The 71,020-nt window shown below is 44.7% G+C and overlaps 3 protein-coding genes across 6 annotated transcripts; all 3 read left to right on the forward strand.

Moving 5' to 3' along the window:
• Positions 1 to 9,942: 9,942 nt before the first annotated feature.
• Positions 9,943 to 44,134, forward strand: LOC129024621 (transmembrane protein 185A). 2 transcript variants are annotated; one of them, XM_054471784.2, is made up of 7 exons: positions 9,943 to 10,206; positions 29,518 to 29,694; positions 32,127 to 32,334; positions 36,642 to 36,725; positions 40,222 to 40,398; positions 41,023 to 41,146; positions 42,434 to 44,134. In XM_054471784.2, the coding sequence occupies exons 1-7, from the start codon at positions 10,169 to 10,171 to the stop codon at positions 42,676 to 42,678; spliced, it is 1,053 nt and encodes a 350-aa protein (XP_054327759.1). In that variant the 5' UTR covers positions 9,943 to 10,168; the 3' UTR covers positions 42,679 to 44,134. The 2 variants fall into 2 exon arrangements, with proteins under 2 accessions (XP_054327759.1, XP_054327760.1); XM_054471785.2 differs by lacking the exon at positions 29,518 to 29,694 and having other exon boundaries at positions 9,968 to 10,206.
• LOC129024620 (heat shock transcription factor, X-linked) lies at positions 42,633 to 52,430 on the forward strand. The gene is made up of 2 exons (XM_054471783.2): positions 42,633 to 46,569; positions 47,407 to 52,430. The coding sequence occupies exons 1-2, from the start codon at positions 46,006 to 46,008 to the stop codon at positions 48,112 to 48,114; spliced, it is 1,272 nt and encodes a 423-aa protein (XP_054327758.1). The 5' UTR covers positions 42,633 to 46,005; the 3' UTR covers positions 48,115 to 52,430.
• An 846-nt stretch (positions 52,431 to 53,276) lies between these two features.
• Positions 53,277 to 58,586, forward strand: LOC129024510 (melanoma-associated antigen 9). 3 transcript variants are annotated; one of them, XM_054471616.2, is made up of 4 exons: positions 53,326 to 53,371; positions 56,615 to 56,701; positions 56,853 to 56,923; positions 56,999 to 58,586. In XM_054471616.2, the coding sequence occupies exon 4, from the start codon at positions 57,064 to 57,066 to the stop codon at positions 58,009 to 58,011; it is 948 nt and encodes a 315-aa protein (XP_054327591.1). In that variant the 5' UTR covers positions 53,326 to 53,371; positions 56,615 to 56,701; positions 56,853 to 56,923; positions 56,999 to 57,063; the 3' UTR covers positions 58,012 to 58,586. The 3 variants fall into 3 exon arrangements, with proteins under 3 accessions (XP_054327593.1, XP_054327591.1, XP_054327592.1); XM_054471617.2 differs by lacking the exon at positions 53,326 to 53,371 and adding an exon at positions 55,747 to 56,466; XM_054471618.2 differs by lacking the exon at positions 56,615 to 56,701 and having other exon boundaries at positions 53,277 to 53,371.
• Positions 58,587 to 71,020: the final 12,434 nt, after the last annotated feature.

The following is a 71,020-nucleotide window of genomic DNA, read 5'->3' on the forward strand; positions in this document are numbered from 1 at the left end:
TTCTATGATGTGGGCACTGAAACTAAAACAAACAGTGGAAGAAGGATTGGTTCCATATAGAAACTTTTAGATATAAGAAAAAGAAAATTACAACGTATTTTCATTCAATTACACTGAGTGTGCCTGCCTCTCCTGCTTCCCCTCCTACCTCTTCCTCCTCTGCCAGCCCTGAGACAGCAAGACTAACCCCTCCTCTTCCTTTTCCTCAGCCTACTCAATGTGAAGATGATAATGACGCATATCTTCATGATGATTTACTTCCACTTAATGAATAGTAAATACATTTTCTCCTCCTTATGATTTTCTTAATAACATTTTCTTTTTTATAGTTTATTTTTAGAATACAGTATATTATACACATAATACACAAAAATATCTGTTAACTGTTTACATCATCAATAAGGCTTCCAGTAGACAATAGCCTATTAGTTAAGTTTTGGGGGAGGCAAAATTTATAGGTGGATTTTTGACTGCATGGAGGGTCAGTGCCCCTAACTCCCATGTTGTTCAAGGATTAATTGTAGTTGCTTTATGTTGGACACCTGCAAAATAGTCTATGGGAGATACTACAGGTGCTCATCTACGTCTTGTCCTCCTTTCCTTCCTGAGCACAGGGGAACATCACAGTCCTTTTGAAGTTAGGAAGGGTCGTGTGATGACTCTTTTGCCACTGAAATAGGAGCAGACACATTATTTTGTCACAGTCATTTCTATTGAAGGTGCTGCAGAAGCAATATATTAATTCTCAAACCATAACAACACAGAACACAGATCACTCTACACCTAGGAGTTGTCATACACATTTGCTCCTTTAGAGATGAGAAACCAGATTCTGTGCTTTTAAGGCCCTGGGTAGGAATCACCCCACAGGATGCTGACTACAGGAAGTTTTTCATGTTACCTGCAACCTTCAGGCTTCTGGAAGTTGTGTTGTCCTCCTCAGTATGGGTGGAAGGCAGTGGCCAAAATAGCCAAAATCTCAGTTGAGACCAGGGGTTTCCTTCTCCTGTTGCTGTGCCCAAACTTGCCCATAGTCCCCAACACCTGGCCTCAGTTGGCCCTGTTTACAGCTTTACCGTTCTTATCTCTACTAACAACCACTGGGCCCAAGACAGGATCTGATGATTATGTTAACACGCAAATATCATTATTTGAAATTCCCCAGTAAGGAATCCCCTTCCAAGATACTGTGGTAGAACTGGCAGGAGATGATGAAGTTTTTGGCGAGTTTCCTAGTGGCTGGTAAATAATAATCATTGCAGTGTGATGAGTGACAAATTACTATGATTAGGAGGTACTATTCAAATAATCCCCCATGTAATGCCTGGCTTTTGATTAACTGGTTACCTTAAATGGGTGACAATGAGGTTTTGCTTTCTGAGGTTGATCCAGAGAGGTGGGGCTGGGGTGTCCTAGCAGAGGCAGCTAGGGCCTCGGTATCCCCAGACAGGCAGTTAAAGAAGACTAAAGGCTGTAGCGGATGGTGGGGGCGGTGAACATCGGAACACTCCTCAGTTGCCAGAATACCCCTAGACTCACATTAGGATTTAGAAAGGAGCTTGGTGTGAGAGGGCTTTGGGGTCCATGCTGAGGAACAGCCACCACAGGAGATGAGGAGCACCTGCCAAATCCAGCTGTACTGCCCTGGGCCGGCCGTGGGGAGAGGGACACGGGAGCAGAATAAGGCTGGACCATGTTATGAGCCAGGTACTCCTGGGAATGGCCAGAGGCAGATGCCTGTGTGGCACTCCAGGATGGAAGGAAGGACACTGCTGGAAACAGGGATACCGCATGTCCCTTCTTAGAGCCAATGTGTGTGGAGAGTGCTCACCCTGTGTTTCCTAAGGACTGCAGGGCTAGAGCAGCTAGGATGTTCCACACACCCCCACAGCCTCTCCTGGAGGCATTTACAGGGTCCAGCATCCTCCACAGCAGCCTCCAGGGTGGGCACACATCACACAGGACAGACCCAATCTTGACCATGTCAGGGCGGAGCAGATAGGAGCCTCCCTGTGCCCATCTGTGGATAGGTCTTGAGGGTTTCCAGATGTCCTGAGCCTGCCCCCTGAGGGGCGGGTGGGAGGCCTCACAGACATGGTCTCACTTCCCTGGGAAACCTCCCTGTTCCACCAGCCATGGCTAACCCCCTACTCTGAACTCCAGCCTCCTTGGCAAGGAGCTGACCTCCTGCCTGGCTCTTGCCAGCCCTTCCCTTTGTTGACATCAACACAATAAATTGCTGGATTTTAACTGGGAGTTTGTTAAATATATAGATCAAGTTAGGAAGAACTGACATCTTGACAATCCTGAATCTTCCTATCCACGTATATTTGTTTTAAATGCCTCCATTTATTGTTTTTAATGTTTCTGTACCAATATTTGTCTTAGAGTCTACATGGACATTGATTAGTACATTTCCTCTTCTCCTGAAAATCTGTTGTCGTGGGTAGTTCATCTCACATCTCGGAACTGTGCAGATATGGTATAACTTGTTCTAGCCCTGGCTGGGGCAAAAGTCAGGGTCACTGAACTGGGGCCAGGATCAATACATGGATCTGTGGGTGTTGACCCTGAGGGAGGCTTCCAAGACATCTTCCAGGCCCACCCTCCTTACATTCAAGCCAACACCCCAAAGCTTTGTGAGGGAGAGTCCTCTGGCTGGACACCCTGAATGCCAAAGAAAAGGTTCCACACTGTGCATTCTCCTGGCCTCCCAAGTTCATGGTTTTGAGGAATGCTGGAGCCATATTCCAAATTACCTCTGTCACAGCTTGTACTTGCAGGTTGGCCCTCCACATGATTATTTAAAAACCATTCTTACTAATTGTTTGGGAAATGCGAATTTAAACCACAATGAGACACCACCTTGCTCCTGCAAGAATGGCCATAATTTAAAAATAAAAAAATAGATGTTGGCATGAATGTGGTAAAAAGGGAACACTTTTACACTGCTGGTGGGAATGTAAACTAGTACAACTATAGAAAACAGTATGGAGATTCCTTAAAGAACTAAAAGTATAACCACCATTTGATCCAACAACCCCTCTACTGGGTATCTACCCAGAGGAAAAGAAGTCATTATATGAAAAAGATACATGCACACGTATGTTTATAACAGCACAATACACAGTTGCAAAAATATGGATCCAACCTAAATGTCCGCCAACCAACAAGTGAATAAAGAAAATGTGGTAGATATACACCATGAAATACTACTCAGCCATAAAGCAGAATGAAATAATGGAATTTGCAACAACTTGGATGGAGCTCGAGGCCATTATTCTAAATGAAGTAACATAGGAACGGAAAACCAAACATCGTATGTTCTCACTTATAAGTGAGATCTAAGCTAAGAGGATGCACAGGCATAAGAATGATATAATGGACTTTGGGGACTCAGGGGGAAGGATGGGCAGGGGTGAGGGATGAAAGACTACATATTGGGTACAGCGTACCCTGCTCAGGTGATGGACGGGTGCACCAAAGTCTCAGATATCACCTCTAAAGAATTTATCCATGTAACCAAAAACCAACTATACCCCCAAAACTACTGATATTTTTTTAAAAACTATTGTTGCTCACACAATCATTTTCAAGGTTTGAATCAGCCTGGGGTTACCTACTTGTCAACTGCAAACCTCTCTTGTGCCAATAATATTTCCAATTTCCTTTTCTGCATTTCCTCCCAGAAAGCAGCCAGAAGAGGAATTATGTCTCTGAGGACACAATTATGCCCGCATAATGAACTGGAAGCCACCTCTGAGTGGTTTGGGTAAGACTCTGTGATGGTTACTACTGAGTGTCAACTTGATTGAATTGAAGGATGCAAAGTATTGATCCTGGGTGTGTCTGTGAGGGTGTTGCCAAAGGAGATTAACATTTGAGTCAGTGGGCTAGGAAAGGCAGACCCACCCTTAATCTGGGTGAGAGCCATCTAATCAGCTACCAGCATGGCTAGAATATAAACCAGGCAGAAAAACACGAAAAGACTAGACTGGCATAGCCTCCCAGCCTACATCTTTCTCCTGTGCTGGATGCTTCCTGCCCTTGAACATCAGTCTCCAAGTGCCTCAGTTTTGGAGCTTCAACTGGGTCTCCTTGCTCCTCAGCTTGCAGACAGCCTATTGCGGGACCCTGTGATTGTGTGAGTTAATACTTAATAAACTCACCTTTAAATATATATACACATATCTATCCTATTAGTTCTGTCCCTCTAGAGAACCCTGACTCATACAGACTATAAAAGATTAGTTATTCTGGCTGCACCTTTTCTGTGCTTGACCCCTAGTGATCTGCCAGTTTCCTCATCTGAAAAATGGGGTGTATTAGTCCATTCTCATGCTGATATGAAGAAATACCAGAGACTGGGTAATTTATAAAGAAAAGAGGTTTAATTGACTCACAGTTCTGCAGGGCTGGGGAGGCCTCAGGAAACTTATAATCATGGCAGAAGGGGAAGCAAACATGTCCTTCTTCACATGGCAGCAGCAAGAAGAAAAGCTGAGCAAAAGGAGTAAAGGCCTCTTATAAAACCATCAGATCTTGTGAGAATTTACTCAATATCCCAAGAACAGCATGAGGGTAACTGCCCCCATGATTCAATTAACTCTCACTAGGTCCCTCCCATGACAGGTGGGGATATGGGGAACTACAATTCAAGATGAGATTTGGGTGGGGACATAGCCAAACCAAAACATAGCACAACTTCAGAGCACTGGTGTAAGATTGCACTAGTTTCCTGGGACTGCCATACCGAAGTATCGTACCACAAAGTGTGTGGTATAAAACAACACCAATTAATTCTCTCTCAGTTCTGGAGGTTCAGTGCCTAATATCAAGGTGTTGGCAGGGTTGTGCTCCCTCTGAAGGCTCTAGGCGAAGATCTTTCCTTGCCTATTCCAGCTTCTGGTAGCCCCAGGTATTCCTTGACTTGTGGCAGCATCACTCCAGTCTCTGCCTTCAGTTTCACATGGCTGTCTTCTCTCCGGGTCTGTGTTTCATTTTCTCTTTTCTTACAAGGACATTAGTCATATTGGATTAAGGGCTTACTTCAATGACCTCATTTTAACTTTATTACAGCTGCAAAGTCCCTATTACCAGTGAGGTCACCTTCACAGGTATTGGGGATTAGGACTTCAGCATATTGAAGGGTATATTTTGGAGGGTACAATTCAACTCATAACAACGATTATAAGATGGGCCAAAGTAGGCCTTCTTATGATGAATAAAAAGGAGCAATTACTGCTGAACATCTAAGATGCACCTTCTCTTGTACATGGTAATATTTCTGAAAGAGTACAGATCTTAAGATGCATAAGTACATTGATTCATGCAGGGTTTTTCCCTTGAAAATCTGTTATTAAATAGATGGTTCATCTCACATCTTAGAACTGTACAAGCATGGTATAAGCTGTTTTATAATAAGACACAAAAAACCTCAACGTGTCAATGATTTGTAGGAAAGTGGGAGTGTGGGTACCCACATAATGTCTGCAGCTATTAGAAACTTGGAAAGAAAGGGTCATTTTTCCTGCAGACACAAGTTGCCTGGTTTGAGGCAAGGGATGAGGAAGAACTGCTTTTTTGTTTGTGCCCTGTGACTGTCCAACATCAGCATTCATTTCATGACCATTGCCTGAGCACCTACTGTATGCCAGGATCCAAGAATGCAGGGCCATAGTGGGAAGCATCATGGGATTCCAGAACTGACTCCTCCAAGCACAGAGAGCTGAGAGAGCACACGCACAGCTGCCTGTAGGCAGAGTGGGCTGGTGGGAAGGGAAGGGAGGATGGTTGCAGACAACATTGTTCTCCAAAATGGTGCACCTGCCTCCACTCACTGACTTCTGTGTTTTTACAACTGTTGTTTACTCTACCTCATTTCCTCTCTTCCTACCCTGCAATGTTATTTTTTCTTTCAGATTCAGCTCAGCGGTTCCCTCATCCCCAATGCTTATCGTGCACAATGCTGTGTTTTCATTATTCATATCTGTGTGTTCCCAGTGCCTTCCACAGTGCCCGGCACAAAGCAGACACTCTGGAAGACATATTTCAGATGAATGCGACTAAAGGAGTGAAGGTTACAGGCTACCCAAGATGAAAGGATCCATTAGGGGAAGGCAAGATGAGGAAGAGCACATTTGATTAGTTAGGGCAGAGGGCCCCAGAGGAATGTGTCAGAAATCCAGTGTGGAAACAGAAAGGGAGAAAGACAAGCAGTGAGTGGAGATTCAGGAATGAGAGCAGGTTGGGAACAAGGAGAAAAAGGAATCATGTGGGCAGCTGGTTGGTGACCTTTGGCAAGCATGGGCCTTTTTGTCTGCCCCGTATGCTTAGCCACATGCACTTGACCTGGGCTTTGCATACACAGCACATTGGAGGAGTGTGGCACAGCTGGGAAGGCTTCCTGGAAACCCTGGCATCAGGAGAGGTCCAGAGGAGAAGCACAGGGATACCGTGGTGGTTTGCAGGCCCAGGCAAAGGCTCCCCATTCTGCCTTCCAACAGGAAATGGCCTCTGCTTCCTTTAGTAGAAAGCTTGCTCCATGAGGGATGATAAACCACCCACTCCCAGGGCTACCCTGGGTGACAGGAGGTCCACTGGGGCCTTGGGACTGTCCTCCCTCCCTCTTCTCTCTCAGTAACTGTAATTTGCCTACCTGAGGGAAGACTCCCTGAGGAGGTGGCTCCTTCTGGGCTCTGGAAGGCCATGGGGGTTGCTGCAAGTCCAAGCAGAACTACAGCTACTACCTCTGTGGTCCTTTCGGTTGCCTCCCTGCAATCTCCTCCTCCAGTTCTCCAAGCCCCTAAATCTAGCCCTGTATTTAATCAAATCCCTGTCTAGACTCTATACCCACCCACCTCCCAGGGAGATCTCAGATGTGTATCCAAGTTAGGCTAAAGTTGCCTGAAACAAAGGGTTCTGTCAGGAAGGGGGAGATTGCATTCTGCAGATGGACTAATTCCCAGCATCTTCAGCAATTCTCTAATTGGTGGCATTCAAAGTGTGAACTTTAGGGAACCTAGAGTGGGGAATTCCAGGCTGAGAAAGCCTTGCAGGCTGGCACCTCCATGTTTCCTGGCTAAAGAACTTGTCAATCTGACCTCCCAGAAGCTCTTTATAGTCCCATAGGCCTTGCACGGGACTGGATCCCAGCTGGCCCTCCCTCCACTGGAGCAAGGGTGAAACTGGTGTTGAGTTCAAATCTACTAATTCCACACTCTCTCCATTCTACTGCTCCAGCCAGGGAAGGAGCCTTGGTGGTGTGTGGAAGGCTGTTCCACAGCCATTTTCTTCCCCTATGCCAGGCCTCCCCAGTCCAAGTGTCTAAATGCACCAGGATTCTCTTCACCAGGGCCTTGCTCTTCAGAGGAGAGCCATCCTATATCACCACATTGGAGCCCACGTGAATATTGAATTGGACAAGCCACCAGCTTATCAGAAGGGTGGTACAAATCCAAGTTAGTCTTTAAAACCATGGTCAGATATACACTGATGCTTCTGTATCCTAAGCCCACCCCAAAGTCACAAGAATATGCTGTCTGGCTTATTTGGGGGTCATGCTTTTTCAATCCAGAGCCATTTCTTGCCTTTGAGTGAAGAATGTTGGGAGCCCCTAGTAAGATAGCCCTGGAATTTTGTGGCAAGTCAAGGAAAAGATAAAGTCAAACTCTGCTAGTGGAGAAGATGTGGGTGTCATCTTCTCCACTAGTCATACTTAGCCTTGATGTATCACCTTTCTTCTGAGAATGTAGAAACATTTCATAAGTGGTAAGTAAGCTCCCCAACACTCCTGGTGCCTGCGTATGACCCAGGGTCTTTCTTTAATGTCAGGATCACTTGTGGGTCTGTCTACACAGGTCATTGAGGCTTTGGACCTCCATCTAGGGTGGGACACTGAGTGAGGGCTCTGAAGTGAGCAGCAGGTTGTCACTTCAGAGATGACAGAGGACCAGATGGACATCTGGTTTCTGGCTTTTTTTTTTTCCCCATGAGAGCACCAGTAGCGTACAGGGTTGGGCTTCTAGAATCAGTCCAGGTAATCCATCTCTTGAAGACTGGGGATGTGAAGCCTTGGGAAAGTCCAGTTCTTCCTGTATTTCCTCACAGACAGGTTCATATGTTCCTCTTGGCAGTTTACCTTGTCAGAGCAAAAGAACACACTGACAAGTAATTTGTGCATCAGTGCCCTGTTGCCTTTGCTAGATAGCTTCCAGGGCCTGGTCAACTCTGGAAGAACTGCTAAAATTGAACTTGTGGGGCTGCAGAGCAGTGGTTCAGCTCCCAGACTCCCTAGGATCTCATTAAAGTAGCGTCTGCCCTCAAGGTTCTGGACTCTGAGGAGCCTGCCTGGTCTCTATCTATGAAGCTCTTGAAAGGGCAATGATGCCTGTTATTCAAGTGTCTGAACTGGCAGACCATCTTCTCATGCCTGCTTGGGGCACGGTCACTGGTAATGAAGATGGTGCTGTCCAATCTGACCACTGGCAAGCACCTCTTTCTAACAGTATGGGCTGCAGGTTCAGCTAGACCCTGAGTTGCATCTGTGCTCCTTCACCCTTACTTGCTGGGTGGCTCAGGGCCTGTTATACAAGCTTCTCTGTGCCTTAGTTCCTCGTCTGTATTTGAGTGTTCATTGAGAACCTCCTTTGGGCTACACATTGGACTTTACCCAGAGGATGGGAAAGGAAGATGGGTGAAAAAGTCTGGGACAGGGTCCTGGTGCTTCAGCAGATGAAAACTTGATTTGGGTTACTCATCCTTAAAATCAGCTCATATAATAATATCCATTCCCCAGCGGGTGTTGGGAAGCTTAATTACCACTTATGATATGTTTTTACATTCTCAGAAGAAAGGTGATACATCAAGGCTAAGTATGACTATCGCAATTGTGATTCTCTCAAGCTGCCCTTGGGGCTAAACAGTATAAAATTGTCATTTGTGAAACTCTGCTATTGCAACAAAGGATGACTATTATCCATAATGATACTAGACTAATGTTTAAGGCATTGTTGTGCTCATGAAAACTTAAATCTGCCCGAAGTGAAGATGGTAAACTAGGTCACCTGCTATGAGCTTGTCCTGCTCTTGGATTCCAAAAGCAAACAAAATCCTTGAAGAGGTAGACACCTGAAAGAGTACCAGATAGCAACAGCATTCTTTGTACACCTAGCATGTACCAGGCAGTGTGTTATGCACACGATCTCACTGAATCTTCCTAACACGCTTAGAAAAGAGGTTTTTATCATTTCCATTCTGCGGAGGAGAAAAACTGAGACTCAAAGATGTTGACTTGCCCAAGGAAGATGAAACTGGCACTTGTAAGTAGGGCAGCCTGGAGTGGAGGCAGAGGTCAGGTGTGAAGTGACCACAAAGTTTAGACAGGATCCAAGGAGGCTCTGAACTGGGTTAGAAAAATGAGGATGATTTCCACGTCTCCTGCTTGAATATCCCCCTATGTACGAATAGGCCTGCTGCTAAGGGAAAAAGGGAACCCAGGAGGGGAAGGCGGTTGGGACGGGAAGTGACTTTGGTGCTAGGTAACTTGAGTTGGGAATAGCCAGCATATCTGGACACGCTGGCTTGGGAATTGCAAGGGAAGTTGGGACCCAAACTTTGGAGTCGTTGACAGATGTGACAGGTGAAGCCTGGGATGACATCGCCAAAATGCAACGTCTCACTCGTTGTCACTACTCCCAGGGCTCAGTCGTCACTGGGGAAAATCTCCAGAAGGTAGCGCGGGCCAAGGTGACAGGTGTCTGCCAAGATCTGCCCGCCAGACTCCCGGGCGGCGCGCTCCCTCCCTGCAGGCCTTCAACCCGTCAGCATCCCCTTCCTCGGGGCCCTGCTCACTCCCAGCCTCCATCCCCCTGCCATCTCCTCCGCCGGTCGCGTGCGGACACGAGGATGGTGGCCTTTCAGCGAGGAGCGCTCTGGGCGGGGCTCCGGACGCATGCGCGGCCGCCGTACGGAAGCCCGGAAGGAGGGGCAGGGGGCGGTGGCTCAGGTTTCTCCGGGCGGCGGCGACGGCAGCGGGGAAGGCAGCAGTAGCGGGAGCAGCAGCGTGGACGCGGCTGGCGCCGGCGCCATGAACCCGCTGTAAGGCGCAGGCTGTGCAGCACGGGGTGCGGGGGAGGAGGAGGAGGACGCCGCGGTGAAGTTCTCCGCCATGAACCTGAGGGGCCTCTTCCAGGACTTCAACCCGAGGTGAGGCGGCGTCGTTGGCGCCCCCGGGAGTCCGCGCTGCGGGCTCGGGCGCGGGCTGGTGTTCGGCTCCGGGGAGGCACGGCGGGCGAGATGCTGCAGCCCGAGGACCCGGGCGCCTGCCCGAGCCTCCCTGCGGGTGCAAGCGGTCCCCAGGCAAAACAGTCGGCCTCGGCGCCCGGCCGCTTCCTCCTCCCGTGCCCGGTGCTTTCAGCCCCTGCCCGGCCGCGAGCCCCGTCCTGCCCCAAGGGAACCCCTTTCTTCTCTGCTTGCTGTCCCTCATTGGTGTCCCAACTTCTTCGTCTCGGTTCCATCCTCTTCTGCGCCGCTGCGGGCCCTCCATTCTCCGCGTCAGGGCCTTCTCACTTGACCCAACACCCCTACCCCCACCCCAGCTGTTTCCTCCAGTTCCTCGCAGTCCTTGGGGTTTTCCTTGGGTTTATGCCCATCCCTCTCTTGTTTGCTTCTTTGTTGAACGGATACCTGAAACACTGTTGAATCCTTGGAGTCAGTGTCGGGGTATGGCAATACCTTATATAATGCATTTCTGGGTGAGCCTGATCATTTTCCATACTCATTTTCTCATCAGTCTTCACTACAAGTTTATTTGCAGGAAGTAGATATTGCTGTCCTTCTTTTCCAGATGGGGAACACCCAGTGGACAGTGTGGAGAAAACACTGGCTAAGCACTCAAGCGCCTGTCCTTGCACTTGCCCGACTGTTTTATAACTGTTCTTTACCCCAGGCTGTGAGCTCCCTGAAGCTGAGACCATCTCCTGCTCATCTCAGTGTCCCCAGCGCCTCCTACCCACCGTATCTGGCACATAGTAGGCACATATAAAATGTTTGTGGAGCTAAACTGAGCCCAAAGACTTGGATTGGAGACGAGGCCGTATGTAACTGGGCGATTCTCTGCTCTTTTTTGGCCCTTCTGTAAAATGAGGAGTTGGCCTAACTGATCTCTTAAATGCACTACTCTCCGAAAGGAGTACCCGTTTCCCTTATTTGCTAGTTGGGAAGACATGTGCTCAGTAAACATTTGTGTGGTGTAACCTATGCTAAGTGCTTTAGATGCTGGCGGTCGCAGCATAGGGGTGAAGAAAGGCTTGTACACTTAAGATGCCTTACAGTACTGTGCAGTGCTGTACTATGAGGGCCAACTCTGGGGACCTGTGCCTTGGCTGCTTGTTGAGGATGAAAGGAAGTTTTAGGGGAGTATTTGTATGTTGAGGGTGCAGTCTCCCTAGAGATGGTGACATTTTAACTTGTGAGTCATTGTGACTTTCTGTGTGCTCTTATTCCACTTTGAGTTCACGTTCTGGTCTGGAGTGCCAGTGTCTCTAACACAGTGCAGACATTATCATTGTTGGCCTCGAAGGCATAGAGGAGGTAACAGAACTAACTGCAGTCCCTTCCTCTGCTGCATCGGGGGTTAAGATTCGTCTGCAGGATAGTAGGGTTGGTGCTGTAGCTGGACAAGCCATGTGTGTCTTCTGTTTGGAGATGGTGATAAGAAAGTTAAGTAAAAACTGAATTGTTTTGTGCCCTTGGGCAACTCACTTATCTATTGTTTTATCTGTAGAATGAGTATAATCTCTCAGCGGGGTAGGGAGGCCAATTAAAGATTGATTACAAAGTGGCTTACAAATAGAAAGCTACAGTGACTTGTTTGCGAGGTGACAGATAATTCAGAAGCCTCAGAAGCCGCAAGAAACTGCCTCAAGTGATCAAACAGGCTAACGGAGTTGCCAAAGCAAAATAGTGCTGCACTGATATTACCTTTAACCATTTTTTCCTTTAGCCCTTTCCCCCCCAAAAAAATTAGTATATGAAATTACAATGAAATACCTTGTATCTAAGCAGATTTATAGTAATTATCAACATATTTATCAATCTCTTAATTCTACCTGGATTAAAATGTATTTCTACCTGAAACGTTTAAAGGTCTTTTATACTGTGCCATTTTCCTGATTCGTTGTTGCCAGAGGTAGTGAGTTCCTTAACTTTACAGATATTTCAAGAGTACATTGGCCACGTATTATTGGTAAATCAGATTTGTTTTTTTAGCTGGTAGTGTTTCATGTCTCCTGAGCACTCCTAGTTTTTGACAGTGTGCTTTAGTCTCCTTCCATGCTGAGGAAGGCCTTCTCTATAGCTAGAAAGAAAACTGAGGGGTGTACACAGGAAGTTACCTTATGCTGGGGACTCAAACCTTGATGCTACTGCTTTGCCCCCTGCCTCTAATTTTGAACCAATTCAACATCTCCCTCCTACCCCAGGACCTTGTCACACACTGTTCTCTTTACCAGGAATGTTTCCCTCTCTTTTCCTCTCCTCCAGACCTAGTGAACTCCTATTTATCCTCACTTGGCACTTGCTAAGGGAAGCATTCCTGACTTCCCTGACCAGATTTACTGCTCCCTGTCTCTACAGTTCCTGTAGTATTTACTACTCCTCCATCATAGTGCATATTTGTACCCTTGTGTCTGTCTGGATGCTTATTTGATTAATACCTGCCTCCCCCACTAAACTTTAAGCTCCATGGGCTCAAGGTCGTGACTGTGTCAGTATCATAGCCTGCATACTTGGAATAGTACCTGTCTCAATAAATATTTGTGGAGTAAATAAGTGAATAACTCTCCAGAGCCTATAAGATAAATCTAGGGCTGCTGCTTTCAATCACTGCTTTCCTGGTGGTCTGTGGCCTGGTTCTCTTTCTTCTCACACTCTTCCCACCTTCAGAGTGCAGCCATTGCATTGGAGAGATGGGAGAGAACATGGCACTAAGGCAGAATATGGCTATATTTACTTTGAAGAGTATGTTTTTGTCATAGAAATAGTCACTGTCATGGTTTGGTGGGTCCCAAGGCATGGGTCATGGCTCCAGATCCCCTTTCCAGCCTTTTGGATCTTGGTAAGTCTGAACTCACTGCTGCGTTGGCAAGGCTCTGGAAACTGTAGTGACAGAGAATGATTCACAAGTGTCAACACTCAGATGTACAGGGCTGCCAGCTGACCCACTCTACCTATTTCCATCTGGCACAGAACTGGTTGATCATGAACTTCTTCTCATAATTGCTTTTTAGTTATGCAGGTTAAGACAGGACCCACAAACAAGTCCTTCCTTGAATGCCTGAGGCTTCCTAACAGTGAAAGAGCCCTGTTCTTAGAATAGGCAAACTGATTCTGAGGCATTGTAGGTGGTAGGGATCTGGTAGTAGGTAGCATTAGGTGGGCTCCTGGCACTCACCATGGAGCCTTGAAATTTTCTGCTGCTTTGGGGGAGTTGCTGGTTCAGAGAAGGCCCTTCCACCCTGGCAGCCATGTGGCACTGGAAGGCTGTGAGAACTCTGCTGGGCCTTCTTAGTCATCGGTGGTGAGCTCCTGATGGGAGTGTGGTGTATCCCTTAGGTGTGCTAGACTGGAACAAAGGCTGAGAAATGTTGCTCTGGGGGTTCCAACTTGTGGGCATGTGGTACCGATGAGATCAGTAGTGTTTGGAAACTTCTGTATGCTCCATCTTCAAAAGACATTCTGGAGTCCATATAAGTTATCTTGTCTCTTGTTTGAAGTCAGGAAAAAGGAATGCGATTGCTGGTAATATAGTTCACTAAAGTCAGCTACCTGGCCTCTAACAGTTATTTGCAAAATATATTATAACATTGATTCATCAAACATCTCCTAGGTTCCTTATCTCGTGCCAAGTGATGTACTAGGTGCTCTAAGTACAAAAATAAAGGAATATAGTCCTCCTCTCAATGCGTAAGCCTAGTGGAAGAAGCAGAAATGAAAGGGAAATAAGAATTCAATAGAGTATGAGGCATTACAGAGAAAGAAACCAAATGTCTTGGAAGTGCAAATGGCAGAGCCACTAATTCTGTCTCGAGCAGGCAGGGAAGAGTCTATAGTGGAAATGACTTTTGAGCTAGATTTTGAATTGAGCTAGTCTTTTGAGCCAGACTTTTGAGCTAGAATTGTAGGGTTGTCATCAGACCAGAGAGTAGGAAGGGTATCTTGTGGGGAAAAGAGAGATCAGATTGTTACTGTGTCTATGTAGAAAAGGAAGACATAAGAAACTCCATTTTGATCTGTACTAAGAAAAATTGTTTCTGCTTTGAGATGCTGTTAACCTGTAACTTTAGCCCCAACCCTGTGCTCACAGAAACCTGTGCTGTAATGAATCAAGGTTTAATGGATTTAGGGCTGTGCAGGATGTACCTTGTTAACAATATGTTTGCAGGCAGTATGCTTGGTAAAAGTCATCGCCATTCTCCATTCTCGATTAACCAGGGACACAGTGCACTGCGGAAAGCCGCAGGGACATCTGCCCAAGAAAGCCTGGGTATTGTCCAAGGTTTCCCCCCACTGAGACAGCCTGAGATATGGCCTCGTGGGAAAGGAAAGACCTTACCACCTCCCAGCCCGACACCCGTAAAGCGTCTGTGCTGAGGAGGAGTATTGAAAGAGGGGGGCCTCTTTGCAGTTGAGATAAGAGGAAGGCTTCTGTCTCCTGCTCGTCCCTGGGAATGGAATGTCTCTGTGTAAAGCTGACCATTCCCATTCGTTCTATTCTGAGATAGGAGAAAACCACCCTGTGGCTGGAGGCGAAATATGCTGGCAGCAATACTGCTCTGTTACTCTTTGCTACACTGAGATGTTTGGGTAAAGAGAAACATAAATCTAGCCTACGTGCACATCCGGGCACAGTACCTTTCCTTGAACTTATTCATGATACAGATTCCTTTGCTCACATTTCCCTGCTGACCTTCTCCCCACCTATTGCCCTGCTACGCTCCCCTCGCTAAGATAGTAAAAATAATGATCAGTAAATACTGAGGGAACTCAGAGGCTAGCGCTGGTGCAGGTCCTCCGTATGCTGAGTGCTGGTCCCCTGGGCCCACTGTTCTTTCTCTATACTTTGTCTCTGTGTCTTATTTCTTTTCTCAGTCTCGTCCCACCTGAGGAGAAATACCCACAGGTGTGGAGGGGCTGGCCCCTTTCAGTATCTCAGAAGGGACAAAGTACACAAAGGCATGGGGTCATGATAGTGCCTGGTATGTTCAGGTAGTGAAGAGGTCCGTGTGGTATGAGCACTGCAGATGACATGTGTTGTGTGAATTAAAAATACATAGTGTTAGTTACTGCAAATATTTTTTACAGGTTATTGTTTTTAAGAAAGCGGTATCCAATGCACGAGTGTACTGTCAGTACTGTCAGTGAACTACTTACCACTCAAGTGACTGCTTATCTATTGTTCTGTCCTCTCAAGCCACCTACAGTCAGAAAATGGTCTTGATTTTACTGATGTTGTTGTTAATAATAGCTGTGACTTCTTGAGTACCCACCACATGCCAGGCCCAATGTAGGGGCTTTGCATCCATTATCCATGATCTTTACAACAACCCTGCAAAATTAGGTATCAGCCTTATTTTAAAGTCTTGACAGCTTGTGACTTCCCTGAAGTTGCATAGGCAGGAAGAATCTAAGTCAAGATTCGAATCCACGTCAGTCTCATGAAGCCTGTGCTCTTTCCTGCCTGCCATGCCATAGTTCTAGTTAAGTGACAACTCCTTTTCCCCATGACACTGTAGATCCAGTATACTAAGGAACCCTCTATTTACAAATTGTAAGTGATTAAACAAAACAAACCTGTTAGTGGCACTTATACATCCAAATGAGTGTTGTCATTCAAAGAAGTTACTTGGGGAAAGAGAATGTATAAACCTATTCCATTGTTCATACTCCTTGTTACTCATCTGGAATTCCCTTTAAAGTCAGTTTACATATCACATAAGAAGATCCATCTCATTGCTTTATCATCATCTATCATTTTCAACCAAAATAATTCCACCTAGTTTGATCACACATCTTATTCACTAACCTTGGCTCTGACTGACTGTTTGCCATTTCCAAAATTTGAATCCACCCTCAGTGAAAATTTAGCACCATTTGGGATAGTCAAAAGATCAGACTGCAGGTTCTCAAGGTGCTTCCAAGAAGAAAGCTTCAAAGATGATTTGAGTAATGAAGTACCATTGGAATTACTGCATTGCCTCCCGAGGGGACTGGTTAAAGGAGAGAAATCTCATTTGAATGTATAATTTCCAGTTTTAAAAATATCATTCCTATTACTTGATAATTACACACACATTGTTCTTAGCTGTGTTCTTTGAGGGCCAGGATTTGGAGGTACTGAATTACGTGCTGAATGAGTGGATGTTGGGTACAAATAGACATCTACCACTGGGAAATCTTTGTTGTACAGGAGAGACAGTGGATTGAAGGAGTTTTAGATAGTTTCCTAGGACTCCAGAAGTTAAGCTTTTTAATATGGAGCTTGAGTTTTCTAATCATTTTGCCTGATATGTCATGCCTGTACAAGATGACTGGAATTTAAGACAAAAGCCTCGAACTCTGGAGATAGTTGCTTTATAAGTGGAGATTCATACTTTGTCAGCTCCGGCTTAACAGTGACAACAATGATTGCTAAATGAGATTGTTACCTACAATGTGGCAGAACTTTTGTCTTTCGTAATACTGCTAAAGCTAGAATGGGTAAAATGTATCATTTACACAGTGCTTTCACATACCCTTGTCTTAGTGAATCAGTATATGAGGAATCAGATGAGGAGACAGACCTGGGGGAAAATAACTCACCCAAGACCACACCGCTGATGAATGGCAGTTGAGGAACTTAAATGCAGATCTTCCTACTGGCCTGGGCTCTGCTTTTATTTGGCTTTTGTGCTTTTTTGTATCTACTGGTTAAATGCTCTTAAACATATTTCATCTTAATAAAACCAGCTAAAGTCTCCACTAAAAGACTTTAAATTTGGTTAATAAGGTGTAAGAGGGGCAATTCCCTTAATAGTTTGTGAGTATGTCAGGTTGTCATTTGGAGCCATTCTGTCAAGCTTTAGACTGGGATGTGCCATCCAAAGTTTGTGTGTGCGTATGTGCCTGTGTGTGTGTACGTGCATGCAGGCATGTGTTAATGCGCGTGTATGTGCTCCAGTGAAGCCAGCAGCTTCCACTGGAAAAAAACTGATAGGTCTAAAATGAGTCCAGCTGCATTCTTATGATATGCAGAAAACAGATACTAGAACTTTTACATTCAGAGTCATCATTCCTTTGCTATGTATATTCTCTCTCTCCCCTCCCTTCTTCCTTTTCTCCCTCCCTATTCTCCCAGCCCTGCAAAGTGGAGAAAGGGAATTTGAGCCTGAGCAGAAAGCTCCATATACGTTTCAGAGAGGATACTAGCTTTGGCCCAGGTAGCACTACTTAGTGATTCATCATATACTAACACTACAGATTCAAATGAGAGTGGAATAAATCCATTCTAAAGATGTAACTGGAAAAGTGAATTTTAAGAAGTAGTGATTAATCTTAAACCAGAACCTCCCATTTCTCCCAGGTTTGTGGAGAATTAAGCAGTCTATTTTTATACTTGGAATCTGGTCTGAATGTTTCTTGAAAAGTAACTCAAAGTAGTTTAGGCTATGACCATAACTTATTTTTGTAAATACGTTTTCTTATCACTGTATTATTGCATATTATTGTGTATTATTTTGCAAATCAGGCTTGATATTTCCTTTTGGCTGTGCAGTCACCTTTTAGACTTTGCTTGCAAATATACTGATATAGTTAAGATACTATTCTTTCTTTCCCCAACTAGAAGTGTGTATGAATTACATCTTTTGAACTTTCTGATTATATTACTTTGTTTTACTTGATCAACTTTGTAGTTTAATTTTTTTAAAAAGCTAGCTGTTGGGATTACTGATCAGTTTCATTTTTATATGTATATTTCTACTTTTAGTTTTATTATTTTCATGTTTTGGCTTTTTCCCCAAATTTCTTAGAAACTCAGATTACTAGTTTTCTTTTGCCTCTTTTTTTTTCTTTGTTTTCTACTTTTATTTAAACATTTGAAATGAACACATTTTCTCTGAGTTTTGTTTTGGCAGCTGCCCAGGCATTTTTATGTTTCAATTGTATTTTAGTAACTCTACTAAACTGCTTAACAAATCAGTATTGAAAATGATCCATTTTTTGTCAGTTTTTTTATGAATCATATAAAATGTCTACCTCTGGTCTCTGCAGATTACAATCTACCTTACACACTCATATGTATCTTCTGTCACTCTTTTGTTGAGAAAATCTGCAGTGGCCCCATATTACCTATTAATAAATTCCAAGGACTTTATCTTGATATTCACATTCCCCTACCATGTTACCACAGTCAACTTCTGGCTTATTCCCCCCAGTGCCCTTTCTCCTGTCTCTGCAGCACCCTACCCATCACGATTTATAGAAAGTATTCTGTGTGTTCCAGTCTGCTGGAATTGGAGACGGGAGGATAAAGAGGGGATGGGCAATGAGTACAATAATACAGTTAGATAGAAATAATAAATCTAGTGTTTGGTAGCATAAGAGGGCAAATATAGTTAATAATGTATATTTGCAAATAACTAAAAGAGTGGAATTGAAATGTGCCTAACACAAGTAAGTAAGTGATCAGTGCTTGAGATGATGGATATCCCAGTTACTCTGATTTGATCATTACACATTGTATGCTTGCATCACAGTATCACATGTACCCCATAAATAGGCACAACTGTTTTGTATCCATAATAAATAAAAATAATTTTAAAAAATTGGAAAACATCTTATTCCCTTTGTCTGGAATTCCTTGTTCCCAACTTGTTGCCCAGATTCCACTTCTCTTCCCAGCTCTCCCGGGGAAATTAATCTGCCAAGTCCCCTAGTTTACCATATGTAGTTACTTGTTGATACATCATCTCCCTCTGTTCCTATTAGTCTGAGCACCTTGAGCGAACGCATTGTTGCTCCTTTTTATGTATCTCACACATTTCAGGCACTCAAATATTTTTAAAAATTGTAAATTAGATGTGTGTTTATTGTGTATTGCTGCCCCATGATCCTTTTTTTCTCCCTGGAAAAACTGTATATATGTAAAGAAAGTATGTTTTCTTCTGCTACTTAATTATCTTCATATAACCTTGCTATTTTTTAAATTTTCTCGTTCTGCTACTTAATTCTCTTCATCTAACCTTGCTGTTTTTTAAATCTACTCTTGTGTTCATTTCTGTATTCTCCTTAGGAACTTCGTCTGTTTTATCTATCATGATTTAAGAGTAGCATGAGGAAGCCCACAATTAAAATATTTCTGTGTATCCTTAAAAAAGAAAAATTGTAAAATTATTTCCATATTCCATGGTCATGTTGTTAGGTTTTTGTTATTTAGGTTTTCCTTATTAGTCCTTTTAGCATTTTAATACTTTTGGCTTTGAAATCTAATTTATCTAGTTTTAAAGGTAGTAAATTGTTGCTCTTGTCTTCATCCAGGCATGCTAAACCTCTGTCATCTGATTTCTGATAGTTGGTTTGACTTTTGACTTTGGTTCCAAGCATAACTCTTGAATGTAACAGATTTACTTTCTTAATCTAGGAAGCAGCCTTTCTTTTTACAGAGCTGTGGTAGGCAGAATAATGACCCCCCAAGTATGTCCACATCCTAATCCATGGAACCAGGGAATATGTTCTGTTACATGGCAAAGGGGAATTAAGGTAGCAGATGGAATTAAGTTTGCTCATCAGCTGACCTTAAAATAGATTATTCTGGATTCTCTGGCTGAGCCCAATGTAATTACAGGGCCCTTAAATATAGAAGAGGGAGACAGAAAAGGAGGTCAGAGTGATTCAGTATGAGAAGAACTGCATTCTCCATTGTTGACTTTGAAGATGGAGGAAGGGGCCATGAGCTAAGGAATGTGGCAGCCTCTAGAGCTAGAAAAGATGAAGAAACATTCTCTCCTAGAGCCTTCAGTAGCATAGTCCTGCTGACACCTCAGGTTTAGCCCAGCGAGACCCATATTGGACTCTGACCTCCAGAATTGTAAGGGTTATGCTTTTTAAACCACTAGGTTTATGCTTTTTAAACCACTAGGTTTGTGGCAGTCTTGAATGGCAGCAATAGGAAATTAATAAGAGAACATTCAGCTCGTGTATGTTTTTCTAACCCTAGTATTTGAATCATGAATTATATTTTGTGTGTCCTTTTGTAAGTTTATCTTGTTTTCTATTTCTCATGTAATAGACATAAAATTTTAAGTTTCCTTTAAAGTATGTCAAAAACCACATAAAATAATCACTTTTCCAACATTTAAAACATTTTGGTACTTCTCTTTTCTTTAGTTGCACTACTCTCTTTTTTTATTAAATAAGGAAACTATTTTACAGAGGATAATGAAGTTAGCTTACAGCATTTACCACCCCCCCCACCACCAATTTACTTTTTATTTATAGTCTGAAAATCCTTTAGGATAAAAATTACCTGTACACGTTATCTAATTTACATATGAATCCTGTGTCTGTCATTATCTTAGCATTTGTTAATGTTCGAATCTACTAATTTCTTTTTTAAATAGTCTGTTTTCAGGTCCATTGTTTCTGGTAATTATTTGTAGCCACAAGCTTTAGTTGACAAATTGGTTCTGATTTTTTTAGATTTTGGAATATTTCCCTCTGCTTTAAGAGAGAAAACTTCTGCCTCTACTAATTGTGTACTGTAATTGTGGTGATAACTCCATTTCTACTAACTTGTGAATCCCGCTCCACCCCACCTTGACACAGGCTCTCTTCTTGTCCAAAGTCTAAGGGATGAAGTCATTTTTATCTTGGTTTCTTTAAATGTTCTGTCTTTCTTTGTAGCAGCTTATAAAAGCCTGTTTTTGTTTTCGAGTATCAATAATATTAGCTAATGTGTATTGAGTACGCTGGTTATCAGACTGTTTCCCACAGACCTTGGGAGTGGGCCTTGAGACCCTTTCCAGGTATCTGCAAAGTCAAAATTATAATACTAAGACATTCTTTGCCTTGGTCGACATTGGCACTGGTGGTACAAAAGTAGTGCATCAAACAGCTGGTGCTGGAGCACAAATCAGGACAGTGGCACCAGCTGCACTAGTCTTCTGTCACTGGATTCTTCACCACCACGTGCTGGACTTGCAGTTAAAAAAAAATGCCAGCTTCACTTACGAATGTCCTTGATAAAGCAGAAAAATATTAATCTCATTTAATCTTGACCCCTGAATGCACATCTAGTTTAATATTCCATGTGATGAAATGGGAAGAATGCATAAAGGCCTGTTATATGCTGAAGTGCAATGGTTGACTCAAGGAAAAACATGTGTGCCTGAGTTACAAGCTGCTGTTTTCATGGAGTATCATTTTTATTTGGAAGGACAACTGACAGACAAGACTGTGGTTATTTGTGTTATGGTGTTTGGCAGACATTTTCTTGAAAATGCGGGAAGCAAAACTTCAAGGAAAACAACTCATGGTATTTTTTGTAAATGGTAAAATTTGATCTTTCATGGGAAAACCAGAATTTTTGAAAAGTTGTATCTGCTACCATGAGCTTGACAACCTCCCAGTAATTAAAATATTTCTGATGAAGTTGGTGGAGATAGTAAGTAATGTGATTTTTTTTGCTATTGTATATGAAATGTGTCAACATTTGAAAGATCTTTATAACTCAGTAAACCAATATTTTCCAGTCGACCTACATTGTATTATACAATAATGCTGGGATAAAAGATTCATTGAAAGTATAAGAGAGACCAGTGGATTTCAGTGTAGCAGAGTACAAAAAGGTCATTGATACGATTTCAGATTCCACATCATAGTTAACCTTTAAGAAACTACCACTTGTTGAGTTTTAGTGTCCTGTTGAAGAACATCTACCATTATCTGAAAGAGCTATTAAAATAGTTCTTTTCTAACTACACATCTCTGTGAGGCCAGATTTTCTTTGTATATTTGAACCAAAACAATGTATTGCAACAGAATGAATGTAAATGTAGATATTAGAATCTAGGTGTCTTCTATGAAATCATACATTAAAAATTTTGCTAAACTGTAGAAACAGTGCTGCTACTCTCTAAATTTGTATTGGTTTTGGAAATGTTTTTAAATAATGTTATTTATGTTAGTATGTAATGTGTTTTTATTACCTTTGAAGAGTAGATATTTTTTGAATAACAACTGTATCATAAATATTAAATACCAATAGGGATAACCCATATCAACAAGAGCTCTTTGGGATCCTCAGTAATTGTTAAAACTGAAAAGGAGTTCTTTTTAAGAGTTAAACGTCAAAATTTTTGATACTAAAAACTTTAAGAGCCACTGATATAGTGCTTTATACAAAGCACTTGTTATACTCATTATCTTATATTCGTAGCCACCTTATGAGGTACATATTATTGCCCTAACTTTATGGGTAAGAATACCATGACACAATGATGCTATGTATATTTTTGTTAGCAACCCCTCTGAATCTCATGATCTTCCCAGCGTAGTTTTCTCTCTTGGAGGCTTGCTTCCAAGTTTAATTTTGTAGGTCCAGTCTTCTTATAACCCTCCTCCCTTTTTTCCAGTCGAAGTTTCTTATGTTATTTTTCATAGTACAAAAACAGTACATGTACCTTACAGAAAACTCAGATATCATAAGCAAAAGAGTATAAAGACTATCCTTAATCTTCCCGAGTAGAGACCTGTTAGCTGCTCAGCGGATATTTATTCAGATGCTTTTCTAAACATGTTCATTTATCAGTGTAAAGCCAGGATAGTATAATACTCAATTAGAAGGATTTTGGAGTCAAATGGTTTGACTCCCAACTCTGAGCTCTTAGACAAGTTATTTAACATCTAAGCTTTCTGTTCCTTATCTGTAACCGCACTGATCTGTTTTCTGTGTCTAGAGTTTTGCCCTTTCCAGAATGTCAAATAAGTAGCATTGTACAGTATCTTGTGTTTGCCATCTGAATTATTTTACTTATAGTGCATTTTAGATTCATCAATGTTGTTGTTTTCATCCATAGTTTGTTACTTTTTACTGCTGATCAGTATTCCATTGAACGGATATATCAAAATTGGGTTAACCATTCACCAGTTTATGGATATGTGAGTTGTTACCAGTGGCAATTATGAATAAAGCTTCTTTGAATATTTGAATACAAGCCTTTGTGTGGACATACGTTTTCCTTTTTCTTGAGTAAAATACCTAGGTGTGGGATTGCTGGGCCATAGAATAAGTATACACTTAACTGTATAAGAAACTTCCAAAATGTTTTCTAAAGTGGCTGTACTATTTTGCATTCCCACCAGCATATATAAGAGATCTAGTGTGTGTATAATCTTATCTCATTGTGGTTTTAGTTTGCATTGTCCTAACATCTGAAAATACTGAGTAATTTTTGTGTGCTTATTTGCTTTTTGTATGCCTTCTTTATGGGATGTCTCTGAATTTTTTGGCCATTTTTAATCGGGTTGTTCACTTATTTTTTTAGTTGTAAAAGTCCTTTTTATATACTGGATACAGGTTACTTTGTCAGATATGTGTTTTCAGAGTATGGTCTCCCAGTTTGTGGCTTGGCTGTCATTTTCTTAATGTCATTTCTTACTTTTGGAGAGTAAGAGTTTTTCATTTTGGAGAAGTCCAATTTCATATCCCATCTAAGAAATGTTTGCCTAACCCTAGGTTGCAAGTATTTTTTTTCATATGTGTTTTGGACATTTTATAGTTTTGTGTATGACATTTAGGTCTATGATCCATGTCACATAAATTTTTGTATATGTTGTGAGGTTAAGAGTCAAGGTGTACTTTCCTCATTTATCCAGTTGTACCACCATTTATTGAAACATAATTATTTCTCCATTGAATTGCTTTGGCACCTTTGTGGAAAATTAACTGACTCTATATGTATGGGTCTGTTTTCCGACTCTCTAGTACGTTCTATATATCTATTCTTATGCCAGTACTACATTGTGTTTATTACTGTAGCTTTATAGTAAGCTTTGAAAGCACGTAGTATAAATTGTCCAACTTTGTTCTTTCTCAGAATTGTTTTGCCCACTCTAGGTCCTTTGCACTGTCATATGACTTTTAAAGTCTGTATGTCAATTTCTACAGAAGAACCTGCTGGCTCCCAATTTTCGCTGGGATTGCATTGATTCTTTAAAATAATTTGGTTAATTTGGTGTGTGTGGTAGGCTAAATCATGGCCCTCAAAGATACGCACTTCCATGGAACCTGTTTAAGATCTTGAGATGATGGGGTTATCCAAGTGGGGCAATAAATGCAATCAATCACAGGTTCCCTTAAAAGAGGGAGATAATATTAAGAGGAGAAGGCAATGTGGTGGAAACAGAGACAGAGATTTGAAGATTTTATGCTGCTGGTTTTGATGATAGAGAAAGCGGCCACGAGCCAAGGGAATACAGCTCTGGAAACTGGAAAAAACAAATAATAGATTCTCCCATAGAGTCTCCAGAAGAAGTAGGTCCTGCTGACATCTTGATTTTAGCCCAGTGAAACTCTTTTTGGACCTCTGGCCTCAGGATAATAAATGTGTGCCATTTCAAATCACCAATTTTGTGGTAGTTTGTTACAGCACCCATAGGAAACTAATACACGGAGGATGTAAATCTTAACAGTATTGAGTGTTCTATGAACACAGTATATGTCTCCATTTATTTAGATCTTTAATTTTTCTTGGCAGTTATGAACTGAATGTGTCCCTTCAAAAATCACAGGTTGACTCTAATCCCCAATGTGATGGTATTTGGAGGCGGGGCATTTGGGAGGTGATTAGGTTATGAGGGTGGAACCCTCATGGTTGGAACTAGTGCCCTTATAAAAAGAGACCAGAGAGCTAACTCACTCTCTTTTCACCATATGAAGGGTATTGAGAAGTCTGCCATCTGCCACCCAGAAGGCAGCCCTCACCAGAACCCAGCCATGCTGGCATCCTGATCTCCAACTTCCAGCCTCTGGAACTGTGAGGAATAAATTTCTGTTGTTTATTAGCTTCCCCACAGTCCTACCAGTGTTTTGTAGGTTTCAGTATATAGGTTTTGCATATATGTTGTTACATTTATCCCTAAGTGTTTTATATTTGTGATGCTATTGTAAATGGTGGATTTTTCATAAACTTTTAATTTTTGAATAGTTATAAATTTATAGGAAAGTTGCAGTAAATGATACATATTTTTAAATTTCTGTTTCCAATTTGTGGTAACTACTATATAGAAATGCAATAATTTTTGTACATTTACCTCGTATCCTTCAATTTTGTTAAATTCACTTACTAGATCTACTAGCTTTTTTGTAGATTACTTAGGATTTCCTACACAGAAAATCATGTTGTCTGTAGATAATGACAGGTTTACTTCTTTCTTTTAAAACTATATTCTTTTAATTTCTTTTTATCATTTATTGTTGTGGCTAGGACCTTTAGTACAATGTTGAATAGATGTGTTGAAATGGACATACTTGCTGTGTTTCCTGTCTTAAGGGGAAAGTATTGAGTCTCTCACCATTAAGCATTATAACTGCAGGTTTTTCGTAGATGCTCTTCTATTCCTAATTTGTTTAGCGCTTTTAACTTGAATGGGTAGCAAGTTACGTCAAATGCTTTTTACACAACTATTGAGATGATCATGTGATTTTTCTTTTTCAGCCTGCTAATACCACGAAGGTTGCTAACTGATTTTCAAATGTTAATCCAAGATTGCGATCTTGCAATCCTAGCTAAACCACACCTAGTCATAATGTAGTATCCTTATATATTGCTGAATTCAGTTGGCTAAAATCTTTTGAGGATTTTTGCATATCTGTTCATGAGAGATATTGGTCTGTAGTTTTCTTTCTTTGTCAGTTTTGTTATCAGGGTAATGCTGGCTTCATAAAATAAATTGGGAAATGTTCCCCCCTCATCTTTTTTGCAAGAGTTTGTGAAGAATTGGTGCTATTTCCTCATTAAATGTTTGGTAGATGTTGCCATGGCCTGACATTTTCTTTGTGAAAAAGGTTTTAACTAGAATTGCAGTTTCCATGTCTTTGTTTCAAGAAATTTCCTGGCATAAAGTTGCTTATAATATCCCCTACTTATCCCTTTAGTATTTTTAGGATTTGCAGTGATATCCCTGTTTTCATTCTTGATATTAGTAATTTGAGCCTACTCTTTTTTACTGATTATTCTGGCTGTAGATTTACCAGTTTTCTTACTTTGTCAAAGAAACTGCTTTTAGTTTCGTTGATTTTTTTCTCTAATGCCTTTTTACTGTATTTTATTGATTAATGTGCTTACATTTATCATTTTCTTCTTTCTGTTTACTTTTTAAAAATTTCCTTCTGTTTCTTACATGGAGGTTCCTTACCTCCATGTTCTTTCTAGTTTCATAAGATAGAATCTTAGATTATTGACTTGATATCTTTTCTAATGTAAGTATTTGATGCTAAAATTTCCCTTAAGTACTGCTTTAGTGTATCTCACAAATTTTGGTATATTGTGTTTTTGCCTTTATTTAGTCCAAAATATTTTTCAATTTTCTTCATAGTCTTTGACCTGTGGATTATTTCTCAGTGTGGCATTTAATTTTCAAGTATTTTGAGAATTTTCCAGATATTTTTCTATTGTTGATTTCTAGTTTGACTTCATTGTGCTTATTTACTTTGTATGAATTCAGTCCTTTTAAATTTGTTGAGCCTTGTTTTATGGCCCAGAATTCAATCTGTCTTGGTGAATGTTCCGTGTGTGTTTGAAAGGAATCTGTATTTTGCTTTTGTTGGGAGGAACTCATTAATATTAATTAGGTCAAGCTGGTTGATAGTGTTGCTACAATCATATATATCCTTAGTAATTTTCTGTTTATGTGTTCTGTTACTAAGAAAGGAATGTTAATTTCCATTTATAAGTTTGATTTTTTTATTTCTCCTTTTAGATTAAGCAGTACTTTCTACATGTATTGTGAAACTTTGTTATTAGGCATATGACAAATTGACCCCTTTATCATTATGAACTACCTCTATTTGTCCCTGGAAATAGTCCTTGTTCAAAAATGTACTGTGTCTTACGTTGTGGTAGGCAGAATGCCCCACCCCCACAAATACACAGATACCCAGGCCCTAAGCCCTGAAACCTGTGAATATGTTATTATTTTACATGGCAAAGGGGACTTTGAAGCTATATTTATTAGCATTAGTTTCTGCTGTTACCATGACAAATTACTCTCAGTTCTTTAGGTCAGAAGTCCGGGTACAGCACGACTCAGATGGGTCTTCTGCCTAGTTTCACAGGGTCAAAATCAAAGCGTCAGGAGGGCTCTATTCCTTTCTGGAGCCTCCAGGGATTAATCTGCTTTCAAGCACATTTGGGCTATTGTCAGAATTTAGTTCCTTGGGGTTGTAGGGCTGAGGTCCCCTTTACCTTGCTGGCTGTCAGCTGAGTTATTCTCAGCTTCTGAAGTTATTCTGAGTTATTCTCAGCTTCTGAAGCCTGCCTGCATTCCTTGGCTCATGGTTCCTTACCTCCATGTTCAAAGCCAGAAGTAACAGGCTGAATCCTTCTCGTCTGGAATCTCTCTGACTTCTGCCTCATCTCTCTTCCACCACATTTCTCCGACTTACTCTTCTGCTTTCTTAAGGGCTCATGTGATTACACTGGGCACACCTGGATAATCCAGTATACTCTTCCTGTTGTAAAGTTAGCTGATTAGTAACCTTAATTCCATCTGCAAAGTCCCTTCACAGTATTACTTAGATTAATGTTGGATTGAATAATCAGGGGACAGGAATCCTGGGAAACTTCTTTAGAATTCTGCCTACCAACCACAGTTATGGACCTTAAAATAGGGAGAGTAGCCTGGCTTAACCAGGTGGACCCAGTTTCATCACATGAACTCTTAAAAGCAGAGAACTTTCTCTCACTGGAAGCAGAAGCGATATGGCAGAAGAAGTGAGAAAACATCCCAAGCATGAGAAAGATTGAATATGCTGTAGCTTGTTACTGGCTTTGAGATGTAGGGGCCTATTTACAAGGACCCAAGAGAGGCCCCTACTATCTAAGATCAGCTGCTGCGTGACAGCAAGCAAAGAGACACGTACCTCAGTCCTACAACCACAAGAAACTGGATTCTGCCAACAACCTGAATGAGCTTAGAAGTAGATTCTGACAGAGTCCCCTGATAAGCATTCCACCAACAGACATCTTTATTTCAGCCTTGTGAGATTCTGAGTAGAGAAACCAACCAAGCCCGTCTGGCCTTCTGTCATATAGAACTGTGAGATAATAAATTTACGTTGTTTTAAGCTGCTAAGTTTGTGGTAATTTGTTACAGCAGCAATGGAAGACTAAACAGATATTAATATAGTCATTCCAGCTTTCTTTTGGTTAGTGTTTATTTGGTATAACTTTTTCTTTCCTTTTGCTTTTAATCTATCTGTGTCTTTATAGATAAAGTGGGATTCTTACAGACAGCATATAGTTGTCTTGCTTACTTATCCAATCTGATCTTCTTTGTCTTTCAGTTGGCCATTTATATTTAATATAGTTATTGACAGAGTTGAGTTTTAACTGCTTTCTTGCTGCAGCCTGGAAACTGCCTCTGATCTGCAAACTGGGGTAATAGTAGGGTTTACCTCCTTTATTTCCTCCCTCTCACCTGTTCTCCACTGCCTGTTGTCAATGTCTGAAAACTTCTTTTGTAGACTGTATCAAGTTTCTTTTTTAGGCGGGAAGGTAAATTATATTCCTATTATTAAGTCAAGGCTGGAAGTAGAGATCCTCAAGAGTATAATTTCTAATTATTTCAAGGACATCCTCTGTAGCAATTCCCTTTTATATGAGACGTGAGCATGTGTGTATGTGTAATTTATTCATTCATGGAAAGTATAATACATACACTAAAATGTTCATGCCATATGAATATGACAGATGGCTGCCTTTTTAGAAATAGAATCAGTAAGTGATAGAACTTGACCATTTTCAGAGCATGTCAGCCTTTTCCAGTCTCTGTGTCTTGGTATAGCTAGTTCCTTCTGCCTGGAATACTTTCTCATCTCACTTGCTTTCCTGCCTGGCAGCTTCCTGCTTACCCTCTGGAACCAGCCCTAGGGTCACCACATCTCTGCTTCTGAGTGCCTCAGACACAATCTGTATTTCCTCTTCCAAGCTCTCATCACAAACATTGTGCTGTATTATATGTTTCTGTGTGGTCTTCCTTCTATGAGGAAGCTTTGGAAAGCAGGAGACTTATTTTAGTCTTCTTTATGTTTCTTTTATTCCCAACACATTATGTCTGCCCCATAGACCTTTTCAATAAATGATTGTTGAGTTAGTGACTCCTTTTACATGCTGACAAATGTGGCTCTTATTACTCCCCATTTCAGTATCACATATTTGTAAAAGTGAATCCTCCTTAATCGTTTTACTTTTCTCCTAGTAAATTCCTCATCTATGCCTGTCTGCTGCTGTTCTCTGTGCTGCTGGCCCTTCGTTTGGATGGCATCATACAGTGGAGTTACTGGGCTGTCTTTGCTCCAATATGGCTGTGGAAGTTAATGGTCATTGTTGGAGCCTCAGTTGGAACTGGAGTCTGGGCACGAAATCCTCAATATCGGTAATAATGCTTTATACAACCCATTGGTCTCTAGCATGAGGGAGCAATATCTTGACTTTTCTCACTTTTGATGAAGTAAGGACCATTTTATTTTCTGCCTATCTGGGGTCTTAGAACTATAGTATAAGCTAACAGATCTCTTCTGTGTTTTTGAAAATTTAGTCTTTGGTATGTATTTTCTTACAAAAGCAGTGCCATTTGGGGGGTAAGTTGCCAGCCAGCTCACAGATGCCTATATAATCCAAAATGCACCCAAAATACAGAACTGGTATGCCATACTAGACTAAGCAGCATGAAACCACCCTGTTTTTAGGAAAAGACACTCATATTATGTTTGGTCATGAAAGATCTTTCTCCACTTCAGTTTTGGAACTGGGGCTCCCCTTGTCCTACCCTCCTAGTCCCAGAGCTTTAGGACTATTAGCAGTGTAGGGGAAGTGGCTTGACCAGGAGACCATGAGTCCCTGAGACAGCAGCTGGGGAATGAGGAAAGTCAAAGGTTGGATGCCGAGAAGGAAAGCAGAGCCTTTGGGGGCAGGGGAGAGGGGTACCCTTTACCGTTTCCAACTCTTGCCCTCCCTGCTCTTGGACACCTCCACTGGCCCAAATTCCTGGGAGTTGGCTCATGCCAGCATGCAGCCTGGTGTTGCTGGGACCTGCGAGAGGCTTTCCCTTCTCTGCCACAGAGACTGTAACTACATAAAGGGAAAAAGGGGGACTTAAGACTGGGAGGCTATTATGAACCTCCACTGGGAAGATGAGGAGTACAGGAATTCCCAGAAGGCAGCTGCTCATGTGGGAAAAGTGTAAAGTTGAAACTACTGCACCTTTTTTTTTTTTTTTTTTTTTTTTGAGACAGAGTTTCACTCTTGTTGCCCAGGCTGGAGTGCAATGGTGTGATCTCGGCCCACTGCAGCCTCCACATCCCGGGTTCAAGTGATTCTCCTGCCTCGGCCTCCTGAGTAGCTGGGATTACAGGCACCTGCCACCATGCCCAGCTAATTTTTTGTATTTTTAGTAGAGATAGGGTTTCACCATGCCAGGCTAGTTTTGAACTCCTGACATCAGGTGATCCACCCACCTTGGCCTCCCGAAGTGCTGGGATTACAGGTGTGAGCCACCACGTCCGGCCACTACATCAACTTTTTAAATTTTTGTTTACTAAATATGAAAATGATTCAGATTGTGTAAATTACATATCACATACATGTCTAAGAACTGTAAAACAGTTACACAGAGAGCCTTGGCAGCTGAGGGACATTCATGTATAGCTGTTTCAAAGTTCTTAGATTTTTTTTGAAAGATTGATGACCTGTGTGGCTGTATGTGTTTTATTTTTTTATGAGATATTTTCAGATATCTAATATTAATTGCTTCTCAAAGAATGCAAAGTTAAATAAACATTTAGGTTCTACTAATTGATATTTAGAATATATTCAAACTTCTCTTTGTTGGTCTTATTTAAGATGTTTTGAGCAAGGAAAGGAATTGTGTATGTGGGGTTGAATGTAAGGAATGTACAGGCGTGGTCATTCTCGTGTTAACATTAACCAGTGGAACATGGTTGGGTCCTACAGGAATAACTTCTGATAGCATTTTCTCTATGATCTAACTTCCGGTGTATTTGTCACCCACAATACATGTATATCATAAATGTTCATCTGTATTTTGAATAAACATTGTAGGCCTTTCAAATGCATTATAGTGCCTTTTCCTGATTGGCGGCCTTACCATTGCTCAGTTGTAGATCTGTTAAGGTTATTGTGCATGATACTTAGCTAATTAAACTGATTTTGTCTGAGAACAGTTTTAACTCTTGTTCTTCTTTCTCTTTCATCTGCAGGTGTTAATTTATCTTAATGGAATAGAAAGGAAAATGAAAATCATTTATACGTTTTATTTGCATTTAAAATAGCACCTAACAATAGTTACTACTATCTTGAAATATAACCGGCACTTGTTCATAGAACTAGAGTTATTTTTATAATATTGTGTGAAGGGTGGTTTACATGGTTTCTTGAAAAATGAGAATCATGAGACTTAAGGGGTATTTGCCTGGTTTTAGCAGCAGAAGCAAATCAGCTTGAATAATCTTGGAATTAATTCTTGTTGTTGAATTTAAAGATGTGAACAGAAGCGTTTATGTACATTGTCAGGAAAATAAGAACTGGCTATTACTTTTGAGAATATCCTTATATGGTTAAAACATTAAATTCTGGTTTGGTTGTAATGTTCATTTTGTATTATGTAGTAGTTCTTCGATGTTTCAGAGATTGCCTACCAAATCAGCTTTCTATCTGATTTCCCTTTGCTTTTGTCAAATTTTCAAGTAAAATTCAAAGTATCAGTATAAGTTGGTATTTGCCCTGAACTGCTTGCTTATAGTGGAGATTCTGAACTGAGGGTGTTTTCTTCTTCTCTCCCTTTTTTAGAGCAGAAGGAGAAACGTGTGTGGAGTTTAAAGCCATGCTGATTGCAGTGGGCATCCACTTGCTCTTGTTGATGTTTGAAGTTCTGGTCTGTGACAGAATCGAGAGAGGAAGCCATTTCTGGCTCCTGGTCTTCATGCCGCTGTTCTTTGTTTCCCCGGTGTCTGTTGCAGCTTGCGTTTGGGGCTTTCGACATGACAGGTCACTAGAGGTGAGATTTCATATATTTAAGAATGTTTTCCACTTTGGGAGGTCAAGGCAGGTGGATCACTTGAGGTCAGGAGTTTGAGACCAGCCTGGCCAACATGGTGAAACCCCGTCTCTACTAATAATACAAAAATTAGCTGGGCGTGGTGGCACGTGCCAGTAATCCCAGCTTCTCTGGAGGCTGAGGCGGGAGAATCTCTTGAACCCAGGAGGCGGAGGTTGCAGTGAGCCAAGATTGAACCATTGCACTCCAGTCTGGGTGACAGAATGAAACTCCGTCTTAAAAAAAAAAAAAAAAAAGAATGTTTTCAAAAGTAAAATATTTTGCTCAGTTATTCAGATGTCAATTTCTTACCCTTTGTTAGGAAGAGCTTGATCATTACCAGCTCTACATCATGAGACAACAAGGCAACAAAAGACGATGGAAATAACAATTTTTCTTTCTTCACTTAGAACACTAGCTTTTCACCCAGGACATCAGCCTTCTCCCAGCTTCACATCTTGTATCAATCAGACAGAAACAGAACTGATAGGTTAGATACAGATATATGTATAAAGAGAGTTAAGGAACTGGCTCACATTACTGTGGGGCTGGCAAGTCTGAAATCTCCAGGGCAGGTGAACAGGCTGGAGACCTAGGAGGAGGTGACACTGCAGTCCTGGCACAGAATTTCTTCCTCTCCAGGAAACCACAGTTTTTGCTTTTAAGGCCTTCACCTGATTGCATGAGGCCCACCCATGCTATGGAGGGTAGTCTCCTTTATTCAAAGTCAGTACCTTCACCACAACAGCAAGCTTAGTGTTTGATTAAATAACTGGGTACTATAGCCCAGCCAAGTTGATACTCAAAACTGACCATCTCCCCACCTCAGACCCCATGATTTAGCACCTCCCCTGCTGTCTGGTTAGCTTATCCTGATGTGCCCCTGTGTTTGTTTATTCATTCAATAAACATTTATCAAGTATTTACTAGATGCCAAGCCCTTTTTCCCTAAGCATAGGGGATATGCAGATGAATAAAATACCAGGACTAGTAATAATAGTAATGAAAATAGTTGCAGATAACGTTTATTGAGCACTTACTGTGTGCCAGGCATTGTGTGAAGCACATTACATGCGGTAGTTTTCTTACTAACTAACCTTGTGAGGTAGATCCAGAGAAGATAAGTCATTTGTTCATGGCCACATGTGAAGGGGCAGGACCAGGATTCCATTTGAGTCAGCCCGACTCTAAAGCCCGGGCACATAACTATATAACTGCATAGAAGCTGAGGGCACAAAGCTGAATACTGATGGGTTGAGGGGAGAACTAGAGGCTGTAGATGCCTGGTTTTGAGCCGTGTGGATAAAGAGTGAAGGAAGAAGACTGCAGTTGGCTTAGGAAGTAAACAGAGCAGCTGCAGGGTGGGTCAGGCATATAAGCCTGGACTCCAGGTGTGGGTGTGAGGGGAAGGGATGTAGACAGAGGGACGGCGATGGAGCAAGGCCCTGTGGGACTCAGGGAGAATGGGACCCGGAGCACCAGGAAGGGTTTGGCCTTGAACAAGGGGAGCTATTCCCTGATTTTCATGCTGGTGGAAAGGCCACAGCATGGGTATGGCTGGTAGGTAGGAGTGAGCCGTGGAGGGAGAGTATCTGATGGTCCACTTTCACCCTCCCTACAATTCCCAGTTTATATCAGGGACTTGAGCATCCATGGATTTTGGTATCCACAGGGGGTCCTGGAACCAATCCCCCATGGATACCGAGGGACAAGTATACAAGGGCTAGGACTGCATTGCGCCTGAATTACAGAAAGTAAGTCTGTCATATATTCACACTCTTGGCATTCCTGCCCTTGGAAGAAACAACATACCAGGAGCTGAGCTCCCTCCTCCTGTGATGCAAGAACAGTACCTATGTTGGTGAGGAGGTGGTCTGCAGTAGGCTCATACAGAGATGGGAAGGAGGAGTTGAGGGTCTGCCAGGAAGCCCTGTGTTGGGAGGGAAGGGATGGCATTTTTGGGACACATTGAAGCCTAGAGGCAGGAAACACTCCATCAGCTGAGTGGACTGTGGCGATTCAGATCCGACGGGAGCACAAGGTGGAAAGGAAGGAACTGTGGGAGTTGAGAAGAGAGAGAGTCTCTACAGAGGGATTGGGGCAAATAGGGGCCACATCCTCAGCCCGCAGAGCATGTGCTGAAGTGCCCCAGGCACCCCAGTGTACTCACAGGGCACCAGGGGATAGTGATAGTGGACATTTTGAGGAAAACAGTAATACCTGACATTTGTTGGGACACCATACAAACTACTAGCTTGAAATAGTTTACACGTTTATTTTTAGGCCACTCTACATTCCTTTCAGTGACGTCGTATCTTTAAGAAGCTGGGTTTTCAGCAGTTGCTGTGAAAACAAAAAAAGGCTAGTGCTGTGTGAAAATCCAGGTGAAGAACAGGTAATGAGTGGGAGCACCTTGTCTGATTCCAAGGCGTGGGAAATGGTGAGCTACCTGGCAGGCACACGCATCCCACTGGGAATTAGTTTTGGTTATTTAAGAATAATATTAACATTTTTCTTTAGATTTATATGAATTATTTTTTCTAGTGGCTACTTAGAACAGAAATACTTACTGAGTTAGACGTAATTACTTAAATCAGTGCAACTGTTGGCATTCCCAGCCACATTAGGGATTTCTTTTGGCCTAGAGGTCTATGGGAGGAATTACTAAATTCCCCATGTACCTATGTACTGAGAACTTTTGGGAAGCTCTGGGCCTGGTCCCAGATTTCGATTTTGTGGGCAAGAATGTACTTTACCAGAGTGAGGAGCAGCCTGCAGGGCATTTGGGCTGGAGGCGGGAGGTTAGTAAGGGGTTGCTGAAGTGGTAGGGGGATAGTGCGGAAGAAGGCCTCACTAGGCAGTCATCATCAGGATAGGAAGTGGGCACGGGATTCAGGAGAAGTCTGGACGCTACAGTGGACAGGATGTGGTGACGAACGCGACAGTGTGGGAAAAAGAATGCAAGGTGATTCCCGGGCTCATGGCTTGAGAAATGAGACCACTGTTGTGCCTCAAAGTGACATGGGAGACTATTAGAAAGAGGAGATACAAGGTTCTAAGTACAGGCGATAATGATCTCTATTTGGGACTGGCTTCATTTGAGGTGCCTCTAGGAGAGCCAAGTGGCCTATGCACAGCTGGGTCCGCTATGCAGCAGGAAGGCTAAGTTGGAGACAGATGTGAGAACTAACCACTAAGGAGGTAATAATGCAGGCCAAGGGTCTGGTTGAAATTTCTTCTCCTCCAGTCCAGGGTGCAGTGGGTGAGTGAAAATATGTGTGTTTGTGTGTCTGTCTTCCTAGTCGGGAGAGAAGACTGAGTTTGTGGCTCTGCGGAGCATCACCATTTAAGGAGGGGGAAAAGGAGACAGAAGGAATTACCAGAGCACTCCAGAGGGCTCCAAGACTGCATGGTGGGATCCTAGAAGGCCAGGAGGAGGGGAGCAAACAGGAAAGAGTCATCCACAGTATCAGTAGGATGCCAGTTGAAGTGTTTTCGCTGCCTCCCGGTTATCGGTGACTTTGATGAAAGCTATCTTCTGGTGATCATGGGGGTGGAGGCCACATCACAATGAAGGAAGCTGGGAATGGTAGATGAGATAGTAGGGGCTTGCATATTCCTTACTGTCTCACAGAGAGAAACCTGAGGCTAAGGGGGGTCTTGGATCAAAGGATGGGGTGGGTTTATCTGGTTTTGGGGTTTTTGTTTTTAATGAGAAGTTGTTGTTTCTGTGCTGCTAGGAGGGATCAATGGAATAGGTGGGGTTAAAGATACAGTAAGGAATCTGTAACTGATGGCTTGATGTGACAAGGTCCTCAAGGAGCCTGAAAGGAAGGGGTGGGATCCAAGGGCAAATCTGAGGTATGAGAAGAAGGATGCACAAGGATGATTTCCAGTAGACAGTATTGTTGGTAGGGACATGAAGGAAGCTTAGTGGTCTATTGCAGCTAGCCTGTGTTCCCAGTGAACCTGGAAACAAGGTTCTCATCTGTGCTCAGGCCTCAGGCCAGAAAGGGCAAGGCGGCAGAGGGGCAAGGCGGCAGAGGGGCAAGGCGGCAGAGGGGCAAGGCAGCAGGCTGAGCCCTATTTCCCCTTGCCGTAATACTGCTGTGCCCCTCTGGTACCGAAAATCAGGAGTTTCCAGTGCAATATATTATACAAGTTACACTGTATTATAATGTGTATTGTCTTTTAGTGTGTTAACCAAATTACTGCAGTATTAAATGCGAATTATACTTTGTTTAACTGATTCTTCTCTTCATTTTTAGTTAGAAATCCTGTGTTCTGTCAACATTCTCCAGTTTATATTCATTGCCTTAAGACTGGACAAGATCATCCACTGGCCCTGGCTTGTATGTAACTTTTAAAATCCTTAAATAAACTTTTTTATTATAAAAGTAATTCATATTCACTGTACAAAGCTTGGAAAAGATAGACAAGCAGAAGTAATAGCCTTAGTCACCCATAATCCCACCATGGGGAGATAACATGGTTAGTGTTTTTATGTCTGTGTTTTATACAAACAGTTGGGATATAACTGTGTGCACCATTTTGTATCCTGATTTTTTTGTTTTAATGTTGTATCATAAACATTTTATCATGTTAATAAAAGGTCTTTATAAACATGACTTCTAAAGTTTAATTGATACAAAATATTCTTCAAGTGCATGTATCAAATCATCCTCTTATTTCTAAAATATGATATTTTCATTGTTGCCAGTTTTGAATGATTTTAAATCATACTGCAGTATATATGTTTATGCATTAAAATTTTTGCCTTTTGTTTTTTGGTTGTTTTCTTAGGAAATAGTCCAGAAATAGTGTTACTGAGCTAGAGGTTGGGAACTATTTGAGATTCCTATATACGTATACTGCACTGCCAACTTGCTTTTCCAAAAGCCATACCTGGCCAGGCGCAGTGGCTTACACTTACAGTCCCAGCACTTTGGGAGGCCGAGGTGAGCTGATCACTTGAGCTCAGGAGTTCGAGACCAACCTGTGCAATGTAGCGAGAACCTGTCTCAAAAGAAAAAAAAAAAAAGCCATACCCATTTACACTCTTGCTGGTGGTGGCATCTATGTCATGCTTCTAAACTGTGACTTCAGTTACTGGGCATTTGGTTGAAATTAACTGTGAATAAATGGGTAGATGGATGCAGAGATAGAAAGATAAGTGGCAAGGTAGAAGTTAGAGAACACAGTATAGTTTCCACTATTAAATGCATGGAAAAAAGATGGAGACTAACGGCAGAAGAGTTCCATTGCCACTGGGAGGTAAGGTCATGCTAGTGTTTTTGTTCAGTTTTATTTTCTCTGTTGTTTGATGTATAATTTTGCATACAATATATTTTATGTATTAAATATAGTTACCCTTAAAAAGTAAAAAGTATGGTAAAGAATTGAGAGCAGAGAAGAAATGAAGGGAACCTAAGTATACTCCATATTTAAAGATGGGAATAATCACTTCTGCCCAAAGTCTTTGATAAAACATTCATAATAAAAAATATTCAGTCACTCATCCTACAACTTCGCAGTGCTGTATCTGGAGAATGGTCATTGGGTTCAAAACTGTTTCTGTTGTGACGTGAAGGAAACATATCTAAACAAGACCAAATTTTTTTGTATAAGATACTGTCAGGGAAAAAAAAAGATTTGTAATTTTGAGAGCTTTCCACACATGAGAAGAAAGATTTTTTCTGCCCTTCATCCTGTGTAGATCCCAGTTGATGAAGCAGTCTAAGTACATGCTTCCCATAGTGAGCAAGAGACAACAAGGAAGGCTATTGAGATCTAACATTCCACCCATGAAGGGAACTTCAGTAAAAAGGAGAATCTCATCACAGAATGGGGAAGGGGGAAGAAAGGCGGTGCATAGACTCTGCAGAAAAACCTACAATCAAGAACTGGTCAGGAGAAGTAAAATTCGTATGCCAACTCAAATCATAGATCTAAAAGAAAATGTAAAACTATAGATTTGTTAGGAAATAACATAGGACACAATCTTTGGAGTTTGCAATTAGGCAAAGAGTACTTAGAAATGGCACTGTTGATATCGTCCATATGAGAGAGAAATCATAAATTTGGACTTCCTCAAAATTAAAATGAAATGAAGACAGGCCACAGACTGGGAGAAAATATTTGCAAAGCACACATCAAAACATTGACTTGCACCCACAACATACAGAGAACTCTTAAAAACTCAAAACTGCAAAAAGAAACACCTAAAAACTGGCAAAAGAGTTGACAATTTGCGAAGGGGATATATGCATGGGGAAAAAAGCACAGGAAAAGATGCTCAACGTCATTACAGGTTAGGGAAGGCAAACTACAACCAGGATGAGGGCCCGAAACACATGGCTTCAGAATGGTGAAACTCAACAACACTGACAAGGCCACGGGCCTGGGAGGATGCAGAGGAACTGGGACACTCCAGTGTTACTGGCGGGAAGGCAGGTGGTACCGGCACTGTAGAAAATGGTTTGGCCATCTCCGATGCAGTTAAAAGCGCACTTACTGTGGGACTTGGCTGCCCCACTCCTGGGTATAAGATTTACCCCAGAGAAGTGAAAGCACGCAGCCTGGTAGAAACCCACACACCAGTGTTTGTAGCAGTCTTGTTTGCATTTTGGATAGCGGCCTTGTTTGGTTTTCACAAACCACCCTCAGCAGACAGTCAGATAAACTGTAGGCATCCATACAATGGAATACCACTCAGAACTGAGAGGGAACGACCTGTGGATACTGGGAGGGAACAACTTGGACGAATCTCATTACAGACATTACGTGGATGGCGGGAAGCCAGTCTCAACAGGTTACTTGTCTCGCGATGCCATCTACATAAAGTTCCAGCAGAGACAAAAGTACAGTGACGGAGAACAGATCAGTGTTTGCCGGGGCTAATGGTGGGACGGTGTGATAGTGAAGGGACAGCACGGAGAGTTTTGCAGGGTGACAGACCTCTTCTGCATCCTGTCTACGGCTGTGCGAATCTACACTTGTGTGAAGACTCAGGGAAATCACACCAAAGGAAGACAGTCACTTTTCCTACTGTATGATAGATAATTAATAAAAAGGGAGAATGGAGGAGTGTCATCCCAGGGGACAGGGCAGGAGGGCGAAGACGTGTCACAGGGGAGCCTGACCAAGTGGCGCCCCCAGAACTCATCCTCTGGGCATGTGTGTGGATGAGACAAGGTCTACCTGGTACGACAGCGATATACTTGGAATGCCCCCTTGTCACGGAGGCGGGGACCCGGCAGCGCTACGTATCCAGCATCAACCTGTATCCAGCATCAACCCGCCAAGTTCACTAACTTGGTAGGGGTGAGGTTAGGGATCCTTAGGAGCCCAGGCAGCCACACTTTCTGGGGAGCCCGTTCCCATTTGTGTTGCCAAAGTACCCCCAGCAGGTTGTGGGAATGTTGCCTGTGAAGAGAGTCTGTTGGGGTGAGATCTTGTGTGTGTGCACAGGGTGACAGTTGTGTCCCGTTTCCCGGGAAGCTGTGATGGCAGCAGAACCTAAGGGAGCCTCAGAGAGTGTGGGAGGGCGGGCCTCTGGAAGAGTAGAGGCTGTGGAGCCAGATGCAGGGCTGGCTGTCACCCAAAGGAAGGGGGACTGATGACTCACTGAGTGTATGTGTCCCTTGGTGGCAGCAGGCCCCATAGTGAGCATACCATACCTTTTCAGTCCTGAGCGATGCTCCCAGCAGTCCTGGGAGATGGAATGGTCCTTATTCGGCTCACGGGAAGGACCGCCTTAACAGCAAGGTGCTAAAGATGCCTTCCATCAGAGGCCAGGTTGGAAGCTCCAAAGAGACTTTCTCTCGCTGTTCTCTCACCCACCCCCAGGTTGTGTGTGTCCCGCTGTGGATTCTCATGTCCTTTCTGTGCCTGGTGGTCCTCTACTACATCGTGTGGTCCGTCTTGTTCTTGCGCTCTATGGATGTGATTGCGGAGCAGCGCAGGACACACATAACCATGGCCCTGAGCTGGATGACCATCGTCGTGCCCCTTCTTACATTTGAGGTAAGCGTTCCACGGGAAGCCTCTTCAGCCCCTGAAGCTTGCGCTTCCCCTGACAGGATTCTGCACCCCTAGAAAGGCAGCCTCTGTCCCTCGAGCTCCCAGTGAGCCCACTCCAGGAGAAGGGAGAGAACACGGCCATCTCCGAGAGGGAGCTTCGGTGAAAGGAGAGCATCCTTCCTTTTTCTTGGAGGCAGCGCGTGGGGCTGGCAGGGAGAAGACTGCACCTTTTTAGCCATGGTGCCTCTGTATGGCTCCAGTTTCCACTTTTGGAAAAGCAGAGTTGGATGTCAGATTTGTGTATTGGAGTCACGTGGAGAATTCTCGAATGGGAGCCGTTGACTCCTTAGAACAAACACCGGGAGGAGTTTGCCATAAAACTGCTGGCATTGGGAACTTTTCAAGTGGATAGGCTATTGCCGAGCTCTGAAGAGGGACATAAAAGCTCATTTCGAGCTTTCCCCAGTGATAGGTGGTTTCCCGCCTTTTTCTGGCGGTGCTGATGTTCCCTTTCGTGGGAGCACACGCGGGGGTGGGGTGGTGGGGAGGAACTGCCTAATGAGGTCTGGCTTCCGCCTCTGTCCATTTTTGGTGCTGGCTCTACCGGGACTATGTCTCTTTCTTTAGATTCTGCTGGTGCACAAACTGGATGGCCACAACGCCTTCTCCTGCATCCCGATCTTTGTCCCCCTTTGGCTCTCGTTGATCACGCTGATGGCAACCACATTTGGACAGAAGGGAGGAAACCACTGTATGTACTCAGCATTTCAGAAGTCCTTGGTGTGTGTCTGGGGTGGGACCAGGGGGTGGGGGCGGATAGAAGTCTAGGAAGGGATGAGTCCCCGAGGGCCCCAATTTAGAAGTTTGTGTGGGAAAGTGAGGGCTGAGGAAATTCTCGGACCTTCTAAGGGAAGGGCATGCCATAACTCTGGTGTTCTGCTGGCCTGCACCAGGACTTTTCTCGCAATGCACATTGCCATTTGAGGTAGAACCAGACAAGGCAGGCAACCTTTCAGAGATCCCGTTCCCTCCTCTGCAAAATGGGGATCAAGACAGATTCTTCCCAGGCCCGGGAGGGTTTGATGGAAAATCCACATCTCCCACCCAAACCTGGGATTCATCCTAGGTCCCTGTTGGCCCCTCTGCCTCCCCCATATCCTTGCTGCCATCACCCGAGTCTTGCCTATCTTGCCTTGCTAACACTCTATTCCCCTCCACCTGCTTGCTGAGGCAGACACTTCCAAAATGATCTCTGCAGAGGGTGCCTTCCTAGCAAAGCTGTGAGCTCCATGGCATGGAAGCCCAGAGCATTGCCCTTCCGAAAGCCAGTGGGTCTGGGGGCAGGGCCTCACTGCAGCCCAGCAGCCCAGGCTATGCTTGCTGTTTGTGCCTCTGCGCCCCCCGGGAGCAGGGAGGGCTTGCACAGAGCTGACACTCCAGTAGCCTACAGAGAGGAATAGCAGGACTGGGAAAGTGGTTTTAAGGTGGCTCCATGAGTTCAGGCCCCCTCCTGCCCAGGACCCACGCATGACTACCGCCCTCGCGGATTCTAGAGGGTGACAGAAATCTTGTTCTTGGGTTGCACTGTCATCCATGAGCTTATCCTGGCTGGAGAAGATTAGCGGAAGACACCATAGTCTACTCACCACAGATATTTTGAGACTCACTAGAGCAATAGTTCTCAAACTTGGGCACCCAGCGGAATCCCAAAAGGGCCAGGAAAAGGGGACCGCTGGAGCCCACCCTAGCCCGACTCAGTTTCTGGAGGTCTGGGCTGGGGCCGGAGAATGGCATCCCTAACTAGGCCCCGGGGACGCTGTCCCTGCCGGTCCGGGAACCCCACTCCGAGCACCACAGAGCTAGCATTTGCACTTCTTCCCCATTTTGGGTACTCAAGCCCTGTTCAGGCTTTGTGACTCAGGAGTCTGGATAAAGTATGTTATGACATTGTAGGAGTGAAACTTCTTGTTATGGAAAGAAAGTTAACAGGAAGGTCAGTTGAGCCTCGTGTGTGAAATAAAACATTCTTATTTTTCAGGGTGGTTTGGCATCCGCAAAGATTTCTGTCAGTTTCTGCTTGAAATCTTCCCATTTCTACGAGAATATGGAAACATTTCCTATGACCTCCATCACGAAGATAATGAAGAAACCGAGGAGACCCCAGTTCCGGAGCCTCCTAAAATCGCACCCATGTTTCGAAAGAAGGCCAGAGTGGTCATTACCCAGAGTCCTGGGAAGTATGTGCTGCCACCTCCCAAATTAAATATCGAAATGCCAGATTAGATGCCACTTCCGGGGACAGAGCTTAAGTGGACTGGGACACACTCTCTCCGCCTTCCTCTGCCTCCTCGTTCACCCCGCAGACCAGAACCAGAACTGGAGCTGGGTCTCCAGGTACGTCCATCTCATGCCTTGTTTGCATCCAGCGCCTATCAGCCACTCACCACGACGGGACGCGGAAGTGGCAGGTGACGGGGTGTGTGCCAGCAGATGCGGATGCCAGGAAGAGTGTGAGAACAGGGGTGGGATTTCCATCTGTCTGGGAGGGGCTCCAGGTACCCCTCTTCCCCGTCAGACCCACTGGGGGATGGCTGCTTGCCAGGCCCCCGGAAGGAACATCTGTCTACACGGTGCTGAAATCCCAATCAAAAGTATTGTTTAGAAATGTATTTCTCCACAGGGCTGACCTCCTGCAGCTCGCTCAGCACTCCCAGGTCCTCAGCACTCCCAGGTCGTGGCTGGGGCAGTCAGTAGGAACTGTAACTATGTCTCTGATGCACCACGTGTTTAGACACAGCACAGTCCTTTTTTCTGTTCCTACTGTGGAAGTAGTTTCTCTTTGGGCATGCTGACAGCAGTTTTTCATAGCCTCACCGATGAGCCCTTTCTACGGGAGTGACTCCATGCTTGTATACAGAGTATTTATACAAATGTTTTAGCATCTTCATATGCGGTGTTAACCCCTAGTCCTGTACAGCATATTCTGTTCAAGTATTTTTTTTACAAGCTTGTGCTGTAGGCACATGCCTTCTGCTGCAGAAGTGGACGCCCGTGGCACACCCACCCTGCCCCAGTGGAGTGCCACGCCTTCATGGGACATTGCCACTTCTGCTCTGGAACTCGTGCAGGTACGTAGTAGCTGCTACTGCCAGAACAGCAATGCCAAGCAAGAGATGGTCCATGCTTTTCTGACGTTCTCAGAATAGTGGCTAGCTTCAAACCTGACAAGCGCTGCTTGAAGCCGGAACACTAGAGAATGTTGCTGAGGGCAGAAACGGCCACGCGGGTGACGACTATGCATGGGAAAGTCTCAAGCTTCCCTCCTGCCAGCAACAAGAAGGCTTTGGGGTAGGCACGATGTTTTCACGTGTGCGTGCCGTTTCTCCAAGCACTGCAGGTTCCGCCGTGTGTCAGAGGCTGCAAGTTTAACATCCTCCTGCCTGAAAACAAATAGGTACTTTGCTGAAAAGAGGGTAAAAAAAAAGAGCTTTGATCGTCTCAGCCAGGAGAAGAGTGTGGCGTTTTCACGCGGGCAACTGCTCGCCGGCCTACATGGGGTTAATTCAAGTCTGCTGCGAACACGACTCCGCCCCTGGCACTGGCCTCCAGCAAGCCCTGTTCTCTTTGCGGTACGGGGGAACGGGATTGCTTAGCCTTTCCTGCTCAGTGTGTAAAAAATGTAGCGAAAGCCACTATTTTTGCTCTCTTAAGCTGTTCAATAAACCGGTTCCTCGTTTTACACGTGCATGATGTGTATCTTATTTGCTGGATGGCCCAGGAAACTGGAATGGTCCTCTCAGCCAGCCTCAGAGGAAAGAAATCTCTAGCTGGCACAGGCAGCCGAGTGAGGCTGGCGGCTGCAGGGGCACAGCCTTTAGAATGAGTCCTTCAGTGCACAGGTCCCAGGGTATACGGGGTAGTTGCAGGAAGGAGGGGACGCCTCGCAGATGCCACTGTTGGCTGGGCTACACCATGCCACACTTGTTACTGCTTAGGAGGCTTTCTGGACTGTTCCTTGGGTGCTACGACAATCTGCAGCAGACACTGTCCTTTTACCGCTCCTGGTCCTGGTTTGCTCCCCAGTGATGTCAACAGCTGAGGACTGCTCACGCTGCAACAAAAGGCTCTGCAATTGCTGTCTAGCTCGCCCTGGCCGTCTCTAGAGTTCTGCCTGAACTGAAACTCAAGTGGGGTTCAGCTCATGACTTGCGGCAATTGACCAGGAAATCCACCAGTTGCTGTGGCTGGAAGGATTTTCAGTCCTGTGGGTTGTAACCAGAGGCCACAGGTGGATTCTGCCCTAGGCTCATGAGATTTCCGACTTGCTGTTCAAGAAAATGCCTTGTGAAGTGACAACAGTAGCTGTGACCCAACTGCCGGTGCCTTGCTGGTTCCTGTACGTCCCACTGGATCCTCACAGCCCCGGGAAGCAGGTGCTACTACTCTTATCCCCGGGAGGAGACAGAGGCCGAGAGAGGTTAAGTGACGTGCCCAAGTCACACAGCTCGGCAGCGGCCAGGTTGAGACACCAGCATCAGCAGTCTGTTTGCAGACCCCTCACTGTCACCCCCTGAGCCAGTGCGTCTTGGGCCCTGCGGTCAGGATGTCTCAAGCGTGGAGGCATCACCGGTTCCTGGCAGTCTCTGGAGGGTCACTGAACTCTGTGCCCAGAATCGAGTCGGGGGAGTCTGTGCAGAGGTGGCCCTGTGTGTGGGGACAGTGTGTGACACAGACACTGCTTTGGATGGACACCTCTCCCGTGACCTCCTAGCATCCAATCCCAAAGGAACAACTGTTGCAGAGATGGACCGCTGGACACCAACCCACGTGCGTTTCTCTGGAGACACTGGCCAAGGAAAACAAAACATGTTGGAAGGCCAACAGCTGCATGCCCCACCACGACGTGACCGCAGAGACCCGGGGTGTAGAAGGGTGTCTCTGCTTGGTGGGAGGACACGTGCAGGCCGAGGAGAGGCAGGAAGAAGGCTGCCTCCGACTCCCCACTGGACTGCATGGCGACGGTGTGTGGTGGGGCAGTCAGCTAAGCCATTTGCCTGAGTGGCTGTCGGGCATCTGCGTGCTGGGGACCGACAGTGTGGATGTGTTAGGAGGATCTGTATGGAGCACATTGCTGCCTCTGGCTAGGACAGGGTGGAAAGGGTGGCGTGGCTACAGCCTGACCCATGGGCACCGTCCTACCCTTTGTTCTGTGCTTCAAAGTGTCAGTCATGTGCTGGGGTCTGTGGGCCCATGACTCAGACGGTGAGCTCTGACCTTCCTGAGCCAGGGCTTTGCTGTAGTTCTGTCTGGCTCAGGAGCTCTAGGACAAGGGGACTGCTCCAGGTCTGCATCTAAGGTGTGGCAGGGCCCCTCGGCACTCTTGTGCACTAGTGTCATCTTTCCCATTGAAATGACTGTGAGGACCAGAATGTGCACATGCAGATGGGCAGCTACTTGTCTGCCTTGGCCCTTTATTACATAACTTGCTGGGTGTGTGGAGATGCCACCCCCCCCACCCCCCGCAGTCAGAGCCCCTTTATGATGTCGTGGGGCTGGTTACATGACTGCCAAGGGGTGCTGCTGGCCACACTGCACTAGCAAGTTTGCCAGATGGAGGACAAGCCATCATTGAGTATGGCTCGCTGTGAGGAAAGACATTCGAGAGGACAGGGTCATGGCTTGGAAAGGGTGCCTTTTCCTCCCCAATTGCACTCAGAGACCTACCTTCACCCAGCAGATCCTTCCCCTGCCTGGGATGACCCAGTGTCCACTGGGAGCCCTAACTTCAGGCTGCTGACAGAAGAAATCGCTTTCCAACCTCTGGCCGAGGAAGCTTCGTTCAGAAGGCCACACCCTGACGGTGACGACCCGCCCCAGGGAGAAGATAATCTCCTCTCCCTCCCCTTTCCGCAGAAACTGTGGAGACTGGTCAGCAGCAACCAGTTTTTGTCCATCTGGTGGGATGACAGTGGGGCTTGTATAGTGATCAGTCAAAAACTCTTTGAAAAGGAGATTCTCAAAAGGGACGTCGCACACAAAGTGTTTGCCACAAATTCGATAACCAGCTTCTTCCGCCAGCTAAACTTGTACGGCTTCCGAAAACGGCGTCAATGCACTTTCAGGACCTTCACCCGCATTGTCTCCGCAAAAAGGCTGGGCTCCATCTTGAATAAGGTAATGAACAACAAGCCTCTGGAGGGGTTAAGTCGGTGGGCTCTGGGGCCTGGTCGGGTGGAAGTCCCAAGACTGCCTCCTGGGAAGTGGGCGACCTCAGGCAGGGTGTGGAGCCATCGCTGTGGGCCTGTGTCCCCCTCTGGGTGGAGGTGGCATGAACTAAAAGTGAATGTGGGGAGAGGGCTGAGAATGGTGCCGGCCCCTCTCGAGTGTGTAAAATATCACAGGTGCTAAGTAGCCGTATCTGCATGTCCTCCTGCCCGGGGCCAGTCATGTCGTCTGGTGGTGGCTGTGTCCCCCTGACTCCATAGCGCTTCACCCTGTGAGGTGAGCAGGCCAGGGGAGTCTGGTATTTGTACCACTGTCACCCTAGCTGGTGTCTGGAGAAGTGCTCAAGTTGAAGCGCTGAAGGGCGCCTGGCGCAGGAGGTGCAGATGCTCCTGCTGCCCTTAGTAGGTGGGCCCCTGGTGTGGAAGAGCCAGTGCCCAGGGCCTCCAGCCCAGCCGGGGTGCATTCTGTTGCCAGCTGCCACTGCATGGGGGAGGCCCAGAATCTTCTTCCCTCCTGGTCTGCAACTTCAAAGACCCTTTCCACCGGCCATGGACACCCTAATCTGCCATTTTGAGGCTTTTTCCAAGACGGAAAGGCCCGCCACAACTTGGTAAACCTTGACGATGTGAACGCGAGTCGCCAGCTTCCTTTGGGGACTGGGACCTTTTCCAGAAAGGCCTCCTGGGCCAGTAGAGTTCTCTTGCACAGGGGCGTAGATGGTTGGTAGTTGTAGTCCATCCTTGTGACTTGCAGTTTCCTTTTGTTTATTTAAACTTTGACTTACAGTTAGAGTTCTACTGCCATCCTTACTTTCAAAGAGACGCCCCTCACCTCCTCGTGAGGATGAAGAGAAGAGTGGGCGTCAAGTCTGCACCAAGACATCAGGAAGAGGACGAGCCAGAAGCTGCTGGATCCTGTCTGGCACCAGCAGACCCTGAGCAACAAGATCACACGTCTCCGAATGAGAATGACCAGGTCACACCACAACACCAGGAACCGGCCGGTCCCAACACCCAAATCAGGAGTGGCTCTGCTCCACCAGCAACTCCTGTGATGGTGCCCGATCCCACCGTGGCGAGTGACAACGCTCCAGCGACCCAGCCGGCCGGCGAGTGGTCAGAGGGCAGCCAGGCTCACGTCACTCTGGTGGCCGCTGTCCCTGAGCCTGCAGCGCTGCCCTTCCTCTATGTCCCCGGATCTCCCACTCAGATGAATTCTTATGGGCCTGTGGTGGCCCTTCCCACAGCTTCCCCTAGTACCCTTGTCATGGACACCACAGGACTTCCTGCACCCGGCGTGCTGCCCTTCTGCCATCTCTGGGTACCGGTGACCCTAGTGGCTGCTGGGACTGCACAGCCTGCTGCCTCCATGGCCATGTTCCCCCATCCCCCAGCTCTGCACCACCATTGCCCCCACAGCCACCACACGTCACAGTACATGCCAGCTAGCGATGGGCCCCAGGCGTACCCAGACTACGCAGACCAGAGCACATAGAGGCGAGCATTTGGGCAGAATATGTGCTGGTCAATAAATGTGTCAGAAAATGAGTAATTTTCTGACTGCACAAAAAAGTCTTCGTGGTCTCCGTCCTTTTTCTTTCTTTGCAGTTGAGTACCCCCCTCCGACATCTTTGGCTTGCATGATAGAGACTTCAGCCTAACACGCCTCCCTGGAAAAGTGCCCAGGAGATACTCGAGCAGGTGCTGGGTTTTAGGAAGCCCCTCAGACATCCTGCCTCTGCTCATTAAAAATTACCTGGAGCCGGCCGGGCGCAGTGGCTCACGCCTGTAATCCCAGCACTTTGGGAGGCTGAGGCGGGCGGATCACGAGCTCAGGAGATCGAGACGGTCCTGGCTAACACGGTGAAACCATGTCTATGCTAAAAATACAAAAAATTAGCCGGGCGTGGTGGTGGGCGCCTGTAGTCCCAGCTGCTCGGGAGGCTGAGGCAGGAGAATGGCATGAACCTGGGACACGGAGCGTGCAGCGAGCCGAGATCGCGCCACTGCACTCCAGCCTGGGCGACAGAGCAAGACTCCGTCTCAAAAAAAAAAAAAAAAATTACCTGGAGTTGCTCGCTGAGTGCCAGTTGTGCTGCTAGCATTGCTGGCCGAGGGTTCACAATGACACTGTGTTGCTGGCCATTCCTTGTCATGGCAGTGCCTTTATATAACAGGATCTTCACTTTACATACAGATGAGATCACGTCTGGCTTTTTCATTGGGTTAAAAAGTGCCCTTGATAGTTGTGGAGGTTACACATACTACCAAGGAGTCCTACGGGTTTGCAGTTTAGAGGGTGCTCATTAGTGTCTGGTGGACAGGATTTACGTTTGGCTTTTATGTCTACTGGATCCGGTGGGGTTTTTTACTTCCTTCCTTGATTCCTCCACTATGCCCCCACTTTTTCTTTCTTGTTTTCCTTCCTTCCTACTTTCCTTTCCTTTCCTTTCCTTTTTTCTTTCTCTTTCTCTCTTTCTCTCTCTCTTTGCATCCTTCCTTCCTTCTTCCTTCCTTCCTTCCTTTCCTTCCTTCCTTCCTTCCTGCCTTCCTTCCTTCCATCTCTCTCTCTCTCTCTTTCCCTCCCTTGCTTCCTTCTCCTTCTTTCTTTTGGAGTCAAAAATTAATTTAAAAGATGTCATGTCATGTTTTAACTTAGGAAGCAGCCTTTTCTGGTCACTTGGGGTGTTCATCTTAGAACACATGCTATCATCGACAAACCTCTTTGACTGAATGATCAGAGGAAATAGATTCAAGTTCTTACCGTAGAGACAACTGGGCACAGACATCAAAAGAGCTCTGAAATCAGGGCGTGCAGAGAGCCCCAACACCCACACACCAGAACCCAGAGGTATCCCTGCCTGTGATTTTTAATTTGACAGTAGGTGGCAGAGTCCTGGGAGACGTGGGAAGAGGCCATAAGAGAATGCAGACATGGGAATGGATTAATCCAGAGTCCAGCCATGGTCTGCAGGTGGATCTCCCTGTCTCAGCCTGCTCACTTACAAATGGGTGCTCATTTACAAATCGGTGTGAATCACATTTCATCATTTGTGAGCTCCGTAGTTTCCAAGAAGTACAATTTTCTCATGTGTTTCCTGGACTTTATACATATGCCTCCAGAGTTTGAATCATGCAAAGATGCTGCCACTTAAAAACCTCTTTCCTACAAACTTACACCCCTCCGATCATGGTTTTCCTGTGAATCTCAGCCGGGCACGGTGGCTCACACCTGTCATCCCAGCACTTTGGGAGACTGAGGCAGGTGGACCACGAGGTCAGAAGTTCAAGAGCAGCCTGGCCAAGATGGTGAAATCCTGTCTCTACTAAAAATACAAAAATTAGCCGGGCACGTTGGCAGGCACCTGTAATCGCAGCTACTCGGGAGGCTGAGGCAGGAGACTCGCTTGAACTCAGAGGGCAGAGATTGCAGTGAGTGGAGATCACGCCACTGCACTCCAGGCTGGGCGACAGAGTGAGACTCCATCTCCAAAAAATAAAAATAAAAAAATAAAACTGTTAGAAGAATGGAAAAAACTATATAGATGGAGAGAAAATATTAGTAATCTGATGTCTGATAAAGAACTCATATGCTGAATAAATACCAAACTTTTAACATTCAACCTTTGAAAACAAAGAATCCACCTAAAGATGTAAATGATTTGAAGACATTCACCAATGAAGACACGCAGAAATACACATACATTCACCAATGAAGATACACACATGAAAAGATGATCAGCACAATTATTCACTAATAATGCAAATGTCAACAGCACTAAGATTCCTCTACCCACCTATTACAATGGATACAATTCAAATACCTGAGAATATCAAATTCTGGAGAGGATGTGGAATTCTCATTCATAGCTGGTATACAAGAAAAATGTTTCATTCACTCTAGAAGGCCTTTTGGCCCTTTCCTATGTAGTAAAACATAGACTTACCTTTAGATCCATCAGTCGTACTCCTAGGTTTTACCTAAGTGAATTGGAAACTTTGGTTCTCACATGGAAAATCATGTACACGAATGTATATAGTAGTTTATTCATAATCACTAACCAAGATGTCCTTGAAGAGGTGAATGGATAAAACCAATGGTACTTCCACAAACTGAAAGTGTATTCAAAGTTCAATCTACCCTCAAATATTCCAGGACAGGAAATTTTGGAGGCCAGTTCAGCCAAGTGGCAAGGGAAAATGAATCACCATCTTATCTCATCTCTTCCAATGCACCCAAAATGGGCAATTGTTTAACTCATTCTCCCAGGCTCGCTCTCCTAGATTCATAAACAGATGAAGGCACCCGAGCACTCATGAACAGAATTTGTGAGGCAAGTGTTCACACATATCGCAGCAAATGTCATAAACAGATAATCACATATCCAACACAACAGTGGATTAAACGAACAAGCCGCCTGTATGCATGGAATAAAAATATGATTAAATGTTAGAAAAAAATTCAATTCTAATTCCCTGCATACAAGATAGACTAGAAAAAAACATTCAGTCATGACAATGGGTACAGGAAAAGGCTCTGAAATGAATTCTGTGTAAGTACAAATTAACAATGTTTAGCAACCTAACATTAAAAGGAACTTCCGTTTCCTAAAATCGGCAGCAAGCATACATAAATGTGAAATGTCAGAAGCTCTGCCATTCACGGCAGTGACAAGTCGTTGACATATGCTGTCACCACTACCACCTACATCTGCAGTGATATCAAAATGAAAAAGAGCCAGAGCTATGGATGTCAAAATGAAAATGAGATATGAAGACTGCAAAGAAATAGATAGTATTTGTTAACTATATGATTATCTACATAGAAAATTCAAAGGAATAGACACATTGAATATTCAAATGAATAAAAGACTTCAGAAAACATCATATAGAAGGTCATTACAGCAAAATCAAGAGCCTTGCCACACAAAAGCAACTTAGTGCATAAAATAGAAAATAGAAAATATACCATTCACAGCAGCATTAAAATCCAAAATGTAAATAAGAAGAGCCCAACAAGACCTTCATGGAAGCAACTGTGCAAAGTTGCTGATAGACTCAGGAAATAATCTCAAGTAAATGGATCTGTATACCATATTCCTTGATGGGGAACAGAATATGGCAAAGATGTAAATGCTACTTAAATTAAATACAGAGTGAGTGCCTTAACTGTCATTGCCAAAGTGACAACCAAGCTCAGGTTGCTGTGCTCTGCTCCCCAAATCAACCCTGGAAAAATATAGGAGGGAAAAGATTAAAAAAAAAAAACCATCAAAACAGAGAAAGCCCTGGGGATGACTGAAGACTGTGCTAAACTAGTACTTGTGTTTTGGGTCCAGAGAGCAGCAGGGAAATCGAGGAGGTCTGTACCCTGCACAGATGGCAGATTACAGGATGGATAGGAGAAAGTGTTTAACATTCCACCCCACATCATCGCACAATCTCAGGCAGCACCACAAAATCTGATGCCAGTAGCCCTGGGGTAATATCAGGACACCAGGAAATTTGAGTTGATTGAGACACTATGGCTCCAGAGTTCTGCTAACAACCACCTGAAACAAACTTAGTAGGAGAAGACCAGCCTTCCAAAAAATTATTATTTTAATGGAATATAAAGAATGAACTAGGAATAGAATAGTAAGTATGTGTGAAGGCCACATACTGTGAGTAGATACTAATAAAATATGTGTGCATATATATAGTAAAAAGTCTACAAATACAAACAAATATGTATCTAAAGATATATACATGTAAGTACATATAATTATACATATATGATATAAAGATATATATGCATGTGTATATACATATAAGCATGAATGTATATAATGTCTAAAACACGTATGTATATAAACGTAGATATAAACAAAATGTACATATACCATATATAATGTACACATACAATGTAAAATTTATTACCATATGAATGAGGATTAAAATATGAAAATCGCTAATCTGGACTCTGCTGTGTTCGATACCTTCAAAACACATGGCTTCTCCAAATCTGTTGCTGCTGCTCAGCCTCTTCCGTGTAAAAATAAATCCTTTGCGACAAAAGGTTTGCAAAGTCTAGCTCTGGCTGGGGAGGCGCCCCCATGGGAAGGTGTGTATCTTCTCTCACAGGTCCTACAATCACAGATGCTGCAGCCCCCCAGGGAGCATCTAGCCTTGGACCCGCAGCCATTCTCTGCAACGCGTGCAGCTGGGCAAATGCTCAAAGGTGACATAAACGGATCATCTCCCACCCATCACTTCATCAAAGAGCCAGGAGCCAGGAGCCAGGAGCAGAACCCTCCTGAGAGGGGACTGAAGGTCCACCTTCCCCACATAGAGGGGCCACAGAATCCAGCTCAGCCCTTCTTGTCAGCCCTGGAAGACCCTGGCAATGTTGTCACCCCGACCACACCCCTCCCCTCACTGCCACTTCATGTGATTGGGAGTCAGAGACTTGGTCCGAGAGGAGCAGACCCAATCGGCAGAGAATGGGGATCCAGACCCAGGCATCAAGGTCAGGACCCCCTGAGGGATGACTGAGGGCCCCTATCCCCATCCCCACCCCTACTCCGCCAGAACCCGGTTCAGCCCCTACTGTCAACCCAGGGAAGCCCCAGGCTTGGAGGCTGGATGTGACGTCACTGACGTGCGCTCACTGACGTGCGCACTGGGGGTCAGAGAGAAGGGAGAGGCCTCCTTCTGAGGGGCGGCTTGATACCGGTGGAGGGAAGCGGGCCGAGGTTCTGTGAGGAGTCAAGGTGAGGTGCTGAGGGAAGACTGAGGATGCCCCCACCCCACATAGAGGACCCGAAAGAACCAAGTGCCGCCTCTGCTCCCAGCCCTGGACCACCCGGGGGCCGATCTGGGGCTGACTTGTGAGGCTGGGCCGACCCCCTCCCTCCGCCGCTCAAGCTGCTGGGCACTCTGGAGTGAGAGCTTGGTGTGACCAGGGCAGGGCTGGTTAGGAGAGGGCAGGGCCCAGGCTCTGCCGGGCATCAAGGTCAGGACCCTGAGGGAGGGCTGGGCCCCCCCAACCCAACCATGACCTACAGCCCCAGGTTCCCCAGCCCCAACCTCAGCCCCACGCTACACCCCACCCCACCCCACCCCCAACTCTCCCGCGGCAGAATCTGGTTCCGCCCCTGTTGTCAACCCAGGAAAGCCCCAGGTGCCCGGATGTAAGGCCAGTGACTTGGGCACTGGGGGTCAGAGAGTAGCAAGGGCTTGATTCTGAGTGGTGGCTGAAGATCGGCAGAGGGAAGCGGGCCCAGGCTCTGTGAGGAGGCAAGGTGAGACGCTGAGGGAGGACTTAGGACGCCCCCACCCCAGATAGAGGGCCCCAAAGAATCCAGCACCACCCCTGCTGCCAGCCCTGAACCACCCCGGGGGCGGACTTCTCAGGCTGGGCCACCCTTCGCCACCCCACCGCTTAAGCCCCAGAGCTTGGTGTGACCAGGGCAGGACTGGTTAAGAGAGGGCGGGGGCCAGGCTCTGCCAGGCATCAGGGCCAGGACCCTGAGGGAGGCCTGAGGCCCCATAGAGGGAGTCACTGCCCCTGCAGTCAACCCTGGGAAGTTCTGGGCATGGCGGTCAGGCAAGCGGATCCTGATATCTGCATCCTGGGCTGACCGAGGGAAGGGACTTGGTATCGTTAGCATGGCCGCGGGAGAACAGAGGGAGGGCCCAGGTCCTGCTGGGAGACAAGGGAGGCCTGAGGGGACCCAGTACCCCAGGACAAGGGGCCCACCCCGCCCCTATCTGAGACCGAGGCCCCTCCTCATTCAGCCTCGGGAATCTGACAGATAGAGACTCAGGTCCACTGAGGGGTGGGGCCCAGCCCTCTAGGAGACCAGGGAAGGAACAAGACGGAGGACAGAGGGGACCCCGGAGTCCAGCTCAGTGGGGATCTTTGCCTGGGCGATCCCGGGCACGGTGGCCGCACGTGGTGCATTGTGGCTGCTGGGATCGGGTGTCAATGGGAACAGTGCTGTGGTATGAGGAGTGGGGCCTCAGGTGAGCAGGAGGAGGAGTCCCAGAGGCCTGAGGAAGGATTCACCAGACCTCTCATCCCAGACCTAGGAAACCTGCCCCTGCCGTCAGTCTTGGGAGGCCCCAGGCAGGACTGTGAGGAAGGGAAGTGCCCCCTCCACCCCCAACACACACTTTCTCAAAGAGGGTCTAAGGGAGAAATTGGCCTTGGTCTGCAAGACTCATCTCTGGTTCAGCAAAATGGAAGGGGCCAGATTCTGTCAGAAGCAAATATGAATACCTAGAGGACACCCAGACCGACGAGGCCCCCTGGAACCTGCTCCTTTGGTCAGCCTTGGGTATCTCATGCATGAGTGACTATGAGGTGGCCCCTCACTTCTGCCTCCCGGGTCTCAGGGAGGTGGGGGCCTTGGTCCGAGGGGTTTCCTCAGCTCAGCAGAGGGAGCCACACCTGGTCAGCACAGGGTGGAATCCAGGGTCTTCCAGGAGTGACGGGGAGGAAGTTTGGTGAGGACTGAAGGTAAGAAGGTACCTCCACGCTCTCAAAAAAGAAAGGACCTCACAGACACTGGTGTCACCTGTTCTCAGCCCCAGGTGGCCCCAGGCAGGAATGGCATGAGGCGTGCTCTCATTTCTCCCACGTGACTGGGGGTGAGAGGTCTCAGGGAGGTGAGTACCTTGATCCCAGGGGGCACTGAGAGATTCAACAGAGGGCTCCACACCTGGTCAGTAGAAGGAGGACTCCCAGGATCAGCAGGACCCAAGGTGTGCCCCCTTCATGAGGAATGGAGGTACCCCCAACCCAGAAAGAAGCCACACCACAGAGTCTAGGTGAACTCTGTTCTTAGATCTGGGGACGGTGGGGGGGGCCTGATGAAGGATGGCGCTAAGTGGCAAGCTCACTTGTACCATGGCAGGAAGTTGAGGAACCCTCAGGGGGATGAGGCGTTGATGTAAAGGGAGATGTCTTCTTATCTCAAGGGTTTGAGGGTCGAGGAAGTAGAAGCCCCAGCAGGAGTAAAGATGAATAACCCGCAGGAGGACTTTGGAACACCCACCTCATACCTGAAGGGTTCAGCTGGTGGGGTCAGCCCTGGACACCCCACGCAGGGGTGACAGATGTGGGGCCTCCTCCCCTCTGTTTCTGGATCTCAGGGAGGTGAGGACTTTGTTCTCAGAGGGTGTGTGGACAAAACAGGGAGGCCCTGTGTTCGACAGACACAGTGGTCCCAGGATTGGAGAGCAGTCCAGGTGAGGAACCTAAGGGAGGATCGAGGGTACCTCCAGGCCAGAGAAACTCTCAGATCAAGAGAGTTTGCCCTGCCCCTACTGTCACCCCAGAGAGCCCGGGCAGGGCTGTCTGCTGAGGTCCCTCCTTTATCCTGGGATCACTGGTGTCAGGGAGGGCTGGCCTTGGTCTGAGGGGGCTGCACTCATGTCAGCAGAGGGAGGGTCCCAGGCCCTGCCAGGAGTCCAGGTGCAGACTGAGGGGACCCCACTCACCAAACACAGAGGACCTAGCCCCACCCTGCCCCTTCTGTCAGCTGAGGGAAGCCGCTGGGTGGATGGACTCCCCTCACTTCCTCTTCAGGTGTCTCCTGGAGATAGGGCCTCAGGTCAACAGAGGGAGGGTTCCAGACCCTGCAGGCATCAAGATGAGGACCAGGCAGTATCCTCACCCCAGGACACATGGACCCCATTGAATTTGGACATCTCTTACTGTACTTCCGAGGAAACCCTGGGCAGGTGTGGGCAGATGTTGGTTGGGGCATGTCCTTCTGTTCCATATCAGGGATGTGAGCTCTTGATCTGAGAGACTCTCAGGCAAGTAGAGGAGTGGAGTCCAGTCCCTGCCAGGAGAAAGGTGAGGGTCCCGAGTGAACGCAGAGGGGACCATCCACCCCAAAAGTGTGTAGAACTCAAGAGTGTCCAGCCCGCCCTCTTGACAGCACTGAGGGACCGGGGCTCTGCCTGCAGTCTGCAGCCTAAGGGCCCTTCGATTCCTCTTCCAGGAGCTCCAGGAAGCAGGCAAGCCTTGGTCTGAGACGGTGTCCTCAGGTCACAGAGCAGAGGAGACCCAGGCAGTGTCAGCAGTGAAGGTGAAGTGTTCACCCTGAATGTGCACCAAGGGCCCCATCTGCCCCAGCACACATGGGACCCCATAGCACCTGGCCCCATCCCCCCTACTGTCACTCATAGAGCCTTGATCTCTGCAGGCTAGCTGAGTAGCCCTCTCACTTCCTCCTTCAGGTTCTCAGGGGACAGGCTGACCAGGAGGACAGGAGCCCCAAGAGGCCCCAGAGCAGCACTGAAGAAGACCTGTAAGTCAGCCTTTGTTAGAACCTCCAAGGTTCGGTTCTCAGCTGAAGTCTCTCACACACTCCCTCTCTCCCCAGGCCTGTGGGTCTCCATCGCCCAGCTCCTGCCCACGCTCCTGACTGCTGCCCTGACCAGAGTCATCATGTCTCTTGAGCAGAGGAGTCCGCACTGCAAGCCTGATGAAGACCTTGAAGCCCAAGGAGAGGACTTGGGCCTGATGGGTGCACAGGATCCCACAGGCGAGGAGCAGGAGACTACCTCCTCCTCTGACAACAAGGAGGAGGAGGTGTCTGCTGCTGGGTCATCAAGTCCTCCCCAGAGTCCTCAGGGAGGCGCTTCCTCCTCCACTTCCATCTACTACACTTTATGGAGCCAATTCGATGAGGGCTCCAGCAGTCAAGAAGAGGAAGGGCCAAGCACCTCAGTCGACCCAGCTCACCTGGAGTTCATGTTCCAAGAAGCACTGAAATTGAAGGTGGCTGAGTTGGTTCGTTTCCTGCTCCACAAATACCGAGTCAAGGAGCCGGTCACAAAGGCAGAAATGCTGGAGAGTGTCATCAAAAATTACAAGCACTACTTTCCTGTGATCTTCGGCAAAGCCTCCGAGTTCCTGCAGCTGATCTTTGGCACTGATGTGAAGGAGGTGGACCCCGCCGGCCACTCCTACATCCTTGTCACTGCTCTTGGCCTCTCGTGCGATAGCATGCTGGGTGATGGTCATAGCATGCCCAAGGCCGCCCTCCTGATCATTATCCTGGGTGTGATCTTAACCAAAGATAACTGCGCCCCTGAAGAGGTTATCTGGGAAGCGTTGAGTGTGATGGGGGTGTATGTTGGGACGGAGCACATATTCTATGGGGAGCCCAGGAAGCTGCTAACCCAAGATTGGGTGCAGGAAAACTACCTGGAGTACCGGCAGGTGCCCGGCAGTGATCCTGCGCACTACGAGTTCCTGTGGGGTTCAAAGGCCCACGCTGAAACCAGCTATGAGAATGTCATAAATTATTTGGTCATGGTCAATGCAAGAGAGCCCATTTGCTACCCATCCCTTTATGAAGAGGTTTTGGGAGAGGAGCAAGAGGGAGTCTGAGCACGAGCCGCAGCCAGGGCCAATGTTTGTGGGGTCAGGGTCCCATCCAGCAGCTGCCCTGCCCCATGTGACATGAGGCCCATTCTTCACTCTGTGTTTGAAGAGAGCAATCAGTGTTCTCAGTGGCAGTGGGTGGAAGTGAGCACACTGTATGTCACCTCTGGGTTCCTTGTCTATTGGGTGATTTGGAGGTTTATCCTTGCTCCCTTTTGGAATTGTTCAAATGTTCTTTTAATGGTCAGTTTAATGAACTTCACCATCGAAGTTAATGAATGACAGTGGTCACACATATTGCTGTTTATTTAGGAGTAAGATTCTTGCTTTTGATTCACATGGGGAAATCCCTGTTATTTTGTGAATTGGGACAAGATAACATAGCAGAGGAATTAATAATTTTTTTTGAAACTTGAACTTAGCAGCAAAATAGAGCTCATAAAGAAATAGTGAAATGAAAATGTAGTTAATTCTTGCCTTATACCTCTTTCTCTCCCCTGTAAAATTAAAATATATACATGTATACCTGGATTTGCTTGGCTTCTTTGAGAATGTAAGAGAAATAAAAATTGAAAGAATAATTTTTCCTGTTCACTGGCTCATTTTTTCTTCAAACATGCACTGAGCATCTGTTATTCGGAACACCCTGGGTTAGTAGTAGAGATGCTAGGTAAGCCAGACCCACCCCTTTCCCATAGGGTGGTGAAGTCCAGGAGCTACAATCCTAAAATTAAGGTGGTGCCATGTCCTCTAAGAACCAGAGGAAAATAAAACATGGGTGAGGGTTTGGGGCTCTAGATGACAGCAGTCGAGTGTATATGCCCTGAGCCAGGGCCTTTTGGGCTTTGGGAAACTGCAGTTCCTTCTGGGGGAGGTAATTCTATTGAAGCTGGGTGGTGCCAGAGCCAGATTCTCAGAGGATGAGAGAAAGGCCTGGAGTGGATGACTGCTCAGCAGTTCCTTTTGGATGGTGGATGAACAGAGAAGAGTCTCCGCCTGGGGCAGGAATAGAAGGAAATTGTCCCGCGCTCTTGTCTCGGTGCGGTTGAACACAGTGCAGGGGCTAGGTGATGGATACCTATCATCTGCAAGGGTTTCCTGCAAGATGAGGGTGAATCTCCCAGAAGGGAAGCCCAGAAGTCATTGGCCAGGTGCTTTTCTGCCTGTCTGGGAGAGCCAGAGTTGATCATATTTAAAAGGCATTCTAATCAAGTTATCTCAGGTGGGATTTGAGCAATTGTGAGCAAAGGCGAGATTTCAAGTGTTAACAAAATAAGTGAAAACAGTGTCTTGGATCAAAAAGCAGGTGGGAGAGAGGAAAGGAGTTGATCCTCAATTCAAATTCTAGGAGCTCTGAGCTGCATTCAGCTGCGCAAGACTCCAGCACACCCAAATTTTGAAGTACATTCGCTGAGAGGAAATACTTAATTTTATTGACGAAACTTCTTGTTTGGGCTAATTATCCCTTGTCCTATTGAGCTATATATTCTCTGGTAAGTCTTGGAGAACAACAACATTTACGAAATCCCAGACTGCTAGGGTCTAGGGTCAAATAGTATTCGATATGACAGCCATCCGCCATTCCTTAAACTTCTAACTTAATGCCAGGCCCCGAGCCAGATGCTTCACTTACATTGCACACACTCTAACCGTCCTAGTGGAAGGGCCTCATCATACCTGCTTCACAGATGAAGAAGCAGAGGCTCACAGTACTTGGGTATTTCCCAGGATCAGGTGGCTAGTAAGGAACAGAGCTGGAACCGGATCCCTGATCTGAATTCCTCTAGAGCCCGTGCTGTTCCCACTCCCCTGAGCCGGAGGCAGACCTCCTCACTGGTACTTCATTTCTCTTCTCAGCAATGCATCATCTCTCTCAAGTAACAAAAAGAAGGACCCTCAGGCCAAGGTACTAAATGCAGGCCTAAAGAAAGTGACAATGAGCATCAAATACAATTTGGGGATGGCATGCGGTGGGTCCCCTGGGAACTGTCTGCTGGGTGCTGCCTGTTGAGCACCTACTATGAAACAGGTTGTAGGAGCGCCTACAAATGCTCCATCCACATCTTTTGTCTTCTCTTTCCTGGGCACAAGGGACGAATACATAATCAGCACTTCTGTCTGGCACCAGCACGTTCCCGTGTCACAGTGCCCTTCCCCGGTCACTATCATGTTTCCTCCCTTCTGACTCTGCGACCTGACTTACTGCTTGCTCTTCACTGTTGCCTCCCCTGGAGGCTGGGCAGACCCACCTGCCCTTCCTGCAACATGGAGCATTCCTAGCCTTTGAAGTAGTCCCCTGCTTCTCGCATGGCTCGCCCTTAGTCCAGTCCCACAGCCGCAACCATTCTGGACGGTGACTTCAGACACTCGGTCCTCCCTCCCTGGGAGAATTCTACTCTGTGTATTTCCAGTGGGCTGTGAGAAGAGTCCAATTTGACCCATAAGCTCCTGGTTGGGTTACAGCCCCGAAGATTGAGAGAGTGTTTTCTCAGTCAGTTGCCTATTTGCAGTAGGATTTTATTGAGTTTGTTATCTGAAGCTGGGGACAGAACACGCAAACAGATGGATGGTGCTCAGAAATTCCCCCCCAAGAGGTAGAAGAGGAGCAGCCATTCTATGAAGCTGAATTCTTACAAACCCTGGGCTCCTCCCAGGAGGTGAAAAATGGTTCCATGGCGGACAGGCCAGCTGGAGTTTCAAAAGAATAATTAACTAGCTTTCCACTGCTCCCTGTCTGGCATCTGTCCCCAGGAACATGCCGGCTTTCAGCGTGACTAGTGGCGCCTATACAGGTGTTCAGGTAAGAATAGTCATATGGAGGGTAGCAGAGATGATGGGTAAGATTCTGCCCCTGCATCAGATGGAAGGAGGAAATCCTCAGCTTCCTGAGATGATAGATGGTGTTGCAAAGAGAAGTGCAGAAAATGCTATGGAGTGTAGAAGGTGAACTCTCCATGCTGACCTTACAGGATCCTCTTCAAATTAGATGGGTTAATGCAGCGATCCCCACCCTTCCTGGCACCAGGGACCGGTTTCTGGAAGACAATTTTTCCATGAGCACGGGGTGGGGGTGGGGCATTGTTTCAAGATGATTCAAGCACATTACATTTATTGTGCACTTTATTTCTATTATTATTGCATACTCACCATCATGTAGAATCAGTGGGAGCCCTGAGCTTGTTTTCCTGCAAATAGATGGTCCTATCTGGGGGTGATTGGAGACAGTAACATATCACCAAACGTTAGATTCTCATCAGGAGCACGCAACCTAGACCCCTCACGTGTGCAGTTCACAATAGGGTTCCTGCTCCTATGAGAATCTAATGTCGCCACTGATCTGACAGGAGGTGGAGTTCAGCTTCACTTGCTTGTCCAACCACTCACTTCCCGCTGTGCAGCCCAGTTCCTATCCATGGCCGGGGGTGTTGGGGACCCCTGGGTTAATACGTTTGAAAGCATCTGTAACATAGCAGACACGTTGAGCATTTCAAGGCAAATCTGGTCTTCTCAGAAACTTCTCTAAGAAACAAACATTGTTGTTGTCACAACAGTTTATAGTTTCTGTAAAATGTCCTCTCCTTCTAGCTGTGTTCAAAGCTGTTGCTTCTCCAGAACCACGTTTTCTGGGGTTTTGTTTTGTTTTGTGAGACAGAGTCTCACTCTGTTGCCCAAGCTGGAGTGCAGTGGCAAGATCACAGCTCACTGCAATCCCTGCCTCCCAGGCTCAAACCATTTTCGTACCTCAGCCTCCCGAATAGCTGGTATTACAGGCATGCACCGCACGCCTGCCTAATTTTTGTATTTTTAGTAGAGACAGGGTTTCACCATCTTGGCCAGGCTGGTCTTGAACTCCTGGCCTCAATAGATCTGCCTGCTTCTGCCTCAAAAAGTACTGGGATTACAGGCTTGAACCACCGCACCTGGCCCAAACCCCTGTGTTTCAAATTTCTCAGATTGACTTCGGGCCTTTCAGCTTGTCTGATCTACTTAAAGATCTAACTTTTGATTCCGTCAGTATTATTTATTGTTTTTCTAAAATTTCTGAAATCTCAATTTCATTAATTTTTCTCTTCTTGTCTATGATATCCCCATCGTTTTGCTCACCTTAGGTTTAATTTCCTTTTTCTAGTTATTTAAGATCAAAATATACATATTTGAGTCTTTTATTACTTTCTAATATAAACATTTCAGTACATAAAATGTCCCCTAGGCACATTTTAGCTAAATTGCAGATATTTTAAAACATCACATTTCCATTTTTATTTATTTGAAAATATTTTCTAACTTTCCTCAAGAATTTTTTAAACACGGATTAGTAAAAATGTGTCATTCATTTTAAAAATACTTAAGGACTTTACAGATATTTCCTTTGTTATATTTTGAATTACATTCCATTATAGATTTTAAAAAGATACTTTGTACAATTCCAATTATTTTAAATTTTTTATGGGTTGTTTTCTGGTCTCTTTTGGTAAAAATTCCACACACACTTGAAAATATCATATAATCTACTGTCGTTCTGAGGAGTGTTCACTAAAATCTAATCAGCTCAAATTGGTTCTTTGTTGCTCAGCTCCTCCTACACCCTTGCAGAATTTCTGTCTACTTCAATCATTTACTTGGAGAGGACTGTTGCCATCTCCAAATATCATTGTAGATTTGACGATTTATCCTTGCAGTTCTATCAGATATAGTTTCTTGCATTTTGAAGCTCTGCTTTTAGGTGAATTAACAGTTAAGATTATTATGTCTTCTCCCCAAAAGAAACCTCCTCCATGTGCAATTCATTTATAGCTGTACCCACCACTGCGCGCCGAACCCTGGCAGCCACTCATCTGTACTCCATTGTTTCAGATTTCTCTTTCAAGAATGTCAGGTAAACAGAATAATAGAATATGTAACTGGTTGAGACTGGCTCCTTTCACACAGCAAAACACCTTCGAGTTTGAAACACATTGTTGTGTGTATCAGTAGTCCATTCTTTTTCATTGCTGAGAAGTATTTCATAGTAAGTAAGGATGCCCCAAAATTTCATTTCCCATTTATCCATGGAAATACATTTGTATAATTTCCAGGTTTTGGCAAATATGACTAGAGCTGCTATAAACATTCATGTACATAGGCTTTTGTGTAAACATAAATTTTTCTTTTTCCCTTAGGTGAAATCACTGAGTCACATGGCATGTGTTCATAAGTAATTACCAAATCATTTTCTGCAGTTGTCCCGTTTCATAACTGCCACTAGCAATGTATGAAATTTCAAGTTGTTCTTCATCCTCGTTAGCACTTAGAAGTATCTCGTTAAAAATTTCAGTCATTTTCAAATATGTGTTATGGCATCTGATCATGGTTTAATTTGCATTTTTCTGATAGCTGTGATGTAGAATAGTTTTTCATGGGCTTATTTGTCATGCGTATGTCCTTTTGAGTGAAATGTCTATTGATATGTTTTGCCCTTCTAAAAAATGTGGTTGTTTGTGTTAAATGAACTCATGGGAGGCCATTGTTTTGCCCTAATCACTGGCCCCAGGCCCCAGCAGAACAGACAAAATCAGAATAGTGTCCCTTGTACCAATTGCCATTCATCAAAGTGAACATTGAAATGGGCCAGTTCTCAAAAAATTAAAGACAGAATAGTCACAGCAACCAATAACAAGGAGACCACCGTACCACAGCAAGCATGATAAGAAAGTTTTATCTGCTTTAATCCTACAAGGAAATCAACTTTGAAATCACCAAACCACGTTTTGTTCCCTGTTTCTACTTTTTTCAGTCCTCTTCTGCCTATAAGCCAACGTCTTTTGCTCAACACATAGGGACACTCATTCAAGTTGACGGAGAGAAAAAATGCCCATTCAAGAATCATAAAGAAAAGCCAGTTAGATCTTTGAACAAAATTTAGTGAAACTTTGTGTTTTGAAATGTGTTCTGACATGTGTTCTAAGTTTTGAGATTTTAGGAATCTTTATACAATTTTCATAAAAGGCCTTTGGTGTATACATGATTTGCAAATACTTGTGAATACTTCGTTTGGCTTTTTAGTCTCTCCTCACTGTCTTTCTCAGAGCAAAAGTTTTAACTTTGAGGAAGTCTAATTTATTGTTTCTTTTCTTTATGAATCACACTGCTGGTGTCATGTTTAAGACCTCTTTGCCTCACATCAGGCTACTAATATTTCACCCTGTGTTTTCTTTAAAAGTTTTTTGTTGCTGTTGTTGTTTGTTTGTTTGTTTGTTTTTTGAGACGGAGTCTCACTCTATTGCCCAGGCTGGAGTGCAATGGCACGGTCTCGGCTCACTGCAACCTCCGCCTCCCGGGTTCAAGCGATTCTCCTGCTTCAGCCTCCCGAGTAGCTGGGATTGCAGTTGCGCACCACCACGCCCAGCTAATTTTTATATCTTTAGTAGAGATGGGGTTTCACCATGTTGGCCAGGTTGGTCTTGAACTCCTGACCTCGTGATCCACCCACCTCGGCCTCCCAAAGTGCTGGGATTACAGGCGTGAGCCACCGCACCTGGCCTTCTTTAAAAGTTTTGCAGTATTTCATGTAACATTTGGATCTGTGATCCACTTTGAGTTAATTTTTGTATAACATGTGAGGTTTTGCTCAAGTCTTTTTTATAACACATGGATGTTCAATTGTTCCAATACCTCTAATTGAAAAGACTAATATTTTTCCAATAAATTGTCTTTACCCCTTTCTAAAACCTCCATTGCTATATTCGTGTGGGTCTATTTATGGAGTCTCTGTTTTAATCCATTAATCTATACGTGTATCCCTTAGATAATTCCATAATGACTTGATTGTTTTAGGCTTATGCTAAATCTTAAAATTGAGTGGTACGATTAGTGCAATTACTCTGTGTTTTGAAAATTGTTTTAATTATTTCAAAACCTTTACCTTTGCATATGCTTTTTGAATCAGCTTGTGTACAAGTACAAAAAAGCTTGCTGGCATTTTACTAGAGTTACATTGGATCTATGGATCGCTTTGTTACAGATCACATATCTTCACTGAGTCTTCCAGTGAATATACATGCTATGTCTATTTAGTTGGGCCTTCCTTGAATTTTTCATCAGCATTTTGTAGTTTTCACCATCCTGATATGTACATGTTTTGTTAGATACATACCAAAGCATTTCATTTTTAATTATATTAAAATGTCTATTTTGTTTTTGTTTCTGTTTTTTGTTTTTTGGGATTTTTTTGGTAAAAAAAAAAATCAAGAATTTACAGTATAGAATTTACAGTGTAGCTGGAGTCAACAAAGCCTTTGAGGATAATACGCTGTATCACCTGGGCCTCAAATGATCATTTGGAAAGGAGAAAAGAGCACATAAGAAGTGATACTAAAGGAGCAGAGTGATCGAGATGGGATTACTTTTCCAGGGAATATCTTTTAATTTTAAATTATTATTATTACATTTTATGTTCTGGGGTATACGTGTAGAACGTGCAGGTTTGTTACATAGTGCAGAACGTGCAGGTTTGTTACATAGGTATACACGTGCCATGTGGCACTATTCACAATAGCAAAGGCTTGGAACCAACCCAAATGCCCATCAGTGATAGACCGGATAAAGAAAATGTGGCACATATACGCCATGGAATACTATGCAGCCACAAAAAAGGATGGGTTCATGTCCTTTGTAGGGACATAGATGAAGCTGGAAACCATCATTCTCAGCAAACTAACACAGGAACAGAAATCCAAACACCGCATGTTCTCAGTCATAAGTGAGAGTTAAACAATGAGAACACATGGACACAGGAAGGGGAGCATCACACACTGGGGCCTGTCAGGGGGTGGGGGGCTAGGGGAGGGATAGCATTAGGAGAAATACCTAATGTAGATGACAGGTTAATGGGTGTGGCAAACCACCATGCCACGTGTATACCTATGTCAAACTGCTGTTTTTTAAAAAGTTTTCCAATTTTCTTAAATTCTTATGTTCAGTCGGGTATGTAAGGAGCTAGATGGCTCTCTGCCTCTGACACAAACAAGATAAGAAGCTGAACAAATTGGAAAACAACAACTTTTCTCTGATCCCTCAGAGAGCTGAGGCCATAGGGCTGATTGCTGACCCAAAACAGAAGAGACAGTAGATACAGTCAGCCACAACTTTGGAGAGCAGAAGCTCAGGAGCTGAATGCTCAGAAACAAGGACCAGGATACGAAAACCTCATCTTTACAAGATGAATGGTGGAGGGCTCACTATGGACAAATTTGGGAACTAAAAACTCCTAGGGGCACCATCCAGAGGGCTACCACAGTTTCCAGAGTTTTACCTCCGGGAGCCCTATCAGGTTCCCCCAGTGAGGACCAGAGGGAGAAAGGAGTCATTTGAAAATATGCCCAGAGTATTCTGTTCTTCAAACGAGGGCCTGCCCTCAAGAGAAACTGTTTTACCAGAGTCTGTCCTACTTGGTTTTCTTCCAGACTCTCATCAACATTGGGTAAGGAAAATATCCAGCTACAACATTCTGGCCCCTTAATGTCTGTCCAAGGAGAAAACAAAACAAAACTGGGAAGCACTAGTGAAAGCCACAGCCCGGTGTACACTGACTCAAGCCTGCCATGTAGTCATAGGAGGATAGAAGTCTTCCCCTCCCTCTGCAGCTCACTGCCACATCAACTGGGGAATGAAACTGAAAGAACTGTGAGTGCCAGACCATAGTGAACAGGTCTCCAAGGAAAACCAAACACAACCAAGGAGGAAAAGTGAAGGAAACCACAGGGAGGTTTAGCCTCTGACACCTACAGCTACAGCAAACAGTAAACACAGCCAGATGAAGGTAAACCTCGCACTAAAGGCCTATTTAACTCCATTCTTTTCATCTGACACATTGTGGCAAGTTTGCAAAAGGAAATTTCAAAGCATAATAATAGAAAAAAAAAAACACAGTGTGAAGACAAAGAGCAGGTATCAGAAACAGACTCAGATATGATAGAGATGTTGGAATGATCTGACTGGGAATTTAAGACAAGTATGAGTAACATGCTGTGGGCCCTAATGGAAAAAGTGGATAATATCCAAGAATAGGTAAGTAATATAAGTCAAAATATGGAAACTCTTCAAGAACAACTGAAAAGGGGCCTGTAATCCCAGGGCTTTGGGAGGCCGAGGTGGACGGATCACTTGACGTCAGGAGTTCGAGACCAGCCTGGTCAACGCGGTGAAACCCCGTCTCTACTTAAAAAATAAATAAATAAATGAGTACAATACAAAAATTAGCCAGGTGTGGTGGCGGGCGCCTGTAATCCCAGCTTCTCAGGAGGCTGAGGCACAAGGATCGCTTGAGCCTGGGAGGCAGATGTTGCAGTGAACCAAGATCGTGCCACTGCACTCCAGCCTGGGCAACAGAGCGAGACTCCTTCTCAAAAAAAAAAAAAAATGAATGAATGAATGAAAAGGAAATGCTAAAAATTAAAAAAAGAATGAATGAATGAATGAAAAGGAAATGCTAAAAATTGAAAAAAGAATGAATGAATGAATGAAAAGGAAATGTTAAAAATTAAAAAAATATATAGACCTTAATGGAAATGAAGAATGCCTTTGTTGGGCTCATCAGGGGACTGGACAGAGTGAAAGGTATAATCAGAGAGCCTAAGGAAATGCAATAGCAACTTCCCATTTTTATTGCCATTATATGAAATACGATTATTGTGTGTTGAGCTTCTACCTTGCGACCTGCCTGCACTCACTTATTTGAGGAGTTTTTGTGCAGTTTCCTTGGTATTTTCTGCATAGGCAGTTGTGTCTTCTGAGGTTAGAAACAGCATTATATATTCTGTCCCATTCAAGATGTCTCTTATTTATATTTCTTGATTGATTTCACTGGTAAGAATCCCACTACTCACCACTGAATAGGAGTGGTGAGAGGGGACATCCTTTTCTTGTTTCTCTTCTTAGGGGGAGGCATTCAGTCTTTCACTATCCAGTTTGATATTTGCTCTTGGTTTTCTGTACATGTACTCTGTCAGGTTAAGTTCCTTTCTATTTCTAGTTTCCTGAGACTTTTCACTGTGATTATGTTGTACATTCTCAAGTGCTTTTGTCTGCTTTAGTTGAGGTCATCATACATTTCTGGATATAGTGGACGGCATTGATCAACTATCAAACATTAAACCAGCCTTGCATTCTCCAGATAAATCCCACTTTTAAGATATTGCTGGATTCTATTTGCTAATTTTTTGGAGATTTTGCATCTATGTTTATGAAGCATATTGACCTCTAGAATTTTTATTGGTTTGTGTTTCCTTGTTTGTTTGTACTGTTAGCCTGGTAATCCCATGGTAATGTTAACATGGTAAAATGACTTGGGAAACATCCCCTTCTCTTCTATTTTCTCTGAGAGACTGTGCAAACTCGTGTTACTTGTTTGATTTCTAATACGGTGCCATAGAGGTTGAAGAACATACGCTTGATGATTTGGATTTTTAAAAATCTGTTGTTTCAAAAAAGAAAGAAAGAAAGAAAGAAAGAGAAAGAAAGAGGGACTGGCAAGATGGCTCACACCTGTAATCCCAGCACTTCGGGAGACCAAGGCAGAGAGATCACTTGAGATCAGGAGTTCCAGAGCAGCCTGACCAACATGGTGAAACCCTGTCTCTACTAAAAATAAAAAAATTAGCCGGCCAGGTGTGGTGGCTCACGCCTGTAATCCCAGCATTTTGGGAGGCTGAGACGGGCAGATCATGAGGTCAGGAGATCAAGACCATCCTGGCGAACATGGTGAAACCCTGTCTCTACTAAAAATGCAAAAAAAAAAAAAAAAAAAAAAATTAGCTGGGTGTGGTGATTTGTGCCTGTAGTCCCAGCTACTTGGCAGGCTGAGGCAGGAGAATCACTTGAACCTGGGAGGCAGAGGTTGCAGTGAGCCGAGATCACGCCAGTGCACTCCAGCCTGGTGACAGAGCAAGATTCTGTCTAAAAAAAAAAAAAAAAAATTAGCCAAGCATGGTGGTGTGCGCCTGTAATCCCAGCTACTTGGGTGGCTGAGGCAGGAGAATCCCTTGAACCTGGGAGGCAGAGGCTGTAGTAAGCTGAGATCTCACTACTGGATTCCAGCCTGGGCAACGGAGCAAGACTCTGTCTTAAGAAAAAATATATATATTTATTTTATGACCCAAGAGATAATCTAGCTTGGTGTGTTTTCCATGTGTGCTTGAAAAAAGGCATATTTGGATGTTGGTGGTGCTGTGATATTTGAATCCATAGTATTTCTGAGTCCTCCTGAATAATGGCTGAGAACTGGAAGATGGTCTACCACTAGTTCAGTCCTCCAGTCCTTGGTAACTATGAAGGTTTCTGCGTGAGCACCTTAGGTTGAGCCCAGGAATTTCTGCTCAATTTAATGTGTTCTCTTGCTTACATTTGCTACTCTCAGTGGTTTTTCCCAAGCTCACTGGGTCCCTGGGGACTTTCTCTGATCCTCTAGCTAGAAGGTAAGTCTTTCGTGTCCTCACATTGCTGTGCATTTCCCTTTCAGGGGTCAGGCTAGGCAGCCAGGTGTTGAGAGGATAGACAGAGAAAGGATTTCTCTCACACTTGTTTTTCCTCCAGCTTCTTTCAAGATTTTTTTTCTCTTTGATTTTCTGCAGTTTGAATATGATGTACATAGATGTATACTTCTTAGTATTTATCCTGTTTCCTGTTCTGCAGTTTCATGTCTGTCATTAATTCGGGGAAATCTCAGCCATTACCACTTCAAATATTTCCTTTGTTTCTTTCTCACCTTCTGAGCATGGTATTTCAGTTAGGCACAGTGGTGCCTTTTGTAACTGTCTCACACTTCTTGAATTTTCTGTTATTTTTCCTTCCTTTTTTCTCTCTTTGCATTTCAGGTTTGGATTTTTGATTGACATTTCTTCAGGCTTGCTGCCTGTTACCTCAGCCATGTCCTGCCTATTGATGAATTAATCAAAGATATCCTTCATTTCTGTTACAGTGGGGGTTGTTTTATTTTTCCTAATAAATTATTTTCATCATGATAAAACACCTATCACATAAACCCTCCTAACCATGGTAAGTGCACAGTTCAAGGCTCTTAAATACATCCATACTCTTATTCAACCATCACCACGGCTCATCTGAAGAACTCTTTTCCTCTGACAAAAATGAAACACTACACCCGTTCAACAATAACTCCCCATTTTTCCTCCCTCTCATCTGGTAACTAGCTTTCTCTTTCCTGTCTCTATGAATTGGACGACTCTATGTACCGTGTGTAAATGATATCCTACAGTATTTGTCTTTTCATGCCTGACTTATCTCACTTAGCATAATGTCCTCAGGTTCAGTCACGCTGTACCTTATGCCAGAATTTCCTTCCTTTTGAATGCTGAATAATTTCCCATTGTATGTATATTGCATTTTCCTAATCCAATTATGTGTCAAGGGACACTTAGGCTGCTTTCACAGTTTAGCTATGGTGAACATTGCTGCTATATATATGGGTCTACAAATATCTCTTTGAGACTCTGCTTTTAATTATTCTGGGTATACACTCAGAAAGGGAATTGCTAGATAATATGGTAACCCTATTTGGAATTTTGTGAGGAATAATCACATACTGTTACCCACAGCAATTTTGTAACATTTTATATTCCAACCTACACAGAGATTCCAATAACACCACATAGTTGCCAACTTGTTATTTCCTGGTTGGTTGTTGCTTTATTTGTTTCAACAGTAGCCATCCCAGTGAGTGCGAGGAGGTGCCTCATCGTGCCTTTGATTCCTATTTCCCTAATGATTAGTGATGTTGAGTATCTTTTCTCGTGCCCATCAGTCACTTGTGTATATTTTTAGGAGAAATGTCTATTCAAATATTTTCCCCATTTTTGATTTTGTTGTTGTTGTTGTTGTTTTTGTCATGTTTCAGGAGTTCTCTATATATCCTGGATATATATCCCTTAACAGATATGTGATTTACAAATATTTTCTCTCAGTCTTTTGGTTGCATTTTGACTCTGTTCATTGTGTTTTTGATGCACAAAAGTTCTTAATT

Source organism: Pongo pygmaeus, chromosome X, assembly GCF_028885625.2.
Source record: "Pongo pygmaeus isolate AG05252 chromosome X, NHGRI_mPonPyg2-v2.0_pri, whole genome shotgun sequence".
NCBI classification, from domain to species: Eukaryota; Metazoa; Chordata; class Mammalia; order Primates; family Hominidae; genus Pongo; species Pongo pygmaeus.

Coding starts and splice junctions, on each gene's coding strand:
- LOC129024621 (XM_054471784.2), top strand. CDS start 10,169: ATGAACCTGAGGGGCCTCTTCCAGGACTTCAACCCGAG. Junction 32,335..36,641: donor GACATGACAGGTCACTAGAG/GTGAGATTTCAT, acceptor CTTCATTTTTAG/TTAGAAATCCTGTGTTCTGT. Junction 40,399..41,022: donor TGCCCCTTCTTACATTTGAG/GTAAGCGTTCCA, acceptor CTCTTTCTTTAG/ATTCTGCTGGTGCACAAACT.
- LOC129024620 (XM_054471783.2), top strand. CDS start 46,006: ATGGAGGACAAGCCATCATTGAGTATGGCTCGCTGTGAGGAAAGACAT. Junction 46,570..47,406: donor TGGGCTCCATCTTGAATAAG/GTAATGAACAAC, acceptor TTTGACTTACAG/TTAGAGTTCTACTGCCATCC.
- LOC129024510 (XM_054471618.2), top strand. CDS start 57,064: ATGTCTCTTGAGCAGAGGAGTCCGCACTGCAAGCCTGATGAAGACCTT.